The sequence below is a fragment of the Vipera berus genome (assembly GCF_964194415.1).
Source record: "Vipera berus genome assembly, chromosome: 2".
Taxonomy (NCBI): Eukaryota; Metazoa; Chordata; class Lepidosauria; order Squamata; family Viperidae; genus Vipera; species Vipera berus.
In genome coordinates this window covers 233,885,191-233,957,279 of record NC_138203.1, presented here as the reverse complement: position 1 = coordinate 233,957,279, position 72,089 = coordinate 233,885,191, and the positions used below count along the sequence as shown (strand labels likewise).

The 72,089-nt window shown below is 42.9% G+C and overlaps 1 protein-coding gene across 3 annotated transcripts; it reads right to left on the bottom strand.

The window, feature by feature from the left end:
- Positions 1 to 38,527: 38,527 nt before the first annotated feature.
- On the bottom strand, positions 38,528 to 71,173 carry ABHD6 (abhydrolase domain containing 6, acylglycerol lipase). 3 transcript variants are annotated; one of them, XM_081316847.1, is made up of 9 exons: positions 70,932 to 71,173; positions 58,198 to 58,347; positions 53,654 to 53,810; positions 52,501 to 52,614; positions 49,995 to 50,127; positions 48,729 to 48,886; positions 45,257 to 45,311; positions 43,865 to 43,965; positions 38,528 to 41,861 (listed from the first exon to the last, which is right to left on the bottom strand). In XM_081316847.1, the coding sequence occupies exons 2-9, from the start codon at positions 58,314 to 58,316 to the stop codon at positions 41,685 to 41,687; spliced, it is 1,014 nt and encodes a 337-aa protein (XP_081172973.1). In that variant the 5' UTR covers positions 58,317 to 58,347; positions 70,932 to 71,173; the 3' UTR covers positions 38,528 to 41,684. The 3 variants fall into 3 exon arrangements, with proteins under 3 accessions (XP_081172973.1, XP_081172974.1, XP_081172975.1); XM_081316848.1 differs by having other exon boundaries at positions 70,914 to 71,160; XM_081316849.1 differs by lacking the exon at positions 70,932 to 71,173 and adding an exon at positions 67,900 to 68,060.
- Positions 71,174 to 72,089: the final 916 nt, after the last annotated feature.

Below are 72,089 nucleotides of genomic sequence, written 5' to 3'. Positions count from 1 at the left end.
TAATCCATGAAGGGGATTGTATATGCATCGTTGTATATGCATCGTTGTAAGTTTTCTTTCATTATGAGTTTTCTTTCAGATGAGCATGATTTAAGATTATGTAATCTGAGCCTATTCTTGATTAGATATACTGCTATGCAGTTAAGTGCAGAGGAAACTACTCTGTGCATTAAAGATATGTGTACATTTCCCTTGATTCATGCTGTTGAGAAAATGCATTGACTGCCTTTAAAGTTAAAAATCTCAGCTAATACAGCATGTTCAAGAGAAGCAATTTGCTCTTGTTTCTTCTTTGCCCCCAACCAATGATCAAATCTCATGGCCAAAATGTTTTGATCCATCACAGAAATGAAGAATAAGTTCAAAGATTTATTGATGACTATTATACTGGCAGCAAATACATATGCACAAAAAGGTTCTGCAAACTTTATCAATCAACATCTCAGTTACATAACCATTGCACAGATATTTCATGTAAAATGCATTTGAAGATATCTTTGTGCGTTCTTATTTATGCACATGTAATTAATGGATGCCTACAATTCATTGACAGGGCAAACTCATGGGCAAACCATTTTGGCAGACCAAAAAGGAACATGAATCAAACAATCTATAATTATATTCAGGGGATCTTTGTCAGTCTGATCTTCTTACACTTTACTGAGAGTAGGATCAGTGTGTAAATCCATTTTTGGCTGCAATCACGTGAGGATGTGACGAATAAAGCAGAAACTGCAGACCTAAACTCCCTAGGAGGAATTCTGCATTGAATCCTAAGCACTTGCGTTGCATGCTCCTTTCTGCTATTTCTTAAGCCAACTTCAAACATTCCTGCCAGACTCTGACACTAGATCTAAACAAAGTGCTTGAGAACATCCACTCCAAAGGATTTAAGGCAGCCTCTGTCAGGGCAGAGCAGTGTTTATTTTAACCTGGAAAACCCTGCCAGGAGGTGGACTTGTGATGAGCTACAAGTGGGTGGAGGATGATCTCCTATGTTCCTGCACCCAGGAAGTGCTGGGTATCACATACCAGCAATGGGACAAGCATAAAGCCTAGATCTGTCTTTTGCCTTATGTCCCTTCCACTTCATTTGTCTTTCATAGAAAATAGAACATAGAATCATAGGACTGCAAGGGGCTTCAGAGGCCTTCTAGTCTAACCCCCTACTTAAGGCAGGAGACCACATACCTTCCTGGTCAAATGGTTGTCCAGTCTATTTTTGAAATTCTTCAGTGATGGAGCACCCACAACTCCAGGAATGGAATTCCATTGATTGTTTTCACTGTCAGGAAATTTCTCCTTACTTCTAGATTGGATCTCTCTTTAACAAGCTTCCACTCATTACTTCTTGTCCTGCCCTCTGGTGCTCTGGAGAATAGGTCAATCCCACCTTCTCTCTGACAGCCCTCAAGTACTGGAAGGCAGTTATCATGTCCCCCCAATTCTTCTATTCAATAGGATAGACATACCTGGCTCTTTCAACCATTCTTTATCATCATCATCATCACCATCGAGTTGGGACCTTGGAGGTCTTCCAGTCCAACCCCCTGCTCAGGCAGGAAACCCTATACCATTCCAGACAAATGGTTGTCCAGTCTCTTCTTAAAAACTTCCAGTATTGGAGCATTCACAACTTCTGGAGGCAAGTCGTTCCACTGATTAATTGTTCTAACTGTCAGGAAGTTTCTCCTTAGTTCTAGGTTGCTTCTCTCTTCTCTCTAATGGATGGTTAGTTTCCATCCATTGTTTCTTGTCCTGCCTTCAGGTGCTTTGGAGAATAGCTTGACTCCCTCTTCTTTATGGAAACCCCTGAGATATTGGAACACTGCTATCATGTCCCCCCTTGTCCTTCTCTTCATTAAACTAGACCATAAAATTTAGCCTCCAAACCTTTTATCATTTTTATTGCTCTTCTCTTTTTTGTATTTTGTATTCTGACCAGAACTGAATGCAGGATTCCAAGTGTGGCCTCACTAGTGCGGTATAAAACAGTGTTACCATGATTTTGATGCTATTCTTCTGTTGATGCAGCCTAGGACTGCTTTGGCTTTTTTGGCAGCTGCAGCACATTGCTGGCTCACACTTAAGTGGTTGTCCACTAGGATGCCTGGATCTCTTTCACAGTTGCTGCTGTGGAACCACGGATAGCCTATTCTGTAGCTCAACATTCATTTTTCCTACCTAAATGCAGGAGCTTATTTTTCTCACCACTGAACTGCATCTTATTCATTTATTTATTTTGCTTAGACATGATTACTTGTGGGGAGTGGTAGATTGCAGAGTTATGGGGAGTCAGACAGTATATACATTCAATAAATTATTATTAATAATAATTAGACAGCATTCATTGAAATACAGCCCTTCCTGAACTACATTTGTGCACCACTCAGTCTATTTTCCTGATAGAAAATTATAGCTTCTCCATAGCATTATCCAGCCACCACTGAGATGATATAAAGCAGGGGTGTCAACTGGTGGCCTATGGGCCAGATGTATCACATGCAGGCCACGCCCACCCCAGCACCACAAAGGCAAAAAACGTTGCAATACGTCACGATATGTCATGTGACATGATCGAGTGACATCCGTGATATAAAGCCTGTTTTCATTACTGTTATTCAACACAGTGCTAATTGGGTGACCTAGAAGTCACTAAACGGACATATTCATATAGCGGAAGACCACAAGTTCTTAAGTCAGAAGAAAATAGTGGCATGCAATGCATAATCCCCATTGGTGGTCCTTGTTCTGCAACAAAAGAAGAGTTAATGAAGGACGTCCTGTTAACATATCTACTCTGGGTCAAGTTAAGGAAAGAGATTGGTGGATACTTCTGCCTTTGTTACCCTTCCTACCACCTATTGCCCACTAATTGAAAAACCACTGCCAATTATTATCTCTAATGTACAATGGGAAAATATAGACAGGTGTTCAGAGCTGTGCCATCTGTCATGTTGCCCAGCTAGCAGGTGGAGGGGTGCTTTATGACAATGATCTGTCAATTTGGCTCTTTCTAAACACAGGTCTAGTGAATATTATGCATCGGTTGGATGCTGGTTGGATGCTGGAATGCAAGCAGGCAAAGGCTCTTTCAGTACCATATTGCGCAATAATTCATCATATAACTTCTCAAATCAGCCTGTTGCCTGCATCAGAAATGAGCAGCTGTTTGGATCAGAAGTTCATTTAGAATGTTGATAGCACAGGATAGACACATTTATGAAATTAATAACCAAACTATTCTCATGGTGGGCCTGGCTAGTTACAATATTTATGACAAATTCTTTGTCCATCTTATAAGAGCTGCACACTAGGCATACTCCAGCCCCCATCTATCAAGCAATGCCACATTATGGGACCCAGAAGTATGTCTTCTCTGTCACATATCTGCCTTCCAGAACAGCATTGCTCCAGAGCAGTGTTTCTCAACTTTGACACCTCTGTCAAGTCCACAATATGTGTAGACTTCTTGCTGGCTGGGGAAATCTGGGAGCTGAAGTTCTCTCAGCATAAATTTGCCATAGTTGAGAAACACTGCCCTAAATGCTAAAATTCATCAAGCAAGCCTTGAAGTCCAACTTTCCCCCCAGGCTCTTGGCAATGATCCAGTGTCCACAAAGGATTTATTGTCTGTTTAAATAAGTACTTAGGTTTCAGCAGGTGCTCAAAGTTCATTATATAAAATATAGATGCAGATATTATATGGATTTCCTTCATGGAAGTTGACAAGCAAATCCTCCTTGTTCTTTTTTCCCTTTTCTCCTTTCCCCTTTTCTGAACTGTCCTCAGTTTTACAGAATCCTGTATAGGAGACAAATTGATAAGGCCTTTGGAGGCCTTTTCCTTCTGCTGACTTGAAGTGTTATGCTGTGACATTTACTCTCCCCATTGGCAATACCTATCTGCAGTCCCTACAGTCGTCTGACTTTCTTCCAAGAAAACAGATGACAAAGACAAAGACTGACAGATATTATACCTATGGAGGTTGCCGGATAGCATGCCATAATAAAGGGAAATATAACTTTAATATAAATTAATACAGGTTTAGTTGCGGATGACTGAACCTCGCCTCTCTCATGACTGGAAATCAAATGAAGGCAGTGTCATGGACAACAGCAAAAAGGCAGCAGGTTGGTAATATGGTTAGGTAGAAATAGGGGGGAAAAGTCCTAACTACTGCTTAGGAAAATCTTCTCTGATGGACTAGCAGTAGCCAATCAGAAACCCTCTAGCAGCTAAACTCACACCTTTAATGACCCTTGATAGAATGATAGAAGGTGCAGGACAGTTTTCTTAAGTTGTGTCATTGTATAAATAGGATTACATAGGAAAGACTTTGGGAGAAACCAAAATCATTTATTAGTCTTAGTGGACAATCACTTAAATATGAGCCAGCAGTGTGCTACAGCTGCCAAAAAAGTGAACACAGTGCTAGGCTGCATTAACAGGGATAGAATCAAGATCACATGAAGTGTTAATACCACTTTATAATACCTTGGTAAGGCCACACCTGGAATACTGTATCCAGTTTTGGTCACCACGATGTAAAAAAGATGTTGAGACTTTAGAAAGAGTACAGAGAAGAGCAACACAGATGATTAGGGGACTGGAGGCTAAAACGTACAAGGAATGGTTGCTGGAATTGGGTATGTGTAGTTTAATGAAAAGAAGGACGAGGGGGTGACATGATAGCAGTGTTCCAATATCTCAGGGGCTGCTACAAGGAAGAGGGAGTCAAGCTATTCTCCAAAGCACCTGAAGGCAAGACAAGAAACAATGGATGGAAACTAATCAAGGAGAGAAGCAACCTGGAACTAAGGAGAAATTTCCTGACAGTTAGAACAATTAATCAGTGGAACAACCTGCCTCCAGAAGTGGTGAATGCTCCAACACTGGAAGTTTTTAAGAAGAGAGTAGACAGCTATTTGTCTGAAATGATATAGGGCTTCCTGCCTGAGCAGGGGGTTGGACTAGAAGACTTCAAAGATCCCTTCTAACTCTATTGTTGTTGTTGTTGTTATGTGCCACAGCATGGAATCAACTTACCTGATCTTTACAGGGCACTGTTGTGGCACACCAAAGTCTAGGGGTTGACACATGTTACTATGAAGAAATTTGTATTATATGTATATAGTTCAGTTATATAGTGCAGTTAATGTGTTAATATTATTGGTTCGTAAGGTTAAGCATTTGACAGCCGAACATGAGGTAAAACGTTGACAGCAGAACACGAGGGAGTTTTGACAGCTGTCAAAACTCCCGACCCATGCAGGCGCACTAGTTGACAGCTCTCGGCTGTCAAAGCAACACAAGCCGCCGCACGAGGAACCGAACTGTCAAACGTACCGCAAAGCTGATTGGAGGAGAAGAGAAGCGGGAAAAAGACCGGCCAGTGATTGGACCGAACAACCGGCGCCAGACTATAAATAGCCAAGTGCTCCTGTTACCTGTCGCTCTGTTCTAATAAATGTGTTAAGTTTACCAGCTGTCTGGAGTGGTCTGTCCAGCCACTTTACTGGTGACGAAGGTGGGATCCGCTTCCCGAGCTGAAGTCATGGCCAGGAAGACAGTTCCGGCCAACCGAGCTAAGTCACTGGAAGTTTTAACTTCCACAGTGAAGCGGACCACCGAACCCTGACAGCATGGCAAATTTCGGACGAGTGAGGGAATTCGACACTCACCACCCCGAGCGATGGGAGTCGCACCTGGGGCAGGTCGAGGGGTTCCTCCTCGTCAGCAAAATCACGGATGACAGAGCCAAAGCAGCAGCCCTTCTATACATCAGCGGGCCACCCGTCTACGATGCTGCTGTCGGGCTATTCAGCCCCGTGCCGATCACCGAGGTCCCATATGCCGAGCTCATCGACCGGCTTAGCGAGCACTACATGCCGGCCCGCTCGGAACTGTACTGGCGAGTACAGTTCGCCCAGCGAAGACAGCGGCCGGATGAAGCTGCGAACAACTTCATCGCAGGAGTCCGGCACGCTGCACGGAGCTGCAACTTTCCTGATTTAGAAGAGCGGATCCGGGACCAGGTGGTCATCGGCCTGAGAGACGAACGCCTCAGGAAGAAACTCACGTCAAAACCCGAGATGACGCTTGCCCAGGTCTCACGGGAGATCTTGGCATATGAGGACAACCACAAGAAGTCCCTCACCCGAACAGCAATGGAACCCCAGGGCAGCGTCCATCAGGACGAAGCATCTTTCAGCGACGAAGAGTCCGTAGACCTGACCGACACTGACGCCATACAACGCCGTATGGAAAGAAGGCAAAACAGACGAAGTGACACCCACGACCATCCCAAACCAAGAAACTTCGCGCCAGTTCAAAGTGAACAACGCAACGTCTGTGCCAGTTGTGGGGGCAACCATGCCCGGGCCAATTGCCGGTTTAGGAGCGCTAAATGCCACAACTGTGGCAAGACTGGCCACATCAAACCCGTCTGCCGGAGCCGTCCCCGTGACAATCTGCATGAAGTGGAGGCTACCCCCCCAGGTACGATCACCTACCGAGCCAGTAAGGGAAAAACCCCAGAAGTGTTAATAGAGGCAGTTGACAGGGTGCACAATTTGAGCCCTAAGGTAAAAATTAAAACTAAGCTGCAGGGAGTCATTTGTGACATGGAGGTGGACTCAGGCTCAGCTGTAACACTAATTTCGTTTAAGACGTTTAGGGAAGTCTGCCGGCACAGTAAAAAAACAATACCGTTAGAACCTCCTCAGGTTCAATTAGCAGACTACCAGAAAACACCGATTCAGCTTAAGGGTAAAGCAAAGGTCTGGGTGGAGTACAAAAAGTTCAAAGGACCCCTAGAAGTAATAGTCACCCGCGGAAATCGCACTAATCTAATAGGGTTAAATTGGTTTAACCCCTTAGGAATCGCCATTACTGGCGTCAACACGGTACAAACGTCAAACCTCGAGGCTGTCTGCAGAAAATATGCAGACGTGTTTGACGGTTCTTTAGGCAAATATACAGGTCCGCCCATCACCCTTAACTTGAACCCCGCCATACAACCTGTCAAAATCAGGGCCAGGAGGGTCCCCTTCGCCCTCAAACAAAAAATCGAGGATGAATTGGAACGCCTCGTCAAGCTGGGGGTTTTAGTACCTACTGACGGGGGCAGCTGGGAAACCCCCATCGTAACACCAGTAAAGCCAAATGGACAAATTAGAATATGCGCTGACTATAAAGGGACCCTGAACTTAGCGCTCAATGCCCATTCTTACCCCATTCCAGCAGTAAGGGATGTCCTGGCTTCTATTCGCTCAGGCGCCATTTTTGCGAAATTAGACCTCACGCAGGCGTATTTGCAATTGCCTGTGACAGATGACACTGCGGTCGCCCAGACAATTGTCACACACCGCGGAGCATTTAAAGTGACAAGACTTCAATTTGGCATTTCGACAGCCCCAGGCATATTTCAAAGTATCATGGAAAAAACTTTAAAAGGAATCCCCGGGGTTTCTCCTTATTTTGACGATGTACTCATCGCCGGAGAAACAGAAGCCATTTTAGCTGACAGGCTGTCAGCTGTACTAGACCGGTTCAGAACTGCCGGATTTAAACTAAAGAGAGAAAAGTGCTCTATAGGAGTTCCGTCTACGGAATTCCTCGGGTACAAAATCGATGCCCAAGGCATCCACCCTACCAATGACAAACTAAAAGCTATTCAAGCAGCCCCCAGCCCCAAAAACAAACAAGAACTTCAGGCGTTTTTAGGACTATTAAATTTTTATCACGCCTTTCTGCCCCACAAGGCTACAATTGCTGAACCGCTTCATAGGTTATTAGACAAGGGCAGTCCCTGGACCTGGACAAAAGTACACGAGAATAGTTTCCAGTCACTTAAAAACATCATTTGCAAAAGCTCCACTGTCACCTTATTCAAAGAGGACACCCCTGTCTGCATCGCGTGCGATGCATCTCCATATGGAATAGGAGCCGTCTTGAGCCACCTAGACCAGGACGACACTCAAAGACCCATCGCATTCTATTCCCGGACACTAACTAAAACAGAAAGGAATTACGCTCAAATTGATAGGGAGGCTCTGGCCATCGTCGCCGGGGTTAAAAAATTTCATGACTATTTGTACGGCAGACCCTTCACTATCTTCACAGACCACAAACCCCTATTAGGCATCTTTACCTGGAATAAAACAACCCCCCAAATATTATCCCCTAGAATCCTGCACTGGTCAACCTTTTTATCAGCATATTCTTACAGATTGATATACAAGCCAGGCAGGGAACTAGGACATGCAGACTGTTTAAGCAGGCTTCCAATACAGCGCTACGACCCAGACCCAGCCCCCGCCGGTGACATACTGGCTATCAATGAATTACCAGAATGCCCCCTCACAGCAAAAATCATTGCTGACAACTCCGTTAAGGATAACACTCTCAGCAGGATCCTGCGATGGGTCACAACGGGATGGCCACACAAATGCCCAGAGGAAAGGTTCCGTCCATTTTTTTCCAAACAATTAGAACTAACCTCACACTTAGGCTGCCTATTATGGGGAAACAGGGTGGTGATACCACACACAAACATACAACAAACATTAAAAACCCTTCACGAGGGACACCCAGGGATGGTCAAAATGAAGCTTCTTGCAAGAAGCTATGTATGGTGGCCTGGGATTGACAAGGACATAGAACAACACGTAGGGGGATGTTATACTTGCCAACTAACAAGAAGCGAGCCACCCCACGCCCCAGTTCATAGATGGGAAACGACAAAAAATCCTTGGTCCCGCATCCACCTAGATTTTGCGGGACCGATACGAGGGCAGAATTTCTTAATAATAGTTGACAGTTTTTCTAAATGGCTCGAAGTGATTCCCCTAAATAAAATTACATCATACTCCACTATACAAGCACTTAGAAAAGTTTTCGCAACACATGGCCTTCCAGACGTCATAGTTTCTGATAATGGCCCACAATTCACTTCTCGTGAATTTCAGATGTTCGCTTCGAGGAACTGTATTAGACTGGTGACGTCAGCGCCGTTCCACCCATCAACAAATGGGATGGCAGAAATTATGGTAAGGTCCACTAAAGAAGCACTTAATAAGTTCATAAAAGGGAACTGGCACCAGCGGCTTAGTCAATTTCTCCTAGCCCAACACACCACACCGGGCACCACCACCGGAAAAACGCCAGCTGAGCTGCGATGGGGCAGGAGACTAATAACGAGATTAGACCGTCTGCACCCTGATAGAACATCAAACCACCAAGAACCCCCAACACCATTACCACGAACCTTCTCTCCAGGCCAAACCATCTGGGCACGGAATTACACCAGCAACCAAAAGTGGATTCAGGGGGTCATAATAAAACAAACCGGTCCCGTCTCATACTTAATTCATTCGGACTCACAAGGCCAATTACGCCGGCACATCGATCAACTACGTATCCGCAAACCACAAATTACACCCCCACCACCTCAACAACCCCTTTTACCTTCCTTCATACCAAGTATCCCACCTGCCGAAGAGGCACAGCCACAAGAGGAACCAGAACCCAGAAATGAGACTTCCCCGCGACGATCCAGCCATTTGCGGAAAGCACCAGCATACTTACGAGACTACGAGTGGGAAGGAAGTAACAAACAAACACACGGGGGTGGAAACGAACCAGGGGAAGGGTAAGGGGTGTATTATATGTATATAGTTCAGTTATATAGTGCAGTTAATGTGTTAACATTATTGGTTCGTAAGGTTAAGCATTTGACAGCCGAACATGAGGTAAAACGTTGACAGCAGAACACGAGGGAGTTTTGACAGCTGTCAAAACTCCCGACCCACGCAGGCGCACTAGTTGACAGCTCTCGGCTGTCAAAGCAACACAAGCCGCCGCACGAGGAACCGAACTGTCAAACGTACCGCAAAGCTGATTGGAGGAGAAGAGAAGCGGGAAAAAGACCGGCCAGTGATTGGACCGAACGACCGGCGCCAGACTATAAATAGCCAAGTGCTCCTGTTACCTGTCGCTCTGTTCTAATAAATGTGTTAAGTTTACCAGCTGTCTGGAGTGGTCTGTCCAGCCACTTTAAAATTTGCCCTGGAATCTATCCCCTAATTCTAGCACACATGCTTCCTGTCAGGAACAATTTCTTATCCCATCTAAATATGGGCACCCAAAGCTTTAAACAAGCCATCACCACTTCAAACCAGACAGCTGCCCTGGGACCAGACTTAATCAGTATTTGGCAAAAGCAACAAAGCTATGCTTAAATAATCCCTTGTCCTCCTGTAGTGCATATACCTAGCAGCTGAAGAACATTTGAAAAAATATATTTCCAATAGCGTGGCTGCTCCCATGTAGTCAGGAAAAAAAATGTCCTTTGTCCTTTGTTGTTCCTTCCCAAAGAACAAAAGAATACCAATTTATATAAAATGATATGCATGATCACATTATTATTACTGAGCTGTATTTAAGTCAGATTTCAAGTAGGGGACTATTCTGGGACAATCCATCAATTAGGGCATGACTGTGTTCACACACATGCTTTATTTTTGCCAGGTAAGGATTCTAGCAGATATATTCTCATAACATGCTACATTTGTCAGCTGTGTATGTTAACAAGTTTAGCAAACCCAGCTTCTTCGGTAACTTTATGCTTAAATATATTTGCAACCAATATTGTCTGAATGTAACCAGTATATATTTAGTTGAAATTAGAATGTAGGTTCACTCTCTTTTAACTTTGTCTTTATAGTTGATCTATTGTATACTTCTGATATATTTAGCTGGATGTATCTCCCATGCTTTCCCCCATAATTTATTCTTATGAACATTTAGGATTGTGATCCAATATACATAAAGGTAAAGGTAAAGGTTCCCCCGCACATGCGTGCTAGTCGTTTCCGACTCTAGGGGCCGGTGCTCATCTCCGTTTCAAAGCCGAAGAGCCAGCGCTTGTCCAAGGACGTCTCCGTGATCATGTGGCCGGCATGACTAGACGCCAAAGGCGCATGGAATGCTGTTACCTTCCCACCGTAGTGGTCCCTATTTTTCTACTTGCATTTTTACGTGCTTTCAAACTGCTAGGTTGGCAGAAGCTGGGACAAGTAACAGGCGCTCACTCTGTTACATGGCACTCGGGATTCGACCCACCAAACTGCCGACCTTCTGATCGACAAGCTCAGTGTCCTAACCCACTTGTCCACTCACTTGGTGACTTCTTGGTAACAGTGTACTTTGGGTGGTGGCCTTCAGTCTCTAACTGCCAGAGAGAGAAAAGAGAAGAAAGAACTTGGTAAATTATTGATGGGCATTTGTGTGTAGCAATCACTGAGACATTACTTACTGTTCCCAGTTCTCTGCAGAACATTTTAAAATCAATGGACAGTTCTTTCCAGAAAAAAAAAATTCTGTATTGTCATATAGTCAGAAGAAAACTGATACTCTCATTATTTTGTCTTTTGTCCTGTTACTTTTAAAAGAAGGGACCGTGATTTCCTACAATTTGATCCACAAATGAACATGATGTGTTTGATAATCCTTGTGTATTCAAATCCTTCTGTTTGTCTGTAGATTTACCTCAAAAGTCCTTTATTTCTGGTCAGCTTCAACTGCCCTAAAAGAAACATGTTTTGTGATTGGTCTGGTATCCCCTCTTTTTGTGCCAGTGGTGGCTTGTGAGGTTGCTCAATAGCACTGGAGCTCCCAGATGAACCTTTAGATCTCAAAGGTGACATATCAGCTTGGGATATCCCAAGGAGAGGGTCTGAAACTCTTGAGCCAACACCTTCTCCAAATGCCAGTTCAAATTACAGAGGCAAATGCAGGGAATCATCACATCTGCTGCTCTACCCATACCGTTTCAGATGGATCTATTGAAGTTATATGGACCAAAAATCAGCAAAGCATAGGATCACGATTCTCATTTAGGCTACAATCATCTACATTTACCTTGCAATAAGAATCTATTAATTCAGCGGCATTTACTTCTTAGAACTGCACAGGATTGTGCCGTTAATCTTCACTTTCAAAAAATACTCCTAAATTATATTCGGGCATATGGTAGGCATCCAAACCTCTTTAGATGTTGGGAAGACAACAAATTAGACAAATTAGAAGACAACACAGAATAATAGCATCTGCAGAAACTTTGGCAAAGTGAACTTTAGGTCTTGGAGCTGGAGTGGTGCAGAGGTGAGCTCAATTGCCCTGTCTTTCACAAGGACACTGGTTCAAGAAAGGCCGTCTTAAAGCATCTAGTACACCTGTGAATTGGGCAAAAGTCTCAACCTCAAAAAGCAGCAAAATGGGGACACTGGACTCACTCTTCTTATAGTCTGTAGCCCAATCATCAACAATTTCCTCAAATTAAAGACACTCTAACTGAGAATAGCAAGCTGCTACATTCAGACTATTTTTTCTTCCACTCCTCACATGGCTATTCATAAACAGGGTTGAAGCATAATTTGCTGGGTGAGTCTTTCTACATAACAAGTGAAAAAGCTGGCAATTGTATTGCACAAGCTGAGATCCTTTAGAGCAGGGATCCCCAACCCCCAGACTGCAAAGCCGTACCTGTCTGTAGCCTGTTAAGAACCAGGCCTCACAAGTGGCCAACAAATAGTGCAGCTTCATCTGCACATGCATGGGATCTAGGTTGTCATGAAAATCTCTTCTCCCCCCCACCAATCCGTGGAAAAATTGTCTTCCATGAAACCGATCCCTGGTGCCAGAAAGGTTTGGGACCATTGCTTTAGCAACTTTAAGATAAGTGGAATTCGACTCCCAGAATTCCCAGGCCAGCTATGGTTGGGAAAATATTGTGGACTGCTTTAAATACACCCCTTTGGGGGAAAAGCAAAAAATGTCTTTGGTTCACTCTTCTGAAACCAGAGAACAAATAAGGTCAAGAAGACACTGTGCAGACTCAGAGTGTCAAGACCTTTAGACTGTTTGGAGCACAAGGAAAAAAAGCTTTGGTTCAGTTAGGGAAGCTGGCTGCTGCAGCAGAAATACACAAACTTACATAATGTTCAGAACAAATGACCGTGGCCTGCTTGCAGTGCAATTTGGGAATTGGACTCACACAATATATTTAACTCGGATAATGCATTAACTCATCTTCTGGGTTTGCAATATTACATTTTGCCACAAAGTAGCCAAACTTGTGGGCATGCAAATTATCAAAAAAACTAATCAAGGTCAGAAGCAACCAAGTTTAGTTTTTTTGCAAATTCAGCTGCTAGGTCCTTAATTAACTTGTGAAAACTCAGCCAAGTGTCTCAAAAGGTTGTTCAACAACTTTTGGACTGAAAGACAATAGTTTGATCTCTGCTTATATCCGCATTCTTCTGCTACTAGGGCCATCCAATCTTTTATTCTTGCCTGGAATAAAAAGTTTCAAGAAGTATAGCCTTATTTGGAAAGTTATTATACATACAGTGCATTCAGAAAGTATTCAGATCCTCTTCACTATGGTCAATTTTGTTATGCTGCAGCCTGATTCTACAGTTGTTGAAATTCATTTTTTTCTCATTAATTTATACTCAGTACCCGATAACAACAAAGTGAAAACAGAATTGAAGAAATGTCTGTAAATTTATTTAAAAGGAAAAAAACCCCTGAAATATCACATTGGCATAAGTATTCAGACCCTTCACTCAATACTTTGTTGAAGCACCTTATACATGATATGATATTTTCACTTTGTCATTATGGGGTACTGAGTGTAGATTAATGAGGAAAAAAATGAATTTCAACAACTAGAATCAGGCTGCAGCATCACAAAATTGACAAAAATGAAGAGGGTCTGAATAATTTCTGAATGCACTGTATGTCAATTATGATTGAATTCATAGATCCTACAATGCTATAGTTTGTTTTAACCATATTTTGTTGAAAACTTGCAACAGACTAGCAAAGTACATTTTGCCAAATTTTAATATGTTTTAACAGGTTTTGCGTTGCATCCTGTGGATTACAGATAGTCCTTGACTTACGGCCTGTTGCATTCAACATTCACAGTTACAACAGACCCTCCCCCCCAGTTACTTATCACTCAGTTTTAAAGTTCCACAGCTGTCTACCCACTCATGTGGCCATATTTGGGTGGGCGGCAACAAGCCCACATTTATGGCTGCTTGCAGTGTCCCGTAGTCATGTAATCACATTTTATGACATTTTTTGCCAGAAACCAGCATTGAACAATGGGTTCAATTTATGACCAGGCACGTTCACTTCGTGACTGCCATGTTTGCTTAAGGACTGCCACAAAAAAGGTCACAAAAATCAAACATAGTCATGTGACTCACTTAACAACCATCACTACTTAAAGTTATAAGCTGAGGACTACCTATAATTCAAATCATGTATAAAAAACAAATGGACCAGGAATTCACAAACCATGCATCTCATTTGCATATCGTCTGAAGACAGTCAATAAGCAAAGCCATGCTTTCAAAATGTGCTTCACTCACTTTTTACATGTCACACTAAACCAAAAATAAGCAATAATCTTATTGCTTGAACACCATATCACATGCAGAAGCCTAAAGAATCTTTTGAATTGACACTTCTCTCAGCATGAACACAAGAAGCAAATCAAAAATTTTTATTTCTGTAAAACTTTAATATCTAATTATGTCAAAACCAGACAATCTCAAGTTACCTTTAATTTAATGGACTAAAACAACTCCAAAACATGATTTGTATAATGTCTTATTTTTATAAATGAGGAATATAAAATGTCTTGCCTTCCTACTAATAGAAACCTATAAAGTAATCCAATAACCTCTATAAATAAAACCAATTCTAAAACAGCAAAAAATCAAGGAGCCCTTAGCCATTGAATAAAATCATCTTCAGTTTCTACCAAAACTCCATTAGCAGCCAAGGGTATCATTTTGTGTAAGAGTCTTTGTTAGTAGACCTCTGATTGACTTCACTCAGTGTGAGCGCACAGAGCAGAACTTTTAAGACACATCTTAAAATTGGCAAAGGTAAAAAAAAAATAGAGCTGCACAGCTTTTCAGATTCTCTTCTTACCATTTGTCTGCAATGGTTTAAATCCCTTCACAGCTGTCATTTAATCTCAGGGACTCCAACAGAAGTTGAGAAGGTGACAACCTGCCTGTTGAATGCTCCAACACTGGAAGTTATTAAGAAGAGACTGGACAGCCATTTGTCTGAAATGGTATAGAGTTTCCTGCCTAAGCAGGGGGTTGGACTAGATGGCCTCCAAGGTCCCTTCCAACATCATCATCATCATCATCATCATCATCATCATCATCATCATCATCATCATCATCATTATTATTATTATTATTATTATTATTATTATTATTATTATTATTATTATTATTATTATTATTAACCTTGCTTCTTGATTTTGAATGTTTCTTTGTGATGAGTCATCCAAGAGTCTTCCTGGACTTCTTCTATTTTCTGAGGCAGGGAGAGGAACTTGTATCTTTTTTGATATTGCTAAATATCAACAGCAATCAGTAATACTGAATAATGGAAAAATAGTACAACAGTTGCCGACTTTATTTCAGAAAAGAACAAAAGGGAACATTACATTCCTCAAGATGAAGGTATTGTCCTTGAAATATTGCTATGACTGAGTACTCACTTTTTCGAAACACTGCCCCCCCCAACAAAAGCCATGAGACATTTGGATTAAACCTGAAGTGAATAGAACACATTACCTTGATAGGTGTCTGCAACAAGCCATAATGACATCATATATCGCATGAATGACACAACTGACATTATTACCATGATTTCATGATGCATGCGATATCTTGTGCTCCCCCACAATTTTCTTATCCATCCTCATAACAATATTGAGCTGAAACATCTATCATAACATTTAGCAAATGTTCAGATCAGCCATTTTCCAAATCAACACCATTCTTATGTGTTAGAATGCAACATATATTATCCATAGCCAGCAAAATTTAATATATCCCATCTAGTGCCTGTTATATACAATGTCAAGCCCTTCGGGCTCGACATCACAGAGGGGATCGGGGGAGCACAAACGGCAGTTCCCGCCCTGCCCAGCCGTGCCCGAACTCACCAGCTGTCCGGCGGGCGAACGCTGAACCGGTAGCCGCGCCAGCAGCTGAGAGGCGGCTAGAACTCAATAGAAACAGCCGAGAGAAGCCCGCGCCGGCAAGACCAGCTGGGAGGCGGCCGGAATACACTGAGCGAAGCTGCGAGGAGGCTGCGCCGACAAAATCAGCTGAGGGGCGGCCGGCATTGACTACGGGTAGCCGCAGGGAGCCCGTGCCGGCGCAAACAGCTGAGAGGTTTTCACGGCGGTCAGCTGTGTGGCGGCTGAGATCGAACGTCGTTAGCCGCGCGGGGATTACGGAGCTTCAGCTGCCTCCACCGGCGATGGCGCAGGGTGTTCCACGGTTACGCTCAGACGGCGGGGCTTGCCAAGGGGCTGCAGGAACAGCACGGGACGCTGGGATGGTGGAGGGGGGCACACCGGGGCTTTTCGGTTATGGGGGAGGGGGGTGCTGGGATTGTACCTTCCTTCGAGTTGTGTGGTCTACAGCAGCAGGGGAAGAGGCAGGGCGTGGGGCGACGGGATAGGGGCGGGGTATTTACGCAGCTCAGGCGGATGCTGGCCTGCGCGGGGAGTGGGAGGGGGTAATGGGTGGAGCTGTTGCCCAATTGTCGGCAAAGTATAAAAGGCGCGTTGGGGGTGAGTAACTCCCAACGCTGACTTTGTTAATGCTTGGAGTCCCTGACATTAAAGGTGCTCTCTGCAGTCATCCGTACTTCGTCGTGGTTTTTCCTGAGTGCTTGTTTTTCCCGGCGGAGACGAGGGTTTGACAGTAAGTCAGCGTTCAAACAGCACAGCGCTCTTATTGCTGGGCTCTGGTTTTTGCCTGCCACCATGGCTGAGGGGACCCAGGGCGGTGTGCCCGTGGCAGGAGGGGAGGAACCAGCTGGGGTTGCTGTGCCCCTTGAGGTGGGGGAATTGGCAGAGGCCCCACCAGTGGTTCGGCCTAAGGTCCGGGACCTTGGACCATCACCAAAGGGAGCTGAGGCTTCAGAACCGGCTGTTCAGGAGAAGCCTGGAGAATGGTGGCTCAGTCCTGTTTTGAGCCAGCCAGTGGCTGGACAAAACCAACCATCTAGAGGGAAGGGGTCCCTCTGGGAGTGGAGAGAGCGTCGTGCCACCGATGAGGGCGGAGAGGAGTGGAGCTACACCACGGCTCCTGGAAGTTATACCATGGACGTCCTGAGGGACCATTTTGGAGAACCCCGGCCGTGGACCCCTACTGATGCCGACCTGGAGACTGGTAGATGGACACGACCCATGACCGACCCGGAGCGTAGGAGTCAAACCCGGTTCCGTTTGGCAAGTCCCCGTTTCCGGGCCCCGCAGGCCCCTGGTACCCTGCAGGTCCCAGGCCTTCCATCGCCGGGACCGGCGGCTGCTCCCGACTTGGGCCTCGCAGGACCTGGTGGAACAAGGCCGGGGGGGTGCTGTGCCAGCCGGGGGGCTGGGGTGGCAACAACCAGGGGTTGCACAGAGGCCGGGAGGCCCGGCGGGTCCTTGGGGAGGGCCTGCGGTTTGGGGCCCACCACCGCTGCCTGTGACCTTTGACGGCAACCCCGATCGTTTGGCCCTGTTCCTCAGACAAGCCATCCACCATCTGGACCAGTACGGTCCTTTGTATACTTCCCAGTGGGGAATGGTGATGGCTGTCACAACGGCTTTACAAGGGGAGGCAGTGGCCTGGGTGGCGAACCTTTACGGTGACCGTGCCCGTGAACTGGGGGATGTGGGCCTTCTCCTTGAAGCGCTGCGTACACGATTCGAGGATGTGACGCGCACGCACCGAGCAGAGGCTGAGATCGTTGGCTTGCAGCAGAACGGGCGTCCAGTTACAGCCTATGTGCAGGACTTCCGTGAAGTGGCCGGCAGGCTCAGTTCCTGGCCAGAGAGAATGCTGGTTCACCATTTCCGGGCCGGACTGGACGATTCTCTCCTACGAGCTTGTATCGTCCGGGGGATCCCTCCTAGGCTCCAAGAGTGGCTGCGGGTCGCGGTCGAGCTGGATGTGGCCTTACGGGTTTGTCAACGGCGTGTGCGGCCTGTAGGAGACTCCCGTCAGGTCCCGCCGAGATCGCAGGGCCAAGTGCAGAAGCTGCTACCATCGACGCTGGGCCCTGCCATTCAGCCACCACGGTCCGTTCTGCGTTGCTTCAGGTGCGATCAGCCAGGGCACCGCGTGGCCGCCTGCCCTATACCTGCATCCCGGGTGGTTGCGGCAGCAACTCCAGCAAGGAGCACAACCCCCGGGCGCTTTGCAGAGCGTTCCCGGGCTTCTCGGCAAGCTGTGGAGTCAACACCAGGGGGAAGCAGCCAGACGGAGGGGGACAGCGCCACCGATGTAAACGTGGAGTATTACGAGCATGGTGATAGGCCAGAGGAGGACCCCATGGTAAGTGCTCCGGTTAGCCCATTTTCAGTTCCGGTTACGTTAACCAACCCTGCCACGGGGAAGGTGATGGGGTTTAGGGCTTTAATTGATTCGGGTAGCACGAGGTGTCTCATTAGCCGGAAGGTGGTGGCCACACTGGGTGTTGGGGTGGTACAGCTGGGGAGTCCAATACGTTTCCAGCAGGTGGATGGGTCTCTGTTGGGGGGGGCGCCTATCACCCATGTCACAGAACTTGTGCGGCTGGATATGGGGGAGCACTGGGAGCGGTTGCGGTTCATCGTGGTGCCCTCCATGACGGAGGAGGTGATCTTGGGGCTAACGTGGCTGGACAGGTGGGGGCCGACCATTTGGTGGGAGGGGGGTTGTCGTCACCTGCGCCTAGGGATTGGGCCACAGCCCCCTGATCATGAGCGGCCAAGCACATCTGGCCCGCCGGGGAAGCCGGAGGAGAGTTGCAGGGCTGGGGCAGAGGTACACATGCCACCAGAGTATACCGAATTCCTCGAGGTGTTTAGTGAGCAGGAATGCGATCTCCTGCCACCCCATCGACCGACGGACTGCGCGATTGAGTTAGAGCCGGGGGTCAAGCTTCCTAAGCCTCGGATGTATGCCATGACCCCGCGGGAGATGACAGAACTCCGAAATTATATCGATAAGAATCTTGCACGAGGGTTCATACAACCAGCTCGCTCGCGGATGGCAGCACCAGTTCTTTTTAGGGAAAAGAAAGATGGGGGCCTGCGTCTTTGTGTGGACTACCGGGGGGTCAATGCAGTGTGTGTTGAACATTTGTATCCACTGCCTTTGATGAAAGACATGTTGGCCCACCTGGCTAAGGGGAGGGTGTTTACCCGCTTGGACTTACGCGAGGCCTATTACCGGGTGCGCATCAAGAAAGGAGATGAATGGAAGACGGCGTTTAACTGCCCATTAGGCAGCTATCAATTTTGTGTAATGCCATTTGGACTCCAGGGGGCCCCCGCCGTGTTCATGCAACTAATAAATCAGGTTTTGCATGAACATTTATATAGGGGGGTGCTCGTGTATCTTGACGACATCCTTATATATACGGAGACAATGGACCAGAACGTTGCCCTTGTACGCCAGGTTTTGCGAAAACTCCTTGACGCACGGTTGTACGTGAAATTATCAAAATGTGAATTTCACGCGTCCCGACTGGACTACTTGGGCTATCGGGTCTCAGCAGCCGGGATTGCAATGGATCCCAAGAAAGTGGAGGCTATATTGCAGTGGCAAGCCCCGGGGACCAGACGACAGCTACAGAGCTTCCTGGGGTTTGCCAATTTTTACCGCCAATTCATACCATCGTTTGCTGCAGTAGCTCTTCCATTAACAGACTTGCTCAAAACTAAGAAGCTAGCGGTGAAACCACGGCCAGGGTTGCGTGTAACGTGGACCATAGAGTGTCAACGAGCCTTCGAGACCTTGAAAGCTTTATTCACCCAAGAGCCCATACTGTTGCATCCCAATCCAGCAGCACCATACGTTGTGCAAGCAGATGCTAGCGACGTGGCAGTCGGAGCTGTTCTATTACAACACAACAATAAAGGCGCATTGCAACCTTGTGCTTATGCGTCCAAAAAACTGTCGACCACCGAACGCGCCTGGGCTATCTGGGAAAAGGAGGCCTACGCCGTTCGGTGGGCGTTGGAGACTTGGCGGCATCTCCTAGAGGGGGCAGAGAAGCCCTTCGAAGTGTGGACGGACCACAGGAATTTAGAAGCCCTTCAGTCCCCACGTAAGTTGGCCCCTAAGCATGTGCGGTGGGCCCTGTATTTCAGGCGGTTCAGGTTTACCCTGAAATACATTCCGGGGGGGAAGAATTTCCTGGCGGATGCCCTCTCGCGGCTTCCGCAGTATGACAGCCAGCGGGAGGAGGTGGTGCAGGCTCTTATCCCTCCTCTCGCCCCAGAGATGGTACGGGCTGTACAGAACAAGGTTGTGGAGGACCTTGTACAGCAGCTGAAAAAAGCTCTGGTGGGAGATGACTGGCTACAGCAACACCCGCGACTCCTAACCCGACGGGATGACCTGGCCTGGTATGGGAGTAAGGTGTACATACCGCAAACCTTGCGAGAGACTGTGCTTTATAGGTGCCATGACGCCAAGCAGGCCGGACACCTTGGATTCCTGAAAACCCTGCACCTTGCTAGACGTCAGTTCTGGTGGCCAGGAATGAGGCGGCAGGTCAAAGATTATGTCCAGCGTTGCCACACGTGTGCTATGGCCAAACCCCAGCCCGGGAAGCCAGCGGGGCTTTTACAGAGGGTGGCAGACCCTAGCCGGCCATGGCAGGACATCGGGATGGATTTCATCGTGGACCTACCAGAGAGCCGGGGGTTCACTGTTATCTGGACCGTGGTTGACCTGTTTTCTAAACAGGCCCATTTTATCCCGTTGAGGGGTTTGCCCTCGGCCCGGCGTTTGGCCTGGCTTTTCATAGTCCATGTGTACTGCTTACACGGGGTGCCTAGACGCATTATATCGGACCGGGGAGTGCAGTTTACCGCCAGGTTTTGGCATGAATTCCTCCAGTTCATCGGGTCATCTCAGGGACTAAGCTCGGGGTACCATCCCTGCACGAACGGTGCTGCTGAACGGGCCAACGCAGCAGTGGAGCAATACCTGCGCAGCTATGTCTCGTATCAACAGGCAGATTGGGCTGATCTACTGGCGTTTGCAGAAATCGCCCACAACAACGCTGTGCACAGTAGCACTGGTCTCCCACCGTACACGGTGGTGTCTGGCTACGATTTCCCTCCCGTACCCGAGTGCGACCAAGGTTCGACCTCCCCCTGTCAACCCCAGGAGTGGATGCTGCAAATCAGAAAGGCCTGGGCAGCAACCAAGGAGGCCTTGACCAAACAAGCCAGTATCGTAAAGGCCCAAGCAGACAAGAAGCGCCAACCGTTCTACACCCCAGGGGTTGGGGATTGGGTGTACTTATCTACAAAATACTTGAGGTTGCAAATACCTAGCAAGAAGCTGGGCCCTAAGTACATAGGCCCTTTCCAGGTCACCCACGTCATCAATCCCGTCACGGTGCGCCTCCGGTTGCCTAAGTTCCTGGGCAAGGTGCATCCCGTGTTCCACGGCAGCTTGCTAAAACCAGCTCCCGTTCCTGTCCGGGGGAAGTTAGTGGGCCCGGGGCCCGTGGGTGATAATCGATATGAGATACAGGAGATTCTAGATTCTAGAATACGGAGAGGGCGACTGCAATACCTGGTGCTTTGGAAGGGATACCCGGTTACTGAAGCATCCTGGGTGGCGGAACAGAATGTCCAGGCCCCTAGGTTAGTTAAGGCATTTCATCGAAGGCATCCTGGCAGGCCCTCGGGGGGAAGACGGAGGGAAACTACTGCTCTCGTTAGTGCATGCCTAACTCCTGTGTCTTGCTTTCCAGGAAGAGCCTTGGTAGGAGGGGCCGACTGTCAAGCCCTTCGGGCTCGACATCACAGAGGGGATTGGGGGAGCACAAACGGCAGTTCCCGCCCTGCCCAGCCGCGCCCGAACTCACCAGCTGTCCGGCGGGCGAACGCTGAACCGGTAGCCGCGCCAGCAGCTGAGAGGCAGCTAGAACTCAATAGAAACAGCCGAGAGAAGCCCGCGCCGGCAAGACCAGCTGGGAGGCGGCCGGAATACACTGAGCGAAGCTGCGAGGAGGCTGCGCCGACAAAATCAGCTGAGGGGCGGCCGGCATTGACTACGGGTAGCCGCAGGGAGCCCGTGCCGGCGCAAACAGCTGAGAGGTTTTCACGGCGGTCAGCTGTGTGGCGGCTGAGATCGAACGTCGTTAGCCGCGCGGGGATTACGGAGCTTCAGCTGCCTCCACCGGCGATGGCGCAGGGTGTTCCACGGTTACGCTCAGACGGCGGGGCTTGCCAAGGGGCTGCAGGAACAGCACGGGACGCTGGGATGGTGGAGGGGGGCACACCGGGGCTTTTCGGTTATGGGGGAGGGGGGTGCTGGGATTGTACCTTCCTTCGAGTTGTGTGGTCTACAGCAGCAGGGGAAGAGGCAGGGCGTGGGGCGACGGGATAGGGGCGGGGTATTTACGCAGCTCAGGCGGATGCTGGCCTGCGCGGGGAGTGGGAGGGGGTAATGGGTGGAGCTGTTGCCCAATTGTCGGCAAAGTATAAAAGGCGCGTTGGGGGTGAGTAACTCCCAACGCTGACTTTGTTAATGCTTGGAGTCCCTGACATTAAAGGTGCTCTCTGCAGTCATCCGTACTTCGTCGTGGTTTTTCCTGAGTGCTTGTTTTTCCCGGCGGAGACGAGGGTTTGACATACAACATACATTAACCATGCATCCATATTTTACATGTTAAAAATATTTATTTGTTCTGCAAACATATTTGAGCATCTGTCGTAATGAAATAACTGCGTAGCCAAAAAAGCATCAAAACAAAAACATACATGCAAAAAAAGTAAAAAGAACAATAAAAGACACCCAGTTAGAGTAATCCTCAATCAATATCCACCTGTTCAAAAAAAAGGAGTACAACTAAAAGTGTAGTGGCTCTCAAAAGCAGAATGGGACAACTCACCATGATCAATTTGCCCCAGCCAACTGGATGTGGGACAATTCATCACAGCCAACTCGATCCAGGACAACTTGATGTGGGAGAATTCAGTGCAGGATAATTGAATGCAAGATAACTGTGCTGTCATCCACTTCCATTTCTTCGACATTATTTAAAGTTTTATCATTTACATTTCTTTTGGTCCTTCCTTAGCATCCTTTTTTAATGGCTCTATTCCACCATTTCTTTGATATTAGTGTAACTCTTGTATTTCTCAATTCACTTAGTTCTTATTATAATAAAAGGAACTAAGCGAAGTCACATTTTGATGCCTCAGAGCCACTTATATATCCCCTAAAATCTTGAATATCATCCACGGTGATGTCCAAAACTGGATATGAATTTGAATGCAGTTTCTTATACATCATTTATAATTAGTCCATTTCTAAAGCTAGAGACTGCATTGTACAATACACTGTACTTGGTTAGCTTCAGTCTCTATTAGATTTCCTATGATTTCATGGATTGTCTGAACCAGGCCATTTTATCAGTCAATGTAATTCAGTAAGTAGTTTAAGCATAGTCCATAAACCCAACTTAATGTGAAGTATGACCAAAGGGAGAAGTAATTAAATATCCCTGGGGTAATTGCATCGTTAATAAGTAATTGCAATTAATTTTAAAACACAACTGATGTCACATCCAACATAATTTTCATCCTCGTCGCATAAACTCTCAACCAAGGGTGGACTTCAGCTTAAGAAAAATTAGACTACAAATAGGATGTAGTCTACAAATAGGAAGTGTCCTATTTTTAGAAAATTTACTCTATTTAAAGAACAGTCAGACATTTCTCTGTCTAAAAACATCCACCAATTCAATTCCAGATTAAAGTTAAATTAATCCTAAACATAAAATAATCTTAAAAAGAAAGAGCAGCCTTGAAATTGCCCATTAGCATGTTAGTAACATCCACTTACATTTTTCCCTTGTACAAAGAAAGATCTGTGTTTTTTTAGAATCCTGAGAAAAGCATTGATAAACCCTTAGCTTTTCAATATTTGAAGTCCTCAACTCTTTATCCATTAAATTTCATTGATTTTGGATAAAACTCTGTATTCTATATCAATAAAATTAGGATTGCAGCCTGACATTATTTTATAGTCTAAGTGTCTCCTTGTTGGGGAAAAAATGCATTTTAAAAAAATCATCCTCCAGAGGAAACTAATCCACAAAGAAAGTGTTTATTCAGGAAGAAAGTTCTACAGCAGGAACATTTTGCTTTTTTAATCCAAAATAGGAAATGAATGAAGATCCCTCAAGGAAATTCAGTGCATTTTTTTCAATCTTTGTCTTTTTCTGTGTTTAGGTATGGCAAAACTCCAGAGCGGAACCTGTCAGGCTGAGAGCCAAACTAACTGCAATGATGCATAGCAACCACTCATGTTATGTCTACTAATGTTTAAAGTGGGGCGCAGGAACTCTCATTAACACCCTTTAAGAAAATCAAACTTTCTGCCTCCCACTGCCCAAACATTAGAATAGAATAGAATAGAATAGAATAGAATAGAATAGAATAGAATAGAATAGAATAGAATAGAATAGAATAGAATAGAATAGAATAGAATAGAATAGAATAGAATAGAATAGAATAGAATAGAATAGAACAGAATAGAATAGAAATTCTTTATTGGCCAAGTGTGATTGGACACACAAGGAATATGTCTCCAATGCGTAAGCTCCCAGTGTACATACAAACAATAAATGATAAATCATGATCATAATAATCATAAAAACACATGTATTATAAATCATAAGATACAACACTTAGTGATAGTCATAGGATGCTAAATGAGCAAACAACATAAATTATATTAGGATACTAAATAAAACAATATAAATTGTAAGATACAAGCAACATTGTTATAATCATAAAAAGATAAGGAGATAGGGAATAGGAAAAATGAGAGGAATAATAGTAATACAACCTTACTAGGTAGTTTGACAGTGTTGTGGGAATTAGTTGTTTAGCAGAGTGATGGCACGGGGGAAAAACTATCTTTGTGTCTAGTTGTTCTGGCATGCAATGCCCCATAGCGTTATCTTGAGTGAAGAAGTCGAAACAGTTTATGTCCAGGATAGGAAGGGTCTGTAGATATTTTCAGAGCCCTCTTTCTGGCTTGTGCAGTATACAGGTCCTCAATGGAAGGCAGGCTGATAGGCATTTTTTTCTGCAGTTCTAACTATCAATTGAAGTCTGTGTCTGTCTTGTTTCGTCGCAGTGCCAAACCAGACAGTTATAGAGGTGCAAATGACAGACTTAATAATTCCTTTGTAGAACTGTATCAGCAGCTCCTTGGGGAATCTGAGCTTTCTGAGTTCTTCTCTCATTTTCCCTTATTTTCAGTTCTCCATACTCAAAATAAGCTGTGAAAAATACTTCAAGCAACAAGCTATGGAGAAAGAGAAAGAGAAAGGGGGAATCAGCTGAAATTATATTTACCGCCCTTTATACATGAATAGAAGGGACACAGTGGCTCAGTGGGTTAGGACGCTGAGCTTGTCGATCAGAAGGTTGGCAGTTTGGCGGGTCGAATCCCGAGTGCCGCGTAGCAGAGTGAGCGCCTGTTACTCATGCCAGCTTCTGCCAACCTAGCAGTTCGAAAGCACGTAAAAATGCAAGTAGAAAAATAGGGACCACTACGGGAAGGTAACAGCGTTCCGTGCGCCTTTGGCATCTAGTCATGCCGGCCACATGACCATGGAGACGTCCTCGGACAAGCGCTGGCTCTTCGGCTTTGAAACGGAGATGAGCACCGGCCCCTAGAGTTGGAAATGACTAGCACGCATGTGCGGGGGAACCTTTACCTTTACCTTTATACATGAATAAGGCGGAGGTACAAATATGAAAACATAATTACTGAAGCTGCATCTGTCTTCCATTTTCAGAGATACTAAGAAAGTTTCACTAGTGCTTTAATGCAGTTTCCAGGAAGTAAGCACAACTTTACGTTAAAACAAGATTTATTATATAAACAAGATTTATTATTTATTATATAAAGATAAATGAATTAGCTTAGGGGTAGTGAAAATATGCAGGAGGCCATGTGTTGTCTCCCAAGGGAAGACCTGTCTAAAAAGATGAATGTGTGCAGCAACAAAGCTAAAAAATGATGCATAGTTTTTGACTGATCTCTAGATCCATCGGTTTGATTGTCTCTCAAAACCCCTTAGAAGCCAGTCCCATTTTGTTTGTATAATGCCTAATTAACCTTTAAAAATGTGATTCATCCCCTAAGTTACTTGCAAAGCGGCAAAGTCCCATTTCAAAACACCCTTGGTTAAACTACATACAGGTAATACATATAGGTAGTCCTTGTCTTACAATTGAGCCCAAAATTTCTGTTGCTAGACAGTTGTTAAATGAATTTTGCTCCATTTTACCACCTTTCTTACCACAGTTGTTAAGTAAATCACTGCAGTTGGTTAAGTTAATAACACGGGTTGTTAAGTCAATCTCGCTTCCTCATTGACTTCGTTTGCCAGAAGGTTGCAAAAGGTGATCACGTGACCCCGGGACACTGCAACTGTCATAGATATGAGCCAGTTGCCAAGCGTCTGAATTTTGATCACATGACCGTGAGGATGCTGCAACGGTCGTAAGTGTGAAAAAGGGCCATAAGTCACTTCTTTCAGTGCTGCTGTAACTTTGAACGGTCAGTAAATGAACTGTCATAGGTTGAGGACACTCTGTACTTTAGGCATCAGGTGGAGAAACAACAATGCATTGACCTTTGGGACAGATGGATAAGTAGACAGAAAGAAGTGCAGATGCAGACAGAATTAGAGAGAGATAGGGAAGAAAGCAAGTGTAAGCATCTTTCTGAAATGTCCATTTAGAATTCTTCACTGCCTTTACCCTATGAGTAAAGATGCTCAATAAGGCCAGTCAAAAATAGTAGAGTGGATGTAGCAAGTAGGTCAACACAGGGTAAGTTTCAGATTTCTTTCTTTCCAGGCCACTAAAGAGTATTAACATTGATCTGTTTGGCCTGAATTACATGCAGCTCACACTATGGCTTCATTTAAACAAATATAATCAGGTCAGTTTAAGAATTCAGCATGTGGTGTGTCCCAGTAACCCAGTCTGTCTGGAAAGGGTGGTTTCAACCGAAAACCATATCGGGACAGTTGTGAGTCTAATTACCCTTCTCCAGTTAGTGGTGTGATGTGAACTGAAAACCTAGTCAGCTGTGTATTTTCAAGTTTGCACAAATACCAAATTAGCACTCCTGCTTCACTTTCTCCTATTGTATTACTCCAGTTACTGGGTCTTATTCTCTTGGCAAAGAAGCACTGAGTATTGAAAAACAAAAGTCTGGAATCTCCCCTGGTTCTCCTTGTCTGCTTCTGAGTCAAGCAGTGTGTACGTGCTGGATACAAGTTCTGTGGAAAGATGCATGGGAAGGATTTTTCATTTTCCTTACCTACAGAATTGTGTTTATTTTCCCTGGATAAGGTATTGTTGGCAAGGCGGGGACTGTTACGCCAACTCTCGGAGGATATTCCTCAGCTCTTGAGGAGAGAAACAAGTCTGTGCTCAGATTAAAGTTCAAATCAACAGCAACGCGTTTATACCTTGAAATGGGATTATATACAAGGGGTGCTGGAAATTTACAAGTGGAGCGTTTAATTTTTATTTTGCATCTCTGTTTTAAAGAAGCTTTTCCCAATATAGTGTCCTTGACAGAACTGAACATCAACTGCCATCATCCTTAGTCAGAAGAGCCACAGAGCTCACCATTCAACCATGGCATGCAAAGAGATGTATATTTAGACAAATATATATTTAGATATTAGGGAAAGCTGAAACTTGCAGAATGATGTGGAAACTGGATGGAACAAAACTGTGATCCAAGACATGCAAACTGGAAATTGATACAGACTAATTTGCATGTTCCTATGCACATAAGGGTGTAAACCTGACCCCAAGCAGACCTTAGCCATGTTTAATAATATTAGGTTTCCTTTTGTGCATCTATACTTGTACCACTGGCTTTTCAACCAGTGGTACAAGTACCACCTGTGGTACATTGGCACCTGGTAGGTGGTACGCGACCATCCTAGAAAAGTGGTAGCGGGGGAGAGGAATGAGCTGAACTGGTGGCAGCACCGCACAAGCCTGAGTGAGAGATGGCTGGAGCTGCAGGCCTGTCAGGGCTCAGTGGAAGCACCAGGATCAGTGCCAGGCTCCAGCTGGAGCTTGGTGCTGATCCCAGCACTTCTAAGCCCAGAAGAAGTGCCAATCAGCTGGAATGTTGTAGCATCCCAGGGTCTTGTGATTTACATTCAGATGCTTGGCAACTGATTCATACTGTATTTATGACAATCACAGTGTCCCAGGGTCATGTGAAGTGACCAAACCCTGCTGCAACCATCCAGCAGACAGGGGGAATAAAAACCAAACACCCACCCCACCGCACCCCCGCTGCCAATCCTCAACAGAAATGCTCACAACAATGAAAACCTTGGACAGGAGGAAGAGCACCACCGGGCGGGCAGGCAGGTGTCTTGCTCGGCTGTGGCTTGGGGGGCACTTTTTCAGTGCCATTATAACTTCGAACTGTCACTAAGCAAACTGTTGTAAGTTGAGGACTACCTGTACTTCATCACTTTTTTCCTTTTGGGGGGGTCATCACATTCTAGGGGGGTCATCACATTTTCGACACTTTGCTAGGCAATTGGTGGTACTGGGATATTTCCATATCCTAAAAGTGGTACAGTGGGTGAAAAGGTTGAAAAGCCCTGATCTATGGGACCTCTTTTCTATATCGCCAGTTAGTTGTATGTTGGCAGTGAGGAAGTGAGACATATCTGCCTGAATATGACAGTCTCTTTAAACTCAGATATTAATTGTCCAAAGAGGACTACAGACCTTAATCTTAATCAGTTAGAACTAATGTTCTTTTCTTAATGTGATTTTGCCACTACTCTTCACAAGATGATCTTTCTCAAATAGCCAGCCTCCTACAGTGACTGTACTAGAAGGAGAGGAAGAGGGTTAATCTAAGATTATGCTACATTCATGGAACATCAAAGCAGTATTCCAAGTCTAGCTAAGAAGACTACTGCTAAATACAGTACATTCAGATACCTCTAGGTCCTAGAGTTATAGGAGATAACAACATAGCAAGACAGATATACATCACTGGTTAATTTGCTGGGACTGGTAATTTCATTAAGCTGTCATCCTGGAATGTATCATTAAGCTCTGGTTCAGAAAGGCTACAGACCAGCTGGGCCTAATTAGCTAGGAAAGCACTATCCACTCGCATGCAGTTTTCAGAACTTCACATTCTATACCTGGAGTCAGGAGAAATTAATGTACTATACTTTAATGTGCTTAACTGTAATGTCCACTCTTTAGCCCCAGAGATTGGCTATGTAAGGTTATGAAGGTGATTTTGGGCTACAGCTCTGTTCTCTGTCTAAATTATATCCTAACAGAAGGATCACCAACTGTTGTTATTGGAGAACTTCAATGTCCATGCCAGGACTGCCTTATCAGGAAATTTAGGGCTTCCCATGTATTTTTTTTCCCATATTTGGAATGCTGGAGATGATAGCCCTGATATACCTGGAACACACCAGGTTGGGGAATCTGACCTATAGCACAACATATGCATAAGTGATGATTATGTAATGAACCAAGCTGTATCAGCTGTTCTTAACCAGGTGTCTTCCAGATATGCTGAGGCTACAACTCTCAGGATTCCAGAAATAGCAAAGGCTTAGTATCTGAATGAAGATGAGAGGGAGCTGCATCCCAGGCCCATTAGAAAATCTCATCAACAACCTGAAAAAATAACTCCTGGTACTACTGGAAGATTTACAGAATTACAGAACAACAGATTTGGAAGGGACTTTGGAGGTTTCTAGTCCAACCCCCTGCTCAAGCTGGAGATCCTACACCAGGGGTCTGCAACCTTGACAACTTTAAGACTTGTGGACTTCAGCTCCCAGAATTCCTCAGCCAGCTAGCCATGCTAACTGGGGAATTCTAGGAGTTGAAGTCCACAAATCTTACGTTGTCGAGACTGGATACCCCTGGTCTACAAGAAAGCTCTTCTCACATTCACTAGTACACAACTGTCAGCCCAAAGTTAGACTTCCAGGAATTGGCCATCACATAGAAGCAGAAGTAGCGAGGAAACAGTGCAGAAGCCTCCTTCTAACCCTCCTGCTCAAAATGGGAAAGTCAGGGCTGGCTGTGGGTGCAAACTCACAGACAGAATTTGCATGTGGACCAAGGTCCCTTCCTCACTTGTAGCTGATCTTATAAGGGAAGAATGAAAGTAGATCAAGGTGTACCAACAAAGAATTCTCACCTTGCAGCGATGTGACTTAGGACATTGTACTTTATATTTGCATTTAAAAAAAATCAGAATCTCTGCTAGGGATCATTGAGCCAAACATGCAGGAATCCAGATTAAAGCTTTGCCAACAGTAGCTGTCCAATCCCACCTCTGCTCAACAATCCAGTGAAGGAAGGCGTATCAGCGCTCTGAAGGAATGACTAAACTTTTCTTCTTTAGCATTCCACCAGAATATATTTTCCTGTAACTCAAGACCAATGTACAAGGTTCTGTTTTCTAGAATGATAATGTAGGAAGAATTCAGAGAAAGAAATATTTTGGGAAACATTAAAAAGGCAGAATATATTTTCCCAAAGGATCTTAAAGGCAGAAACCAACTCCCACCCCCACCCCAAGTCTCTCTGCGATAAACAGAAACCAGGTCTGCAGAAATGCAGATGTGATAATCTTGTCAGAAAGATTAGAGCCAGGAAGCTTGGATTAGAAAGACAAAGATCCCTAGAATCAACAATCCCTCACACAAAAAAAATCCAACAGTCATCAGCCACAGCCCCAGGGAAGCAGGATATGACCTTTGGGACATAATAGGATTAAACCACCACCAGGAAGGCACACTGAACCTCAGGTGAAAGTTCATGCCACAGGAACAACTCCAAACAAAAGCTCAAGAAAGTATAAAAACCCTCCACTCCCTACTACATGTGTTCAGTTTTCCCCAAGAGCCATCTTTCTGTCTGGCTCTCCTCTCCAATAAACTCCAACCTTCTTTCTAAAGCAGTCTCCATTTTGTTTATTCCCAGCTTGGACTGGACCCTGATGAGGTTTTTTCTTTCAGCAATAGAGACCAAATATTTATTTGTTTTATCTCTTGCCTTTTATTCAGGAGCATACAATCACACAGCTTTGTAAGAGTGGGTTGGGCTGAAAAAGAGCAAAATTCACAAAATCATTTAGAGATCATCTATGGTTGGGAATGGGTTTGAACCTGGGTATCTTTGCTCCTAAATCCAACACCTTAGCCAATACACCACATTAGCTCTCCTTCTGTAAGAGATCCTTGCCTGTGTCTAACAAATGTTCTCTCATATTCTTCTCACATTCTACTGAGATTTATTATCTTGAGGTTGCTCATTACTGAAATGTTTTAAGCGTTGAGTAGATATTGTACTTTGAGTTTTATATTATTGTTATTGCTAGTAGAAACCAAGCTTTCAATACCAACGTCAGCATCATAGAATTAAAGAACTAGTCATTAAAACTGAATAAGCAAACATTTTGAGGGGAAAAAACCACCCTATAATCTCAGTACAGACATTCCAGCAATTTACTAAAGGTGGGGAAAAAAACCTTTAAAAGGGACAATACTGCCACCTTCTGCCACAATTAGAACTTGCCTCAGCAAGCAAAGTTTCCATTCACTGAGGATCAGAGTGCAATAAGATAAGATAAGATAATCTTTATTGTCATTTTTTACTGTGGGCACAACGGCACACATCAAAAATGAAATTTAGTTGCCCGCTCTCAAAGTGAAACACATACATGACACACACCTAAAACATACTATAAACAACATATGTATAGACCCACACCCCTACATATATATAACAATAAAATATTAAATACTGTCCATCTTGAATATATAACGGAAGGAGGAAGCCTGAGAGTTCACAAGGTTAATGCTGTATGGAATGAAACTAAGGTTGAATCTGGATGTTCTGCTTTGGATACCACAAAACCTCCTCCCAGAAGGTAACAAGGCAAACAGGTTGTGAGGAGGATGAGTAGTGTCCCAGATAATCTTACCGACCCTGTTCAAACAACGCTTCTGTGCTATGTCCTGGATGGGAGGGAGGGAACTGCCAATGATCTTTTCGGCCATCCTCACCACTCTCTGCACCTCCTTCCTGTCTGAAGCAGTGATGCTTCCAAACCAGACTGTGATGCTGTATGACAGGATGCTCTTGATCGTCCCCCTGTAGAAAGTGGTCAGAACAGGGGAAGGAAGATAAGCTTTTCTCATGTGATGCAGAAAATGTAAGCACTGCTGTGCTCGCTTCACCAGTTTCTCACTGTTGAGTGACTGTTGAGCCAGCCTACTTGTTAGCTGCACATCCAGGAATTTGATGCTGGTAACCATCCCCACAGGTAAATCATTAATGCACAGAAAAGTGTGGCTGTTCTTGCCTTTTCTGAAATCGACAATGATCTCTTTGGTTTTTCTGATATTTCATGCTAAATCAAGGCAAAGCCAGGTTCAATATCCTGATGTATTTTTAAAAGTTATTTTTATTTATTGTCTTAACACATTTTATTGAAAGAAATAGAAAAAATATAAAATACCCATCCACCCCAAAAACAGAAAACTATTTTTATGGAAAACCTAAAAAAAAGAGTTAACCAAGTTAACGAAAAATGAAATAAAAAGCAGAAAGTAGGGAAACTGTCAATATGAATTAACTATAATATGAATCAAATGTCAGACAAATTTCTACATCTACATTTTTAAAAGATTTTTAGAAAATAAAGATTCTCTCTGGAAAAACTGATATCAACAAAAAAAAACAGCAAATACACAATAAAATTTTCCTATACATGTTTCCCAATTTTCCCATACATGTTTCCCAATATTGTAAAATATTCTACCTCTGATATTGTGGTCCAGTGTCTCTCAACCTTAGCAACTTTAAGATGTGTGGACTTCAACATCCGGAAACAAGCATGGCTGACGAGAATTCTGGGAGCTGAAGTCCGCCCATCTTAAAATTGTCAAGGCTGACCTGTGTAGACAATTCTCAAGGTGATGATTTAAGAGCTGACCAGCTGATGCAATGATGGGAATGAGTCATCAGGGTCTTTGGCTGTTGTCTCTTTAAGAGCCCGTGTACAAAACGGGAGCCTCTGCTAGTGTGTCTCTTCTTCTTTTCCCTTTCCTGCTGTATTTGCTGCTTGTTGGATTCTGCTCCAGTGGCGTAGCGTGGGTTGTCAGCACCCGGGGCAAGGCAAGTAATTTGCGCCCCCTAACCTGTGGATTTTAGCTCTTGAGTCTCTTCCACTAGCTCAGGAATTCTGGGAGTTGAAGTCCATGAGTCATAAAAGAGCCAAGGTTGCCTACCCCTGAGTTAGGTTCAAGGCAAAAAAGGGTCTCTGGAGAAGAGGGAAAATACTAGTTTAAAACTGAAACAAGGCAACTTTAAGGTGCCTCAGCTGTGATTTAGGATGAGACAAAGAGAGGACATGGCATTGAAAATGGTTAATGGGGCATGTTTGTTCCACTCTTAGTGGACGTCAGGATAAAACCCACGAGAGAATGACCTTACAACAGATGTGAATAGGCTTGGACTACGTTTGTAGATTGAGTGCATACATCACATGGAGCGATGATGGGCTTCATCAAGATTTATGATCCCACAATTGGCTAGTTTTCTCCATCTTGTCCTAAACCCTGGATACCAACCACGGTTTATGGCTTAGCATGTGGCGTGGGGTTGACCCAACATGTTAGGCGACAAACAATGACTTCCAACTTACAATGCCTCAGCTTCCCAAGGTTATTCCAAAGCCGGAAAAGCCAACCAACCCACCCTGCAGCTTTGCCTGCTTAGGCTGAACCCCAGGAATTCATACTTGCTGCGGCGCCCGACCTATTTTCTGCCCAGACGCTGCTTATCCAAGCCAAGCCGCCTCCTTCTCTTTGGCACCTCACCCCAAAGATTCGCCGGCCTGGCTGGAAACTCTCGCTGCTGGCGACGTGTGTCGGGGAGGGCGGTCCCGATCGCCGATGCACGGTTGGATCGGCAACCTGCCGACGCAGCTTTCGTTCCAGAGCAGGGACCCCCGGAGAGACGCTGCAGCGATCCTCCCCCCGCGGGAAATCCACCCTCTTTCAAGCCCCCCCGCCTTTGGCAACCCCGGGAGCGCCTTGGGAGAGCCTCCGCAGCGGAGCCCCGGGCTTGCAGGAGGGCCGCGCTCTGTGCACGCTCAGGAGCCGCCTTCTCCTTTGCGGGGGGGGAGGAGGGAGAGAAGGCTTCCGTCCAGCGCCGGAGCGAAGGCGGAGCGGCCCGAAGGAGGAGTCACGCTGTGTGGTTGTGTGTTTGTGTGTGTGTGTGTGTGTGTGGCGCGCCGTGGGGCGTCAGGCCCTTCCCGGCTGGGGCTCCGGTGCCTCCGCCCTGCCGGATCCCGGCGCCGTCGAGCGCGCCCCCCCCAGATGTTGCGCCCGGTGCGGGCGGCCCCCCCTGCACCCCCCACGCTACGCCACTGTTCTGCTCGTAGCACATGTATGTGTATTGTTCCTAGTGATACTTGTATGGCATTGTAGATATTGTAGATAAACCACCATTTGTTACACTGTTTGCTGTGTCTGCACATGATAGGATTGTGCACACTCTGACAACAATGTCTGGCATCCCTGTTCGCCTCTTGCTTTGGGAATCAATCCCATTATGCTTTAAAGCTCACAGGATTAGAGGTCCACAAACTGTGCTCTGGGAGAAGCAGAGTACCTTCTTTGAATCTGTTCTGGATCTTTCATCTTGCAAGTTCAGGGAACGACCTCAACTTTTAGCATTTGTTATGAGAGAGGGAAAAGACAGCTCTCTAAACTGCTCCAGTAAACAGAAAGCCCAACACTGACCTTGTAGTTGCATTTTAAGAGACAAGCAAATGTTTCTTTACCATACCAGTCAAGGCCCTTACAAATATCTCTAACAGTAAAACAAATGACACACAGCATCTGGGGGGAAAGCCAAGTTCTCAAGGCCTTCTAAAGGCCAGCAGACTACATTTACCGGAGTCCTAGATGAAATTGATTACCTGGACTTTACCCAGTCAGGAACAGACTTAGATATGAAATTGAAACTACATTAGTCATTCTTGTTGTTGATCTAGAGTGGAATTGTGTGAATCTCCTGGTCCTGTTTGTTCTGCTAAGGGATCTTGGAAACTATCCCTCTGGGATACTTGGAAGGCCTGGAAATGGGAGACACTGTCTTTTGTAGTGTTTCTTCTCTGTCCTGCACAGGTGGAGAAAGGAGAAGTTGGGCTCTTGGGAACTTTGCTATAGGATGTCACAGGGCTTGGATGTCTCCCCAGTCTACATGCTGGCTGGGGAATTCTGGGAATCGAAATCCACACGTTTAAAGTTGTGGAGACTGAAAAGCACAACTATACATGAAGGGATTGGGGGAGCTCATCTGCCAGCATGAAGGAGTCATCATGATGCCGATGCTACTCTATTATAGATCTTCAACCTGGCCCAAGCAGAAGATGAGGGGAAGACCTGACCCAGATCCTGAAGACCCAGTTCTGGATGGGGAGAAATAGACTTAAACTGAACCCAAGCAACGATGATTTTGTGGTTTTGTTTTGTACCACATTCTCTGGTCTCTGGTAGAATGCCATCCTAACTAGGCCAGGGTTGTTGTTGTTTTGTGGTCCCTAGGCAAGATTGATCAGGTACAGCTGTTGCCTGTGAAATCTTTGTTTTTAAAGTGTCCCTTTTTGTTTTTAAAGTAGTCCTCATTTAGTGAGTGCCTCATTTAGTGGCCATTTTCAATTAAGATTGTGATAAAAAAGTAACTTTATGACCAATCCTTGCATTTACAATTTTCACAGATATGCAAAGGAAAGCTGAAGTAAGATCATAAGTATAATCACCGTTTCACTTAGCAACTGCTTCCCTTAACAGTTAACCTGACCCAATTGTGATTGCTAAATAAGGACTATGTAGTATTGCCCTTGCTGGCCTCCAGGTGGAGCTATCCCCCTTTAGTAAATCCATTCAGCTAAAATTATTGTGGGATGACTTTTCTAACAGGTAAAACGCAAAAATGTAATTACGGAGAAAATAATTTCTCTTCTGCCATATGGTTTCGTGCTGGGGTTCTCCATAAGAAACCAATGCTCTTCTTTTACTCAGGAACACTGTCAGGTCTTCTTTAATAGCCAAAGTGTCAAGCTAATGTATTACATTTTCTAAAATGATAGTGCTCCACTAAGCAAAACATAATAATTATTTTTTCCCCTTTCTAGCTAGAGTTGTTCTAATTCCCTTTAAGAATCTCACCATTTCTGGCAACCAACATTCGTAGAGAATGTTGAGAACAACTGTCACTTATATTCGGTGGCATTCTGAATTCTTCCTATCAGGCTTTTACTTATGAAACCATGCAAAGAAGAAAAACAAAAACTGAACAACAAAGAGATTTATTGATGTTGCCTAGAAGACTCACGAAGGGACAAGGTGGCTCAGTGGGTTAGGACGCTGAGCCTGTCAATCAGAAGGTTGGCAGTTTGGCGGGTCGAATCCCGAGTGCCGCGTAACAGAGTGAGCGCCTGTTACTCGTCCCAGCTTCTGCCAACCTAGCAGTTCGAAAGCATGTAAAAAATGCAAGTAGAAAAATAGGGACCACTCTGGTGGGAAGGTAACAGCGTTCCGTGCGCCTTTGGCGTCTATTCATGCCGGCCACATGACCACGGAGACGTCCTCGGACAAGCGCTGGCTCTTCGGCTTTGAAACGGAGATGAGCACCAGCCCCTAGAGTTGGAAACGACTAGCACGCATGTGCGGGGGAACCTTTACCTTTACCTAGAAGACTCACTAGTTACCTATCATTTCTTTGTAGCTGAAAAGCATGGTGTAGCTTGTGGCATTTATTAGGATTGTGTGCTGCTTCCAATTCAAGTGGGAAAAGATCGTTCAGAGAAGAGTGGGGTGGAGGTAAGAACTTCAAAGTAAGCCAAGAAGGAGAAGGAAGAGAGCAGAGCGTTTTCTGATTGTCGTAAACTGCATGACAGGGACTCTCTTTAATGAATTTGGAAGCAGGGACAATCTGCCATACTTGCCATACAATTTTGTCACATGAACACACCTCTAAGTTAACCTGAGAAAAAGTAGCAGTAACTTCCACATTGCTCTTTGAAGTTATTGAGAGAAGATCTTGGGGTCTAAAACTGAAACTCATTCCATATTAATTCAAGAGTACATTAATCTTTCACAAAAGGCAATACCAGGTAGACTTTCCAATTGAGGACTTCAGTCATTGTATTTATTCTCCTCCCCCCCCCGCCCCATTCTCCTGGGCATATTTACTTCTCTCTCCACCTCCCACCCCACTCCTGCAGTCAACTGTGACTATTGATCACAAGATGGTCAATTTTACATTGTTTGAGGGGCAGATGGTTATATACCACTACAGCAGACGTGTCAAACTCGCAACATCACGTGATGTCGCGCGACATATCGGGATGTTCTCCCCATTGCCGGCAATGGGGTGGGCGCAGTTTCAGTGTGACGCATCCGGCCTGTGTGCCGGCAGTTTGAGATGCCTGCACTAGAGGAAGTCCTCAGCTTACAACCATATTTGTAACCAGAATATCCATTGTTAAGCAGATTGTTAAGTGAGTCATGCCCAATTTTATCTTTTTTTTTTTTGCCATGGTTGTTAAGCAAATCACTGCAGTTAAATGAATCGCAGTCATTAAGCACATCCAGCTTCTCTCATTGGTTTGCTTGTCAGAAAGCGGCTCGAAAGGTGGCAAAGGGAAATTGTGTGATCCTAGGACACTGTAAATATATGCCAATTACAAAGCACCCGAACGTTGATCAGGTGACCGTGGAGATGTTGAGATGGTTGTAATTGCATCAGGTTTTGTATCGGCTTTTTTCAGTGCCACTGTAACTTTGAACAGTTGCTAAATGAATGGTTGTAAACTGAGGACTTCCTCTGCTAGCAAGCTCACTGGGTAGATTTAGCTATCAAGCAGTGGCACCTGCAGCGTGAACACCAGAAATAAAAGGATATGGGGGGGGAACCCACAAAATCAAGAGTTTGATATTTCAATTACGTTTTAATTGAGTCTTTCTGTGTATAGTACATTGGCTTCTGAGAGCCAGATTAAAACTATTCACTTGTCCTCTGTTGGTTTTGTATGGATTTTAAATACTAGTTCTAGAAATATTGATCAGTTATTGAATAAAATACGCAGGTTCTCATTTTTCCTCAATAAAAGTTGAATTCCCCCAACCTCATTTGAGGAAAAGATAGACCATTCATGACTCTGTAATGATAATGTATGGCAAGGTAATCTGATTGCAATAGAAGTTGAAAATACGAGGAATTGTAAGGATTTGATTGGAAGAAATTAGTCACAAATACAGTATTTTAATTGGAACAAAATTACAGTATTTATACTGGTATCTCACTTCCACAGTGGTTGTAAAATCAGAAACCAGACTTGGTATCAACATATTTTCCTAATCTTTCAACAAATACAAGTTTTCTTCAAAGTCAAATTACTTTGGAATCAGTTCACTCATTTAACTGCCATTCTAAAATACGCAGTGCTGCAAATTGTTACTCAATGGAACAACAACATTCATTGAATGTTTCTTGGTGGAAAGGGTTTTTCACAAGCCTCCGTATAAATATAAAAAGGAAAAGTGTAGTTACAAGGATGTAATAACTCCCAACTTTTTAAATCTGATACAGAATTTTTGTTCACTAAAGAACTGCACTCAGAAATGAGAACACATACCCAGAAAAAGGAATACTGTATGCTTTATATTCTTTAGATACTAATTTAAAAGCAGAGTATGCTGAAGATTGATAAAATAATTCACTTTGTAAAAGTCGGGTGAACATAACAAATAAACATTTAGAATACCCCAATTCTACTTGATTGGTACACATTTCAGATTGGTACACATTTCGAACGGAACACAGAATTCACAGAATTCATTAAGTAAATAGTTTACTCAGTAGAATGCTTAATTAAAAGGGGCAGCAGCAGAAGCTGAAAAAGCAGTTCAGCCCAATTCTAACCAAAATTTGATCACTTCTATATTTACTTATATATAGTGTTATTGCTTGGATCAGGTCCCATCTAGATTGAAACACTGGCTCCAGAAATGGCTTTGGAACAGCTCCATTTACTTTATTAACTGTACAGTAAGATTACTCTTCACTGGGAATTTGCTAACCACTTGCATCAGAAATAGTCAGGTTAAATATTGGAATTTAACCTCTGTGTATGTGCATGTTTGTGTGCACATACAACCATACATACACAAGTTTTATACTCAGTGACCTGCCCTTCAAGGGTCCAGCTACTTCTTAAGTACTTGACTATTGCAATAATAGTCGATCCAGATGACATCAATATTTCAATTTGCTCCTAAGGCATAAATGGAGGTATGGAGGAATACAAAACCAACTTCTTCATAAACAAATAAACACTGAAGACTTGCACTGCATCAGCAAAACTTTCATACGTTTAAAATGTAGTGCATTTTTTTTTCTTGGTTGAAATCGTAACTTAATATAAACAGTACTTCAATGAATATCTGAATCATCCAAACCTTTTGTCACAACATTTCCTCATGCAGTCATCTACATTAAGAGATGGAAGCTCACTTTTGCCCCCTCTGTATGAAATTTTGCTCGAGGCCATTTTTTCTACATATTTAAAATCAATTGCAATTGCCATCTACATTCCAATTAACTAGGTATTATGCTAGATTGCATGAAGTCACTGCATAAATCTAGAAGTGGCCAATGAATTCCATGATTCAGAATTTTGTGACAGTCATATTTTAGTTTTTATAAATATATCAATAATTACACTGGTCCACAAGAAAGCCTTGAAAATGAAAGTAGCTAAATTTTACCAGAATTGGGTCACTAATAAAGAAAAATTAAGTCCTGAGTATTAATTGGCTCCTGTTTCCAAGATATGCCTTCAAGTCAAAATTGCATCAAAATAATTCAAAATTACGAGAGGGATGTGAGATTATGCACAACTTTTCTACGAAATGTAATATAGCAATAAGAATGGTGCCACACCAATCATCATAAATTTAATCTTTTTATCGATACCAGTAACATAACTTCCCATTCATTTATTGTTTCTTTCATGTAACATTTTCATACTTTTTCACTCTGCAAGAGGTTCCACTGTTGTAATCTGGAGCCCAAAAGCTCTGCCTTACTCTTAGGCAATTCCAAATCCCTGACCAGGTCATTTAATTCACTCTGTGAAATTACATGTGGTTCAGGAAGAACATATGGTGGGCTAAAGTTTGGGTCCACTGACACAGACGGCCCTGGATCAGCTGCATCCTGCTTATCATCTTTTATCATCATCTGAGTTTAGAGAGTAGGAGTCTGGTGAATCTGGAATTGGCAAATCCTCACCATGGAGAACAGAACGTAGTGTGCATGGGATGTATGGATATTCCAGGGTCCACTTCTTCTTTCTTGAGATCCCTTTTACAACTGGGGGAACCATGCAAAAATAGCAGTTGCTATGATTGGTGGGTTCCCTCCACAACATTGGGACAGCGAAAGGCATGGACTGTTTCTTCTTGTTTAGCCAATGATGCAGGTAAGCTGCACGTGTAATGCAACAATAATGAGGGGCCCAATACTTGTCCTGATCCCCTATTTGGCATCCAAAATACAGGTGATATGCCTTTTTTTACCACTGCCATCACACTGCATTTTTGAGATGCAAATGTAACCTCACCACAACTGCAGCAGCAGATATCTGCATTGTTTAGAGTTTTGAGGCATCTTGGCTTCTGAGGGAAAATATCACGCAACTGTTCCTTGGACATGTTAGGCAATGACACTTTCACAAGCCTTTACCTTTACCACCTGTTTCCTAATTCATCTAATCAAAATATGTAAGAATTAACACATTTTATCTCAAGGTCGATAATTTCCCCAAATCTGTAGACCAGTGTTATATTATTGAGATGCTACTGTATAGGTAAAGCCCAAATGGAAGGTAAGATGCACATTTTTTGGATAACATAGAACCCATATAAGAATCTGTCCCACAACGATTTTTCCCTTTGGCATTTTTTTCTCTGATGTTTAGAATTACAGTTCACTGGAACATTACCAGACCAAGAAAGGAACATACTAACAACAGAAGACGGTGATTTTTTTAACCTATTTTACCTAGCAGTAAGCATGTTATCCAATTCAAATTGGATATTTTAAAGTGTGATTGGTATAAAAAAACCCAGTGTTACACATTTACCTTGTAAGTCTTTAACTATTCCTCCAAATATCTAGAAATGCAGATTTTTTATTAGACTTTATTATCATTATCATATGTATGTAAAGAGTGTTCAGTATCCCAGAGTCATTGCACTGATAAGACTTCTAAATTAAATATATGAATTATTCAGATTTCTTCAGGGATTTTGGCACAATCACCAAGTTCTGTATAATAAGATCCCTGAGAACTGATTAAATTAGTAGTATTTCCTCTCAACTGATACAGCTAGGCTTAAGGGTTCAAACCCATAGGAAAAGTTCAAGCCAGTTTCTTCTTATTCTCAGCATTCTGTACAGCGATCATGAAATCCAGAATAAGTTTTGCTGTTTTTTTGGGTCGTTCCATGATTATATTGTGCCCGCAATTTTCCAGAATATGTACTTGGGCATCAGGGATTGATTTTGCTAAAATGTCTGCTCCTGAAACATCGAGCACCTAGGGAGAAAAAAATAAACCAAGAAAAAATTACCTCCATGCTGGCCATTCCTGAATTCAGCAAGATATTCCGAGCTGCTTCAGCACCAAATTTGGCTCACAAAGGAACCAATTTGCACAAGGAAACAACTAGGACAAGAAACGTAAAAAAAACAAAACCAAAGGTCACAATTTTCACACTTCTTTTCATAAATGGAATTCCATAAAGGAGAATATTTGTAGCTCAAGGATGAAATGAAGGGTCCTTGGTGCTCTCTGAGTTGGTGGTTTTCTTGCAGATGTTTCATTACCCAAACTAGATAACATCATCAGGGCTAGCCTAGCACTGATGTTTTCCTACTGTGGATAATGAAATGTCTGCAAGAAAATCACCAAGCTCAGAGAGCACCAAGGACCCCTCATAAAATGAACTGTTGCTTTATCATGGCGACAATTGATATATAAAGTATCTCATTCCCATTCCTCAGAAACACCATAGGCTGTTGGAGATTGTCCATGCTTATTACAGTTTGAGACGATTGGCAGAAGAAACACATGGGCTCCAAACGAGAGCAGAGATTTTGAAGAAAGGCTGCTGGAGACTATGACTGTGTACTATTATATACTTAGACCCATTTTCATTCAGGCTCATCCAGCTCTTTCCTCTGTTTCCTTCACATGAAATTATTTCCTACTTTTTCCCCCCTCTCATTTCCTTCCCAAAGCCACATTTGTTAGCTATTCTCTCTCCTTTAGTAACTCTAATGCTGTAATATAATCCTCATTGTTAACAAGAGCCCAATTTTTTTTTCTGAGGAAATGCTATGTGGAGAAACTAACGTGGCCTGCCTTCTGCTTACATGATCACTTGGAAACAATATCTGCTCTTGGAAGACAGCAAGCTCTTCTGGGAAACTGCTGATCTGGAGCAGACAAGGTTCCCTACACACACACACACACACACACACACACACACACACACACACACACACACACACACAAACGTTCTCACTAGCAGGAAAACAAAATTCAAAAGACTAAGATGGAGGGAAGGAAGGGTGATATGATGTGTACTTTGATGGTTACTAGATTGTTCAGAGAATGATGAGAGGGAGGCGGCAGGCTGGGTTTCAGATGTTTATTTAGCTTCAGCTCCGGACAGCTGACAAGCGGAGAAAACCCTCTTGATATAGAGAACTGTCAAACATTTTAAACAATCAGGGAACCGTATTCTCCCGCCGCTAGGGCGGCGACCAATGACCTACCGGCAGCTTGACAGCTCCCGGGTGGCTGCGCTTGCGTGGCTAGTTGGGGAATCCGCCAGCTGACTGGCCAACTGGCTGGTGGACCTGTTTGGGAACCGGCGTTCTGACTTCTCGATGGTTGTCAGCTGGATCGGTCCTGGCGCATGCGTAAATGCTCCCGGCAGCCCTTTTGACAGCTGTCACTGTCAACGGCTGCCTGCTGGCTCGTGCGCATGCGTGACTTCTTCCGGCAGCCTTTTGACAGCTGTCAACTGTCAACGGCTGCCGCGTTTAGGGATTCCCCGGTTAGGTCTGACGGCTTCCTGGAGTTTGAGGTTAACCCTGAGTATCGGTATGTAACAGTTACAGTAGGGGTATGGTGTGTTTTTAATCAGCATGTATGTTGGGTTACCCTTAATATACCAGTTATATTTGATGCTTTGTCAGGTATTTTTTTTCTTTTTAATCTGTAAAGCCATGCACAATTGTTTTGGGGTATGGCAGCACAGAAATGTGAAAATGTGGCAAATAATATCCTGGAAAAGGGGAGAGAAACTGCAAACTTATGCATTTTCATGCCACGAATTTCATGAACTCCAATCTGAAGTCGTGGAGCCAGGCTATATAATTGCAAAACTGCAACCTCTTCTAAGGTAAAATGGATTGCAACATGTAATATCATACAACTGGGACATGCATTATGTTTTTCACAAGTGAACAAGACAACATTATACTAAAGAACAGGTTAGTACAGACTGGTCTAGAGAAAAGCTGACATACCTGATCTTGCTTTCCCCAGATAATCTGTGTTGCAGCCTTGATCTTGCTCATGTTATCATAAAGGCAGGTCACTGACTTTTCATCTATTAGATCTAAAAACACTTTACAGAAGAGAAAAAGAAGTGATGGGGAGGGAAGCAAATCAGTCCACCCAAAGCAACGAGGCATTCCAATTATGATGAAACACACTTCAAGATTTTCACCCAGAAAGAAAATAATGGCAACAGACTGTTGTCAATGAGGCAACAGAAGCAAGGAAAATAATTACTGAGGTTAGCAGGAGGAGAGACTGCACAGGCAGGGAGACACAAAAGCTTTTTCAGACAATTTGCTGGCTGGCTTCACAAGGCATACTTAACAAGGTCAGCTGAGGAAACAACAGTGCCAGGGCGAAGAGGGTCCCACAGCATATGATTTGATGCACTGGGCAATTCCAGAGAAGTTGCTAATTCGGGAACCAGGCTAAGAGGGTTAGGGAACAAGCCCAGCCATTCATTCACTGATTAATTCTGGTGCAGCAAAATTACATTTCCTTGGAAAACAAACACAGATGGAACATTTTTTTTTGCCTGTGGTTACAACCCAAACTGTTGTTCCCATGGCCCTTTCTCCATCTTCTCAGTCTCAGGTATTCACCCTTAGCTGCACATCATGCATTTCTATACCAATCAGAAAGCAAGGGGGAGGAATTGAAATGGCATGTAAAAAGACTCTGCATCATTTACAATTTCTATCCCCAAAATTAGAAATTCACTCAAAGCTAGAACCAAGTCTCAGAAAGGAAGCAGACAAGTAATTTGTTAGCAGAGGCTTCAGAAATCAAATGTACTAAAACACCCACTTCAGACTTCTTCTGCTCAGCTCCCCAAAGCTAAAGGCCTCTGTTTGGCTATTGTTTTGTTATGCAGCTTCCATCCAACGTTACTGGATTCTAATCCTTTAAATATTTTTAAAAATTCCTTTTTTAAAAAACCCTAAAATAGTTTATAAATTAAACTGTTTTAATTTTTGTCAATATTGGTCATAGCACGATCTACCACACAGGGTTGTTGCTGCAGGGGAAAAAAAATAGCACTATGTATGCCACCTTGATTTCATGTACAAAAAATAGAATATAAGCCAAATAACACTTAACCTTGTTTTGGCACTGTTTCATTAATGAAAAACAAGCAAAAATTTTCTTTCTGGATAAAGATTGATAAGTAAATGGTCCAGGTGTCCTCAGGCAGCAGCAGCAGCAGAATCTGATGAATTCATCAAAATGACAAAATGCAAATCCAGCCCATTATGTCATGTACAAAAGGGACGGAGCAATTTTCCCTTCTGGAACCCCTCTGTAGATGCTGCTGTTTTCAGTTCAAATCCAAGAGAAAATTAGTGCAAGGCACTTACATTTTCTGTAAAAATCATTATGTGGGATCCGAACGTCAACAAGGCCCTGCAGGATCTATGAATATATAAAGATGTATTACAAAAATAAAGTTAGGGCACACCATTCCCACTTTAAAAAAAAGCTCGTTATTCATTTATTCATTTCTCAGAGTTTGCTGGAAATGGCAATCACTCTCGAACACTCCAATTTGCCTTCCCTGTGGTAAATAACTAAATTAAGATATAAACTATTTAGAGACTTATAACAACAAAAGCCTGAGGCAGAAAAATGTGGAAAATAGAGGCCTACGTATTACTAGAGAAAATTTAACTAAGAGTTTCACATGCCTGGTAATTAAAAAATGAAAATGTATCTTCCACGAAGGAAAACTAGAAAAACAGCTAGGAACAAGAAAAGCAAATCAAGGCTACATCCATTTAAAAAAAAATCATCCTTTCATCTTGATTTAATATATTTTTATATAATTTGTGGATCTTGCATAACTCATGTATGCATGCCCTTATAGTGCCCCAACTTTTAAATGTTTGCATAGTTCCATTTCTTTTATTTTTATTCTTTTTTCTTTTTAAAAATTATCCCTCCAACATAGCACATAGCAGTACTTTTCTCTCTAATACCTGTATGGCTTCTAAATGTTCAGGACATTAGAATCAGTTAGAAGAAAAACGAAATGCCTCTCATAAGTTGCCAAAGGTAGCTTGCAAACTTAGTTCCTGGAATTTCTAGTTAGAATTGGCAAAGGCTTTCCCGTGTGAGCTGTGAAGAAACATTGGCAATTTTTAAATGGAGTCTGTCTCCATTTAAAGCAGCTTCCTATAACCTTCATTCGGTTCCTCATATGTGTTATTATCCAAAGAGGAGCAGCCAAAGCTTTTAATATCTTTTGCCAACCTTTGCCTTACAGTTTAATGACGAAAATTCCATCACTTCTCATGGAATTTGATATCGTAGCTGAAAGTTCCAGAACTAGAAATCTGAATAGAAGGGTCACAAAGGCATGCTATTCCAAGCCTGATGACACAGAAATCATACAATAAACTCTCAAAGGAATTCACTGGATATTGCTGAAGTAAGTGACAAAAACAGGGTTACAAGTGGTCCTCAGGTTATGTACATTCATTCAGCAACCATTCAATGTTACAGTGGTGCTGAAAAAAAGGTAATCCATGAAATTCCAGCCACCATAGCAACCCCACAGCCACAGGATCACAATCTACATACTCAGTAGTCAACTCACTACTACAGCATTGCAGTGAGCTATGGTCACGTGACTGTGATTGCCAACTTTCCCAGCATCAATGAGGAAGCTGGCAGGAAGTTGTAAGTTGCGATCGTGTGAGGTCTTTAATGAACCGGATGGTCCTCATTTAATGATGGGAATTTCTTGTTACTAGACATAAATAGCCACAACTTTAGTCTTAAGTTCAAAAATATAAGCTTTCTTTCATATTACAAAATAATTCAATGCCCTTTGCAACTTCTAATCAATGTCATATTGAGATGTTGTTTTTTTAATTGTTTGTACACTGAGTTTTTATTTTTGTAAGTTGCCCAGAGTCACTGAGTAGGCAGCCATACAAATTTTCTTAAATAAATAAATAAGCAAGTCTATGTTCGTACATACAGTCAGGTCCAGAAATATTGGGACATCGACACAATTCTAACATCTTTGGTTCTATACACCACCACAATGGATTTGGAATGAAACAAACACAATGTGCTTTAACTGCAGACTGTCAGCTTTAATGTGAGGGTATTTACATCCAACTCGGGTGAACAATGTAGGAATTACAACAGTTTGCATCTGTGCCTCCCACTTGGTAAGGGACCAATAGTAATGGGACAATTGGCTTCTCAGCTGTTCCATGGCCAGGTGTGTGATATTCCCTCATTACCCCAATTACAATGTGCAGATAAAAGGCCCAGAGTTCATTTCAAGTGTGCTATTTGCATTTGGAATCTGTTGCTGTCAACTCTCAAGATGAGATCCAAAGAGCTGTCACTATCAATGAAGCAAGCCATCATTAGGCTGAAGAAACAAAACAAACCCATCAGAGAGATAGCAAGAACATTAGGCGTGGCCAAAACAACTGTTTGGAACATTCTCAAAAAGAAGGAACGCACCGGTGAGCTCAGCAACACCAAAAGACCCGGGAGACCACGGAAAACAACTATGGTGGATGACCGAAGAATTCTTTCCCTGGTGAAGAAAACACCCTTCACAACAGTTGGCCAGATCAAGAACACTCTCCAGGAGGTAGGTGTATGTGTGTCAAAGTCAACAATCAAGAGAAGACTTCACCAGACTGAATACAGAGGGTTCACCACAAAATGTAAACCATTGGTGAGCCTCAAAAACAGAAAGGCCAGATTAGAGTTTGCCAAACAACATCTAAAAAGGCCTTCACAGTTCTGGAACAATATCCTATGGACAGATGAGACCAAGATCAACTTGTACCAGAGTGATGGGAAGAGAAGAGTATGGAGAAAGAAAGGAACTGCTCATGATCCTAAGCATACCACCTCATCAGTGAAGCGTGGTGGTAGTGTCATGGCGTGGGCATGTATGGCTGTCAATGGAACTGGTTCTCTTGTATCTATTGATGATGTGACTGCTGACAAAAGCAGCAGGATGAAGTCTGACGTGTTTCGGGCAATATTATCTGCTCACATTCAGCCAAATGCTGCAGAACGCATTGGACGGCGCTTCACAGTGCAGATGGACAATGACCCAAAGCATACTGCAAAAGCAACCAAAGAGTTTATGAAGGGACAGAAGTGGAATGTTATGCAATGGCCAAGTCAATCACCTGACCTGAATCCCATTGAGCATGCATTTCACTTGCTGAAGACAAAACTGAAGGGAAAATGCCCCAAGAACAAGCAGGAACTGAAGATAGTTGCAGTAGATGCCTGGCACAGCATCACCAGGGATGAAACCCAGCGTCTGGTGATGTCTATGCGTTCCAGACTTCAGGCTGTGATTGTCTGCAAAGGATTTGCAACCAAGTATTAAAAAGGGAAAGTTTGATTTATGATTATTATTCTGTCCCATTGCTATTGGTCCCTTACCAAGTGGGAGGCACAGATGCCAACTGTTGTAATTCCTACACCGTTCACCTGAGTTGGATGTAAATACTCTCACATTAAAGCTGACAGTCTGCAGTTAAAGCACATTGTGTTTGTTTCATTCCAAATCCATTGTGGTGGTTTATAGAGCCAAAGATGTTAGAATTGTGTCGATGTCCCAATATCTCTGGACCTGACTGTATATGGATACACTTAACATGGATATAAATTTGCTATTTGAAAGGTTTAATTTACTTTAATCTCAGGGTTAACAGTTTTCAGATCCCACTGCACTTAACTTTCATTGGTCTCTACATTGTATTATTTGTAGTCAACAATAAAACAACTAATTTGAGGGGAAATTCTACTTAAAAATATTTTCCTATGATGCCACTTGCTTACCTGATGGGGCACCTTGAAGCGAATGTAAGAGCACAATTTTAGCATGTCTTCCATTTCTTCCGGAGTGGATGGAACCAAAGGAATCTTATCAAAGCAGCCATTCTTCCTCAACTCCTTCACCTGTTCTGAAAAATTGTTTTCTGGGGGCTGTGGAATACCTGTAATGAGAGGAGAAGAAGCATTGCGTGCTAAGATCACAAAGCAGTAGATTTTCTCAATAACCCTGCCAGAGAAAATTTTATTTAAAGAAAATAAAAGCTGGGGAAAATGAAGAAAGGGAAGTGGTAACAAGACCTGGCCTAAGGATTTAGTTGGCAATTCAGTTAAGTGCATGGAATTACAAATTCAATTAAAAATATGAATTTTGTTGAATTCAGTGAGCATTTATGAAGCATCTTCTGCTCTAAATTGTACAGTAGAATAATTCTCATTCTAGCACATCTGGAGGGCATCAAACTTGGAAATAAAAATCTAGAATGATTCAACTGTGTCCATTTCCACTAACCAATGACTGCCCTTGGAAGAGAGATGTGCCCCAAAATGTTTAATTTTCTGATGTCAGATCATAGCAAATGATATTCAAACCACAGTCCATAGCGTTTGGCCACGTTTACAGCAAGATCCCAAGTTGTGACATAAAATTTAGTAACACACCACTGAAATCTTAAGGCAAGTGATTTCTTTCAAAACTACAACAGAAATATGTTAATGCAACCTTGCCCAACACTCAAGAGTTGTGCAGCCAAATAGGCCATTGATGAAATTTCTAGTAACTGACGCCCATATTTTTGGAAGTCATCCAGCTTGGGAAGAATCCTTCAATAGACTTAATACATTTATGGTACTAAAAAGGGGATGGGGTAAGAAAATAGTCAGAAGGGAGAGGAAAAGAAAGTACACAGGATTTCTCTGAACCAAGGACAAAATTCACTGCAAAAAGAGGCTTAAAATCCATCTGTTTCTTCCTAGGATCTATCATGCAAATATAAGTTTATGGGTCCCATCCAGTGCATTTTGCTACTTTCTCAGAAGTCAGATTTCCTTTGCATCATTCACCTGCAGGAACGCGGTGGCTCATGTGGTTAAGATGCTGGGTTGGAGGTTAACAAGCCCACATTCAACACCTGAATGCTGCTGGGTGGCAGGGAGAGCTCCCATCATTCGCTCCAGCATCTTGACAGGGACATGAATGAAGCCCCCCCTGGGTGTCCCCGGGTAACAGTGATGTCACTGGCTAATCCCTCCAATACAAATGGGGAAACTCACCTGCAGGGCATATAAGACTTAAGCAGCAGACCTCTGTAGGATACTGAGCAGCATAAACGCCAGCCACATGTCCACCCATAGAAGTTCCAATCAGGTAAAATGGCTTTCGGTTCAGATTGATACATTCAACAAACTGAAAAATTAAAGGAGAGACCATGCATCAGCATCCTGCAACACAATAGCTGGGGCTTAATCCAAGTTGCTGTCCCTCCTAGTCCAAAATAGGAAGGATTAGGAAAGCTTATTTCAGGATCAGTGTGAAGGCAAACCATGACTGGATGCAGAAATTGCTTTAATCTGGGAGGTCTTTTTTCAATTAAGAAAGAATTGGTATTACTGATGAAAAGCTCTGCTGGATCAGGAAGAAGTAAATATCCCCAAAGAGCAAAGACTGCAAGTTTTAAAATACTGTAGCAAAATCCTGTTAACTTTTCAAATTTCAGGGTGTGACAGCTTCTGGCTAGGTGGTTTTGGCTGAGAAGTTAAGCAAGTCAGGCCTAGTCTCTACTTAGATGGGAGACCTCCAGGGAACTCCAAGAACAGTGGACTAAACTGAGAAGTAAAGAAAAGCATCCTGGAAGAAAGCACTTGCAAGTCATTTCTGTACCAATGCCAGGAAAAGTACAAGAACATGTCCATAAAGTCACTAAAAGTCATGTGTGATTTCAAGAAGGCTATTTAGCCAGGAAGACTTTTAAACATCAATCATACAATGTCCAGTTAGGGTTAGCCTCAAACTGTAATCGGTAACTATCGTGGTTTCATGATGACCATGTTGTAATCACCAGGATACACATCCAGCTCTGGTTAAGAAACTCCATGTGGCAAGTAAAGAGGGAAAATCCAGATTCACCCAAAACAACCAAAGCAGTGGATTTATAACTGTAACTTATAGCTGATTTCAAACTAAAGGTAGCTGTGTGTGTGAAGGCCACTCTACAGAGAACACCCAGGGTGGACGACATTGGCCCTTTAACCCTCCACCCTCAAACTCCCATGCTATCTAGTGATCATTATTTTTTCTTTCGTTAAAAAAAAAAGAAGGAACAGGTAGGAAAAACAGATGCCCCACCCACTTTTGGAGTTTCACCATTGGCAAGCAAGTGATGTGGTGCTCAAGTCAAGAGCCACTGTGCCTCCTGCCCCACTGCATACAAGGATCTCTGCTCATTTTCTCTGATAATGACAGTCCCGCCCCTTAGTTGTAGGTTTGCTTGGAAGCAGAAAAAGACAGCCATTGTGGGAAATTTAAAATGGCTGCTCAGAGGCGCATCAATTTCACTGGCTCCTGCCATAGTATCCTGGCCCAGCAGCTTGTCAAAGAAGTTGGGGTAGGCTATATAGCACTGACCTGGAGACTTGCCTTGTCTATGGCTTTCCTGACCCTTTGGAACACACACACACCCCATGACATCTAGAGAGCCCCCACGCTATTAATCTTCTGGAGGGCTATAAAGACCTGTCTCTATGCCCTGGCATCTGGCTAGGACAGAAGTGAGCCCAGCAAATTGGTGGGGTGCTGTGCTACTGTGGTGAGAGTACAATATATTTTGTGAGATTTTGTGGGTTTATTTTTATTTTGATGGAATATTGCTGCCTAGGATAATTGTGCATAAGCTAGGTGGCCATAAAAGTTTCCTCTATAAATAAATGTCAGATACAGCTCTCGAGAGAGAGAGAGAGCACTGATTGACTTCAAAGGGGCATCTTAAGTAATTTCCGAAGTGCTACAAGTTCTACCCGGAAAACTAATTAAAGATTCTGTATGAAGAGGGGAACTGAGAAGAGGTGACAGCGCTTTTGCATTGCTGACTGAAATGTATCATGTGGAAATGCCAGAAATCAGAGCTGGAGGAAGACACTGGCACACGTGTTGGAAAGAGTGACCTTCAATATTGCTCAAGTATGCAATAAACAGCAAAGATTGTTTATTTTATGACACACACAAAATAAAGCCACAATCTCATCAGAGGAAAAACTTGACAACCCGGAGTCTGGAGTCTATGCAGTGCTTCTGCGACACTTGAACTAAACTGGGCTTTAGTTAAGCTCCCAAAGCTAAAACTCAAATCCTTTGGCCACCTAATGAGAAGGAAAGACTCACTGAAGAGCCTAATGCAGGGAAAGATTGAGGGCAAGAGAAGAAGGGGACGACAGAGAATGAGGTGGCTGGATGGAGTCACTGAAGCAGTAGGCGTGATCTTAAATGGACTCCAGAAGATGGTAGAGGACAGGAAGACCTGCAGGAATGTTGTCCATAGGGTCGCGATCAGTCGGACACGACTTCGCAACTAACAACAACAACAGTTAAGCTCCCTTACTCCCCAACAAAGTAATCCAATGCACAGAGAAAGTATCAGATAGAGGAATCTGTGGTAGCCTTATCCCCCAACTCAAATATAATAGAAAACACACCTCCCCGTTCATTTTTAATTACTTCAAAACTGGAAGCTCTAACAAAACTGCAAGACTGCAACAATGTAGGGGCAACTTCTGCACATTTTACCTGATGTATTCTTTTCACTTGTCCATATATGGAATAGTCATCAAGAGATGACCGAGTGGTACCCTCATGACCTGGCATATCAATACAAATCAAGTGAAGGTTTTTTGGAAGAAACTGTGGAGAACAAGCACAAGCACAAGATACTTTATCATCAAAATCAAACTTAAGCAACATTCCAGTATGACTATTATTATTATTATTATTATTATTATTATTATTATTATTATTATTATTATTATTATTATTATTACATTATTACAGTCCTGGTTTACACATAGTATTAAGCCACCGTTTATTCAACAATGGTTTGTTGCAAACAACTGTAATTGGCTGGGTTTGTATAACAAGCTAAGCCAAAATTAAGCAAACTATATGTTGGCCTAGCACAACACGAGAATCTGTCCATGGAGTTGAACAGCCTTGTTTTGACCATAGACTGGCTCAGCACAAAGCATTCTTGTAAAACAGGAAATGACAATTCTTTCCCACCATGAGGATCCATGCCAGTGTTGTGGGCCACATGTGGTCCTTTAGTTTCTCCTTCTTTACTGTAAAACATAAAAGTCTTCTTACAAGAGAAAACACAGTCACAAGCTCTTCATCAACCTCAAGTTCTTTCTGAGAATCCATGTGCCCAAACATATGGCAGTTTTCAAGACATATTAAATAGATTTTATGGCCCAAGAACTAAGTTGGTGTGTTTTCTTTTCCAGGCTCAACATCAATCATTTATTTCCAACTTAGCAAAAACTAGTCCCATCTGTATAGGTATGTGGAAGAGTGGGTTCCAGTCCTAGTAGAATTAAGTAACTGTGGAGTATTTGCCTTAGTACATGGGTGAAGACAGCAAAGATATTTTGGTAGTGACCATCCTCACAAAATATCTATTATCTTAACCCTAGGGTTGATTCATACATTATTTCTGAGGATACAAACTGTTCTAACAGAAATGTCTACATTCCATGTTAATTTCAGTCATCCCATTGCAAGACGAGATAATTGCATGGTCCACACAATAAGCACATTTAGTACAATAAAGGTCAGCTGCACACACACATACAAACACACACACAAAGGACTGAAGATCCATTGTTCAGGTGACACTTGAAATCCAAGATTGAATTGTTTTACCATCAGAGAAACGGAAGCATACCTTGACTATAGAAACCCACATATCTTTGTGAGCCGAGAACCCGTGCAGCATGAGGACAGATGGTCTGTGGCTGGGTCTTCCTCGGTAAGAATAGCAAAACTGATAATCACCACAATGTACATATTTCACCTGCACGCCCAGGGTTCGACGCCAATACCTAAAGAAAGAAAGAAAGAAAGAAAGAAAGAAAGAAAGAAAGAAAGAAAGAAAGAAAGAAAGAAAGAATTGCAATGCAATGAATTCAATCCAAGACTAGTTTTTCCTTCTCCTATTTTCTGCTTTCCATTAATCAAACACTATTCACCCCATGATATGTTTATATTATATGTTGTTCAAGCAGCATGATTATCCTGGAATTTTTTTAAAAAGGTTTAAAATAAGAAGTTGTTCATTACAAAGAAATGGTAACTTTGATGCTGAAAATTTTGTAGGAATATTAAACTGCTCTAGAGATAATATAAACTTCATAAATAACAAATAAAATATATATCCAATGTAGCTGAATGGTAAGAATAAACACTGGACCATAGAGTATGTAGCTGATGGAGAAATGATCTGCCTGGGTAGTCCCTGGATGCTTCTGTATCTGGAGTCTTCAGTGCCTTCCTCTCCAGATTTCTAGCTTTTTCTGCCTGCCAGTTGTTCTTCAGCCCTGCTTACAGTTCACTTCCTGGATTCAGTCATGCCTATGGCTCATTACTAGTATGCTGGTATTCACAACTTCCAACCCCAAGGGTGACTAAGAGAGTAGGTGGGTCAAAAAAAACAAGAGGGGGGTCATGGCCACATTATTGTAGCCCTGCCCCTTTTATATGTGCATTTTGCAATGTGATGTGTGTAGAAAACTATACGAGGCTTTAATCACACAGACACAGGTGCTATCCTCACTTTTTTGCCCTCCTGGCCCCTAAAGATTCCCTGTTAAAACTCTGACCCATCCTCACACCTCACCTTCCATTCAGATAGCCCAAATATCTCTCACAATTCACATCTCCAGCCGAAATAAAAACTATCATCACACACTAATCCTTGCAGAGGCCCTTAGATTAATCAATACTCAAAGGACAATTATAAAGCTGCCTGAAGGATTAAATCAGTGGAATCTCAACTCACTGTTCCAAATCCCAGTCAAATACTACCCACCAGAATTGACTGATCTCTAGGATTCCACAGGCAGTCTAAGATATATCTGATAGGACTGCCATTTAATGAAATTGTGATCCAAAGGTCTGAGTTTGCCTAAAACATATGACCTCCATCACTTTTTTGCACCTGGAAGGTCCTGCTTTGAGGTTTGTAACATTATGTTCTGAGTCCAAAAGTTTTTCTTTACACAAGGGACAATTTGTTCCTAATCAGTATTTTTAGAGAGATGTTCCACATCAACATTTTCCTCGAGGCCTGCAGATGGACTAGCAGTATACAGGACAGACTTAATTGTCCAAAGCTGACATTATCTCTTGCACAGTATCACTACCAGCTACAGCAGTCACTGGGGAACACTGAAGAATAAGAACCAAAATGATGAGGAAAAAATAGGGGAAAACTCAAGCCAACCCATCAGGCATCTCCGCTGAGAAACTACCTCAAACACAGTGGGAATGCTGGGGGAGGCAGGGAACAAACATCTATTTTCCTTAGTTCCTCAAGCATCCTCCATCTGTATGAATTAAAGATTTTACCACAAATCTTAAATGTAGACTTGTTGGTGCAGGTCCTACATTGCACCAGGTTTTCCCTAGCCTATTGCTTCTAAGAATAATAAATTACAATTCTTAGATTTCCTGGCTGGGAACTCCAAGAATTTTCCCCACACATCTGTTAGGCACCCAATTAAATTTTGGTAGGACACAAACACATCTGACTTTCTAGGATGAGGAAAAGGAGGATGGTATTGTCACTAAACATTTCTGCCTCTAATTTCATTTGATTGTGGAAGGGAACCTAAACCAGGGCAATCAGTCCAGGAATTAAATTTTTCCAGCTCAAAGAATAGACATTGGGCTTACATTCACTTCCACCCCAGTCTCCAGATGACATGACTATGATAAAGAAACCTATAATCCACAAAACAGTTTTGCAATTTATCCTTAAACTCCACCTTTAATTGTTGCCAATTAGGAAAATGTTTCAGATCTGACTAAAACCAGAATTTCAATGCCCTTGAATGTGTGGGGACAAAGCAGAAGTATTAGCATTTTGCTACTGTGCATTTCCAGAGACTCATGGAGAAGATAAAATCAGTCATTTAGACTTATTTTGACATAATAGTCAAGATCAAGTCTCAATCACAGCATAGCAAAAGGAGGAGCTGGAAACAATGCCAAATAAAACAAAACCCAATTGCAGGTCTCTTATGTGGAAATTTCTAGATGTTTACTTCTGGAGAAGATTTATAATAGCCAAGTAACAGGTGAATTGCAGATGTTACATGTACTGGCTGTTATTTATAATTTTCAAACACCTTTTTGTGCATCATACATTTGTACCCATGTCTATTTACCTTTTAGCTCAGGAGCCATGTACAACCTTCCAGCCCCAACTCCTGAACAAGCTGCTGGATCCAGGCAGTGCAATTAGGTAAGCACCAAAACATCTATTTTACTAAAATTCATTAAAACATCCCAATGCTTCCAAAAATGAGGCACAGACTTCCAGCCCCCATCCTCCATCAATCCAGCCTGCCCCTGTTTAAAAGATCTGGGCAACCAAAAAGAAAAAAGGCAGCTCCCAGACATAAAACAATTACTTTCTGCAGTGGATGGGGAAAACAAAGAACAAAAAAGGCAAGATAATGTGTTGCATTACCCTGGACTGAATGCAGACTTGGCGTTCTAAAAATAGGACCATTGAAATTGGAGAGGTACAGATTAATCATGCCCAACTTAAGTCCTTTAATTTCAATAAATCTACTCTAGATATTATTAAGTCTGGATCCAACATGGTACTCTGGGTTAGGAACACATTCACAATGAAGCTATCCAATTTTCCAGATAGCCATATCCCAGAGAATGTGTCCATTTTGAGCTGTTTGGCTTTTCTGATGGTAAAGAATCTGTCCCCATTGAAAAAATAAGCTTCTGACATCACAGGGATCTATTTTCCTAAATCAGGCAAAGTAACCTAGGTAATAATCTACTGCCTAGCAACCAAGAATAAATACATGCCTTGGTACTTAGATGCACGCTGTTAAGAAAATTCTGTATTATACTAACCGAGTATTAACAGTAACAATAATTTTGCAGGCGATTAAAATATTCTAGCACCCAACATTATCTATTATGCATGGACACAGGTAAAGGAGTCACAGCAGATCTTACTTTGCTAGTCGTTGCCGAATCTAAGGGGCGATGCTCATCTCCGTTTCAAGGCCACTGAGCCAGCACTCTCCAAATACATTTCTATGGTCATCTGGCCAGGTGGTACCTTTTTATCTACTGACATTTGCTTTTGAATTGGGAAGGAGCTGGGGCAGGAACGGGAGCTCATCCCATTGTGTAGTGCTCAGATCTCGAACCTGAGCTGCCAGCTTTCCAGCAGACGAGCCCGGTGTCTGAGCCACTGAGCAACCCATGCATACAGGCCTAATTGTGAAATAACTGCCCACCCCTGTCTTCCGATAAGCCACAGCTGAGTGGAAGAATGCTATTCTGCTTGGCAAGGGTATTTCATTCAATCCCCAACAACTTACGATAAAAGGATTTTAGGTCAGATGATAGAGGAGACCTCTGTCTGAAATTCTTGAATATTACTGGCTTATCAGAGTAACATGGACCATTAAACTATCACAACATCCAATCTTATATAAGGCAACTTCCTGCAATGGTGTTTTACAGAGATGAACTCTCCAGAAAGCAATGGCTGCATGTCACTGATTGTTATGTTGTTTGTTTATATTCTGCTTTTATTATTTTTATAAATAACTTAACACAAAGAATTACTCCTTCCACCTCCCATTTTCCCCACAAAAATAATCGTATGAGGTGGGTTGGACTGAGAGAGAATGACTGGGCCAAAGATACCCAGCTGATGTTAGACATAAAGTCGTGTTTTATCATCATGCCTAGAGGAAACTGCCTTTAAGTGAATCAATGTATCAGACTACTATTTAACTAGGTTAGTTTCAACTTTTATAACAGTATTTCTCAATCTCAGTCATTTTAGATATGTTCAATTCAGTCCCCAGACCTGTCCAGCCAAGGAGCTGGGCTCCACACATCTTAAAAGTTGTGAAACAATCTTTTAATATTCTTTGATGAACAGACTGGAGGAAAAAGGGCTTAATATTTAATGTTTACACTAGATTCTCTTACTTCTTCCCACTGCGGAACCATCATGATATATTGGGCACCGTTCAGCAATGCCCAGTTTTTAGAATGTGCAGTGCCAAGAAAGCTGGTTCAAAACAAGATGGAAAGCAAGAAGACTCTTTGAAAGAAATGTGGCTCTGTTCGTTGTAATTAAGCAAATTACAACAGGTACAATTTTGTTCTGTAAAAGAACAGAAACTGATGTTATCATGCCAAGCAAAATGAAAAGCTTACCAGTAATATATTCTGATAAGTGCCGAAGGCCACAGGAGGAAGGACGCCACAAATGCCAAAATGGGAATAGCCAAAGTGCCTCCTGCTATTACAAACATGTTTAATACATCAAGATCCATCTTGCCTTCTTCACAGTTCTGGTTTCTTCACCTGCATGGATAAAAGAAGTAGAAATATAAGTCTCAAAGCAGCCAAGGAACAAATGCCTGAAGGCAAAGCTATAGAACAGATCTTGTACCGGATCTCAGACAACACTTCTGTTCTCTTTTTCAAATGTTCCAGAATAACAGTATTTTATTTCAGTTAAATTTCAGATCCAAAAATAAAGGAGATGACTGAGTAAAAGGGGACATCTACAGAGAAATGTCTATAGGAGAGATAGTATAACCAATGGGCACTCAATCACAAAATCAACCTGGACAGAGGGTAATTTGAAATCCAAAACACTCATTTCCCACTCTGACGTACTGATTCCACTTTGGAGGCAGGATTTAGCAGAATCCAAAGCACAACTAAGATACTAGGAGACTACCCTAAATAAAAAAATAGTCCTCCAAACCACCAAATAAAACATTAAATTATTCAAGTTTGGTTTACTTATAGCTGTTCAATTACTAATTAAAAACATACAATAGTTGGCTAAGTTCTATTTCTGATTTACATCTACACAATTTTTATTTATTTATTTATTTTAATTCCATTTATATCCCGCCCTTCTCCGAAGACTCAGGGCGGCTTACAAGCTTAGCAGTATGAATTTCAATGCACAGCAAACTCTAAAAACTATCAGTGCAATATTGACCACAGATCATTTGCAAAACACACTAATTAACTCTTCCAGACCACCATCCCTGAGTTATTAAATATGCTAAAGAAGCCTGTCTCTCACCTAAGATCCCATAATATATGCCCACTAAACTAAACAAAAGCCAAAGTGCACCTTGATGAATTAAACCCAGTTACCACATATAAACAGATGATCAATTAAAAGAGAGTGAATTGACAAACACAGATAATGTACACTGGATTCTTATCTTGCTGGTTCCACAAGAGAATTCACAGAAACAATGGGTTGGGTTTCTCTTGGAAAAGGAGAGGGAAATGGCCAGATCCTTAGTTCTGAGAGAGGCTCTTCTTAGCTACAAAGATAGAGGCATACAAAGTTGCTTCTCCAAAGAAATATCTTAAAAACCCAACAGAGAAACAGGAGAAGATGAAAGACATACCTTAACTTGGTTCACACAATTGTGAGAAATTGTTTTCTAGATTAATGCAAGCCTTTCAAGAGTGTCTTCCTAGAGTCGTGGGCAACTTCTAAAGAGTTGGGGACTATCTTGGCTTCTATGACCTTCTAAAGGCCATAAAGGTAAAGGTGTGCTAGTCGTTTCCAACTCTAGGGGCTGGTGCTCATCTCCGTTTCAAAGCCGAAGAGCTTTGTCCAAGGACATCTCCGTGGTCATGTGGCCGGCATGACTAGACGCCAAAGGCGCACGGAACGCTGTTACCTTCCCACCGTAGTGGTCACTATTTTTCTACTTGCACTTTTACGTGCTTTCGAACTGCTAGATTGGCAGAAGCTGGGACGAGTAACAGGCGCTCACTCTGTTACGCGGCACTTGGGATTCAACCCGCCAAACTGCTGACCTTCTGATCGACAAGCTCAGCGAACTAACCCACTGAGCCACCGCGTCCCTTTTCTCTAAAGGCCATAGGTCTCCCAAAATCATTATATTGTCTCCATAAAAAAATGGAGGTACAGTTCATTTTCAGGGATGATGTCAAAACCCATTCCTATTTTTATTTCATTTCATTTCTATTTCATCCCTCTCCAGGGTTTTGCCATGCTTCCAAGGGGGAGGGGGGATGTGCCTGCAGGGCATTGCTTTCACTTCCTCCCCCTCGCTACAATGTAATCCCTTATTTTGGTTATTAGGGCTGTACCCTGTTTCCTGCATTCTCTCTCTCTCTCTGAACTCTATCTTTTAAACTTGTCAATTGACAACAAAGGAACAGACAGGGATCTAACCTCAGTGCCTGGATTTCTACACTCCCAGAGAAAGGTGTGAACAAGCCACCGACTCTCACCTGAGCTGGAGATGGCCGATATTATCTCCTTGGTTCCTACAACGGACTTAACACTTGGGAATTGGCTATCCCAGATTGGGGGTGTGTAGATCTATGGGGTGGGGTCCTGCTTGGGGACACTATAACCTACTGTGTTGCGCGGGAAATCTCAGATCCTGTCTATTATGCCTGCTATCTCCTATTCTTAATAAAAGTTCCTGCTTGGAATTTAAGACACATATATTAAGATATGCCCTGTTGCGAGTTTGGAAAAAATATCGTTATAAGTTGAACTTTAAAATTCCAATTTGGGCAATACCTAAACATGCGATAGAAAATATAAATGTGGGATTTAAGCATGATGTGACTACATATAAAGAAATTCTTAGATTGGAAAGAAATGTATGGCAATTAAAGCCATTTGATATTTTAAAAGAAGAAAAGATAGTACAAACTTGGTTTCAGTATGGGCAGTTACAAGCTAGATGGAAACAGGATCAGAAAATTAGTATTTCTATAGTAGATGAAAATTTGGTTAAACAAATTAGAGATCAAAGTCCTGCACATATAAGAAGGATATATAATGCATTGATAGAAATAGACTCAGAAACAGAACTTGTTAAAGATTGTATGATAAAATGGGCCCAGAATATTCAAGAATCAATAACGATGGATACTTGGGAAACAATCTGGGTCAGAAATGTAAAATTTACACAGGCACAAAATTTAAGAGAGAATTTTTATAAGATGTTTTATAGATGGCATTTAGATCCTAAGAAATTGGCATGTATGTATCCAAATTATCAGCCTAAATGCTGGAGGTGTGGTTGTGATGATGCAACGTATTATCATATATGGTGGACTTGTAAAAAAGTTAAAGCTTTTTGGATTAAAATTTGGTGGAATATGCAGAAGATATTTAAGAAAAAGATAAAAGTTTTCTCCACAATTATTTTTGCTGGGTATTACTATAGACTGTACTGCTATAGAAACTAAATTGATGCTGAATTTAATAACGGCAGCAAGACTTTTGGTAGCGCAATATTGGAAGAAGGAGGATTTGCCTACTATAGAAGAATGAACTTTAAAAGTTTCGAACCTGGCAGAAATGGCAAAAATTTCAGCATATTTGAAAGATCATTCGCAACAAAGATATATCTTGGAATGGAGAAGATGGATTGATTATATTCAGAATAAATATGGGACTAAAAAGTTTTATTTAGCATTTGAATAAGTATTAGATTTATAAGATTTGTTATTATTTAGTTATTTTTAAGGAGAGTTAAAGTGCGATAGGATTTAAAGTGTTATTATAGCTAGTTAGCATATTATAGTTTAAGATTGTTAGGGTCAACACCCTGTATTATGCTCTGGGACGTCGGGGGGGGGAGGGAGGGGAAACTGGGTGGGGGTAGGGTAGGGATATGTTTAAAATGTATCTGTAAAACTTTTTAATAAAAAAAAAAGTTCCTGCTTGGAAGAAATTGTTTCCAAGAGTTCTGCTTTCTTAAGATGTGGGCTTGAAGTAGGTCCTGACAGATGAAGAATGTAAAATGGAAGTGAAGGCCTGATTTTGCTTCTTGTACTATCTCCAGTAACCACCTAGAACAGGGGTCAGCAACCCGAAACAGCAAAAGAGCCACTCGGAACCGATTCCGTCATACACACAAAAAAGTGGGAGCCGCAAAATGTGTGTGCGCATGTGGGCACGCACGCGCATGCGCAAAACAAGCAAAAAATACACCACCCCCTACGCCCGCACCGCATCCTGAGCTGCACGCACCTGTCGCTGCCCAGTGCCGCCAGCTTACGTGGGGGGGGAGAGACGGACTCGCAGGCGACGGGCACTGGGTTGCGGCGGCGCCTTCAGCCCGGGCACCGCCGGAGCCACCCAAGCGCCCTTCCCCTCTCCCGGGACCTCCAAACCTCTGCGTTTGATGAATGCAGCAGCTCTTCAAATGTGGAGGCGGAGGTTTGGGGAGCTGCGCAGCTCTCTAAACCGCCGCCGCCCCGTTTGCAGAGCTGCTGCATTCCTCCGCGTTTGAAAGAAACACAAACGCAGCAGCTGTGCAAAGAGGACGTTAGCAGTTTGGAGAGTGCGTGCGCACCTCTCCAAACCGCCGCCGTCCCCTTTTGGAGACCTGCCGCGTTCGTTCATGTTTGACGAGCACGGCAGACCTCCGAACGGGACTGTGGCGGTTTGGAGAGGTGCGCATGCACCTCTCCAAACTGCCGCCGTCCCGTTCGGAGACCTGCCGCGCTCGTCAAACATGGACGAACGCGGCAGCTGTGCAAACGGGACGGCGGCGGCTTGGACAGTGCGCGCGCACCTCTCCAAACCGCCGCCATCCCATTCGGAGACCTGCCGCGCTCGTCAAACATGGACGAACGCAGCAGCTGTGCAAATGGGACGGCGGCGGCTTGGACAGTGCGCGCGCACCTCTCAAAACCGCCGCCGTCCCGTTTGGAGACCTGCCACGTTCGTTCATGTTTGACGAGCGCGGCAGACCTCCGAACAGGACGGCGGCGGTTTGGAGAGGTGCGCGGGCACTCTCCAAACCGCCACCGCTCGTTGGGAGACCTGCCGCGCTCGTCAAACATGGACGAACGCGGCAGCTGTGCAAACGGGACGGCGGCGGCTTGGACAGTGCGCGCGCACCTCTCCAAACCGCCGCCGTCCCGTTGGGAGACCTGCCGCGTTCCTTCATGTTTGACGAGCGCGGCAGACCTCCGAACGGGACGGCGGCGGTTTGGAGAGGTGCGCGCTCACTCTCCAAACCGCCACCGCTCGTTGGGAGACCTGCCGCGCTCGTCAAACATGGACAAACGCGGCAGCTGTGCAAACGGGCCGCGGCAGCTTTCCCAACGAGCGGCGCCACTGCCTGTTTGGGCGGAGGTGCACGCACACCTCTCCAAAGGTTTGGAGAGGTGCGCGCGCACCACTGCCCATTTGAAGAGGTGCGCGCGCACCGGGCGACTGGGAGCCGCAGGAGACGGCTCAAAGAGCCGCATGCGGCTCCAGAGCCGCGGGTTACCGACCCGTGACTTAGAAGATAGCTTATCACATTCAGGTTTTCAGCATTGATTCAAATGGAGGTTTCAGTTCATTCTTTCTTTCCCTAAAAAGAACAGAATAAAATAGTTGAAAGGGGCCTTGGAGGTCTTCTAGTCCAACCCCTTTGCAAGCAGGAGACTCTATATCATTTCAAATAACTGCTTCTCCAATCTTTTCTTAAAACCTCCAGTGATGGAGCACCCTCAGCTTTAGCATTTATGTATCATATTAACGAAGTGCGGATCTTTAAGAACACCCAGCTTAAACACCTTAAGTAGACACCGAAGCAATTTACTCTTTTTAGTGCTCTTCTGCAGTATTAAAACTATTTTACTTTTTCAACCAAAGGATCATATATTATTTACATATCCAATATTTTGTGTATACACACAATATAATCTTCCAATTTATGGCAATCTACATGTAAGCAAGGAGAATATGGTGTGGGCCTAATCACTGTGAATAGTCAACAAGTTAAAAAAAAAAGTAACACAATACTCCTATGTATTTTGAAACCCCCTTCCACGTTTTGGAAAGCAGTACTTTTTAAAGGCATACAACAACAGAAAAAAAGTTGAAACCAGATTGCAATCTGAATGGGAGACTAAAAGTGGAGTAGATTGAACAGAGATATACGTTGAGGAAGTCACCCTTGCTAAAGCAGCCTTTTAAAAATGTAGTATAGGTAGTCTTTGAGTTATGACAATTGAGCCCAAAATGTATGTTGTCAAGTGAAACATTTATTGAGTTTGCCCCGTTTTACGACTTTTCTTGCCACAGTTGTTAAGTGAATCATTGCATTGCATGACCCCAAGAAACTGCAACTGTCTTTAATTATGAGTCAGGGTCTGAAGTTTGATCACGTGATCATGGGGATGCTGTGATGGTCAAAAGTGTGGAAACCGGTCATAAATCATTTCATTTACATCACTTCTATTAAGCAAGTAACTTAAAAGTTATGAATGCAGAGGATAGAAAAATGTCGGTTACACAATTATGTTTACAAATCATTCAATGTCACATTGTCAAAACTGCCCTGGAACAGGCTCTGACCATTATTTGGAACAGCATAAAATAAAATCCTTTTGCATTTGTAATCTGCAAAATGGAGAATTCACTGTACGTTTTTACAGTGTGATCCCAGATAATTCTACTTTCAACTGTCACATCCAGAAATACTTACTTTGTTTCCGGGTGTTTATCCTTAAAATTCACTGATGTATTCTAAAGATGGTTTACAAAAATCCCAACCAGAATACTTAAAAATAATCAATGTAAGCAACAAGTGGAGGAGAAGGAGGAGCCATACTGAATAATCACTCAGTTTTGATAAGTTTAATGGCCTGAGAAAATATAAAGATCTTCTTAGCGAAAACATAGAACTATCTCACAATCCCTGGTTACTCTCAAACTCAAAAACAAATTCATCATGTTTTCAAATATTCTACTAGATTTCCAGTAGATCAAAAGCCTGCACAGAAGAAATATACAAGCAGCCCACTTCCTCTGCTCCTCCAACAGCAGTGATATTCTGGATCATGCTCTCTCTGACCCTAAACCATCAGTTAGCAATGATTACTATTTTGCTACCATTGAAGCCATCTTACCACAGCAGGTGCATCCAGCAATCTATGCAGAAAATTGTAGCTTTACACTACACCTTTTTTTATACTTTACACTACAATTATACTACCTAGTTAGGTCTAATTTTTAGTACCTTATATGCAGTTTAGATTTATACACTGGCGATTCACACTTTTGCAGATTAACTACAGGCAACATCAACACAGCACAGCTATAATCTTTGCACTAGGCAAAACAACTTTAAAGAGGGGCAACAAAGAAAATAAAAGAGACTATTTTAATGAATACTCTACACTATTAGTCTAACTTCTTCCTCTTTAAAGTTTTTTTTTATTACTTGGAACTGTGTGTGCCTCACTATTAGTAGCATGATAAACTTTCCTCCCCAATAAATAGTGTGGGAAGGAAAGTGTGACGACTTTAAGAAATGTCACCCCTCTGAACCTTACAACCCAGGCAAGGCTGTTCCATTTTTTAAACCATATTAAATATAATATCACGGCAGCAACACAGGCCTGTCATATCTTTAAGAAGCAAGCTGAATTGCTTTCAACTGCCAAGATTTCCACAGGTCTTAGCTTATCTCAACCAAGCTAGGGAAGGCTACCATGAAAAGAGAAGTTGAATCCGATACTTGGGACTTTGCACTCATTTTTCAATGGAAGCATTGTTGTTCTAAGAATAACACAAGCTAGGTATTATAATTCATACACAATACATACAGGTCTGTTAACCTATTTGTATGTATGTATTAAATCTGTTAACAGAGTTATGTGACTTTCTTCTTCCTTAAACCTAACAGCCACCAGTTAAGGTAAGGAGAGGGTAGAAGTTGTAATTAGAAATCCTCCAGACTTTCTGAGCTTGATTTGTTTGTGTCAGACATTTCATTACCCAAATAGATAATGTCATCAGTGTAGTAGGGGTGTTTCCTGTTGGGGTAATGAAATGTCTATAAGTGAACAACCAAGCCCAGAGATCACCAAGGACTCCACAGTTCAATTCTGAACTCTTACCGTATATTTTCTTCTATTGGAAGTTGTAATGCAGTATAGCTCTGTGACGCGGGAACAGATTTTGAGGGGCTCTTTTCATAAAAATATGCCCAGGAAGTTATTTGGTTATTTGGTTTCACTGACACATTCTGTTTATATTTATCACCACAGAGCAAACAAAGAGTACAGTCACCATGTGCTTTACTGATCAACTTAGAGTAAAAGAGCATTGAGTATATAGCATAGATCCAAACTTGTGTCGTGTACTAACTGAATACTGTAGTTGTCGCATAAAAAATACTTTCCAACAACGAATTCCAACACCCCCACTCAACAACTACTCCTTATAATAGTCCCATTTCTGATTTTAGTTCTGTTTCCTGTTTCTTATCATTCTTCTTGTCCTTTTTCATCCTCTTCTTCTTGCTGTCCTGGCTGCCCACAGAGCTGGCGCTGCTGCTGCGACTTCTGGCTTGGCTCTCCAAAGGGCTGGCACTGGAGCTGCTGGGGGTCTGGCTGGCCTGGGGGACTAGGGGGGCAGCTGCAGTATCCTTTGGATTCTCCTTCCTGTCTCTGGGTTTTAATGCTTCCCGAGCAACCTTGGACAGACGTTTGATTGGGATGCCTTTATTACTTCTGTTGTATCTCCTATTGAAACCTCTTGTGGCCCGATTTCTTCTTTTATAACATTTGGACAGTCTTTCTCAGATAATTTCTTTATTATGTCAGGACTTCTGTGTCCAAATTGTCTGTGCCATGTGGGAATGCAGTTTGAATGTTTTTCCTCCTTGCCAGTATTAACCACCTGATTGCAGTTCAGCTGATGCATGTTATCTGTAATTTTAACTCTTCCAAGTAAGGTATCTCCTTTTGTGATAATACAATTGTCCCCTTTAAAGGTCACCACATTGCCTTGTTTTGTGACCTTCTTCACTGACAAAATAATAATTTCAGGATAGTTTTTCACAAGAATCTTTCTGAGGATACTCTGAGAAATAGGACAGTAAAGAAAATCCTCTCCTATTCTTTCTGATTCTATTATTTGCCCACTAGCTGTGGTGACTTTTTTCTATTTTACTCTAGTCAAGGTCAGTAAAGAAATTTGTCATGTGACTTGTAGCTCACCACACACCATGCTTTCAAAGATGAGGTGCAACTTTTAGATTGGAAAACATGCTCATTATCTGAAGAAAAATCAGTTTCTTCCTTCACACTTTTGGCTTTTTATAATTTATGCATTCAAGTTTTCCAGATTCTACAATCTGCTTTTAAATGACCCTTTTTCTTGCACATAAAGCATTCACGTGTTTCTTGCTTTATCTAACTGTTTTTATCCTTATTTTTCATCTTTAAAACAGACTCTGCAACAGAAACACCATCACTATTAATGCTTTCTGTTTTACGCATATATTCATGTATAAGCTTGCCCTTAACATATTCCAATGTTAGCTTGCCATCTGGACATGCATCAAGCACTGTAACCAGTAATGGGATTCAGCCAGTTCACACCAATTCAGCAGAACTGGTAGCTAATCTTTTGTTGCCCAGGCCCAGAATGGACTTCCGGAAGCGGCAATCACACAAAGAACTGGTTGTTCACATATTTAAATCCCACCATTGGCTGTAAACAAGTTTCATAACTTTCTGGTAAACCACTAAATAATAGTGCTACAACATGAAAATCTTTTACTTCTTCTCCTATACGTCTCAGGTGTTCAACCATTTCTAAGGTGTGCCTTATCCAATCCTGAATATCCTGGCCTTTCATCAGCTTGTTTTGTTATAGCTGTCTAATCAAATACAGTTTAGCTACTGAGATTAGCTTCATGCACCTTTTTTAACCCTTCTCACATTTCTTTAGCAATTTCACATTTACATATATGTATGATTTGATCATCTTCTATGCTAAGAGACATTGTGCTCTGAGCTTTCTGATCTTTCTCTATCCACTCATTTGAAGGGCATTCTGGCCTAGCTTCATTTATACAGTTCCACATACCGTACCTTCTCTTATTAGCAGCATCTTCATCTTGAATTTCCAAGACTGGTAGTTCTGATTTGTCAGATTTACAAATGAAATCTTTGTTGCAGTTGTCTAACTGGCTATTTTCTTTTATTCTGTTGAAGTCTTCTTTCCACTTCTGTATTTTGCTCTTATTTGCTGCAGCCGGCTATAACTGGGCTGTTTATGCTGCTGATGTTGCAAATTTGGATGCAGTCTCTGGGCCCATAACCTGTTAGAAATTCTGTTTATATATATCACCACAAAGCAAACAAAGAGTACAGTCCACAATGTACTTTACTGCTCAACTATTTAATTGTAAGAGGAAATAGGAAACTCTACTAAGAACTAAAGAGTATATAGCATAGATCCAAACTTGTACACATTGCCAACTACTAGCTGAATACTACTATAGTATTGTTGCATTAAAATACATTCCAACAATGGATTTTGCATCTATGTTTACACAAAGGGAAAAAACAGCCCAAACTATCTAAAACAGTACTGTAAAAAACAGACTAGAAACACAAGTTAAGATAAGCAAGAAAATGGTAAGTGAGCACCTGTCCACCCTAGATGAGTTCAAATCACCAGGACCAGATGGACTACACCCCAAGGTTCTGAAGGAACTGGCAAATGTGATCTCAGAACCACAGAACTATATCTTTCAAAGATAATGGAGCACTGGGGAACTACCAGAGGACTGGAAAAGAGCTGAAGTAGATACCTGGGAAGTTCTTGGAAAAGTTAAAGCAACGAATCAGAAAACACCTAGAGGCAAAGAAAGTCATTACCAAAAGCCAACATGGGTTTGTCAAAAACAGATCATGCCAGACAAATCTTATTGCATTCTTTGACCAAGTGACAATCAGTAAGGTATTTGATAAAGTAGACCACAACCTACTACTTGATAAGATAGAAAAATGTGGGTTAGACAGTATCACCACCAGATGGATTCGTAGCTGGCTGACCGGCCATACTCAGTGTGTGGTCCTCAATGGAACTGCATCTACATGGAGGGAAGTGTGTAGGGTTCTGTTCTGGGCCCAGTGCTCATCAACATCTTCATCAACGATTTGGATGTGGGGATAGATGGGGCACTCATCAAATTTGCAGACGACACCAAGCTGGCAGGAATAGCCAACACTCCAGAAGACAGGGTTATGATACAGAAGGATCTTGACAGACTTGTACATTGGGTGCTATCTAACAAAATGAAATTCAATGGTGAAAAAAGTAAAGTTCTACATTTAGGCAAGAAAAAACCAAATGCACAGGGATAGTGTAGATGGTACCTTGCTCAATAGTAGCAACTGAGAGGGATCTTGGAGACCCAGTGGCCAATCACTTAACTATGAGCCAACAGTGTGCTGCAGCTGCCAAAAAAGCCAACATCGTAGTAGGCTGCAGTAACAGAAGGACAGAATCAAGATCACATGAAGTGTTAACACAGTACCACTTTACAATGCCTTGGTAAGGCCACACTTGGAATACTATACTGTAACCAGTCTTGGTCACCATGATGTAAAAAAGATGTTGAGACTTTAGAAAGAGTACAGAGAAGAGCAACAAAGATGATCGGGGAATAGAGGCTAAAACATATAAGGAACGGTTGCTGGAACTGGCTATGTCTAATCTAATGAAGAGAAGGACGAAGGGTGACATGATAGCAGTGTTCCAATATCTCAGGGGCTGCCACAAAGAAGAGGGAGTCAAGCTGTTAAATAGCGGGTTCTTAGGTGCAGGAATGAAGACGCTGAACTCAGTACAGGGTAACTCATTATTTATTTCTTGCTGGAACTGTACTGGGGAAATGCCTGCAACTAGCCGCAATATATAGTCTAGCCCCTAGGCGGCAGCCAATAGGTTTGAATCAACCATTGCCGCCTGGAGATAGCCAATTGCAGCACAGGAGACAAGTAGTCTGGGTTATGGAGAGCCATTAGCTGCTCCAGCAACCCACATTTCACAAGAGCCCAGTACATAACACAAGCTATTCTCCAAAGCACCTGAAGGCAGGACAAAAAGCAACGGATGGAAACTAACCAGAGAAGCAACCTAGAACTAAGGAGAAATTTTCTGATGGTTACAACAATTAATCAGTGGGACAACCTGCCTCCAGAAGCTGTGAATGCTCTAACACTGGGAGTTTTTAAGAAGAGACTGGACAGCCATTTGTCTGAAATGGTATAGGTTTCCTGCCTGAGCAGGGAGTTGGACTAGATGACCTCCAAGGTCCCTTCCAACTTTATTATTATTATTAACAGGTTGGTAAACAATCCCACAGGACAGTCCGTGATCTTTTACCGATTTTCTATTATAACTTATTTGCGTCTGATTTTGTTTTCTCAAATCTTCAGTTTGGCAACTTTAAGCACGCATTAAGGCAGAGGCCTAGTCTGCATACACGGTTGCGCGTTTAGAAAGAAAGCAGCGCCCGCTACCAGACCCAGCTATGCTTTGATGAGCGACGTATATTCGGAATGAGGTCCCCCGTCTTTTACGCGATAGGATCGCTCGCCTATTACGGCGCAGCAGGCTGTGCACCAGCCTCGGCATCTTTTAACCCTTTAAGGCCGAGGGATTGATCTGAAAGGACCTAAAGTTCTTGCACTCCATCCAACAGCCCCGCCAAACACTGCCTCGCGTTGCACCCGCTGCCAAACTCAGGAGATGTGGCCAGCATGGCCGCCCAGAAGAAAAGCTCAGGGTACCGGGAATCGGCTCCGCCGAGGAAGCTCCCCGGCCACGGCCCGGCTTCCAATGAAGGATTGCCAGTGGCTGCCGGGCCTCGGGAGTCCCAGAGTCCTTTACTCTCCGGGAAAACCCACGTACTGCTAATCCGCCTGCCCTAGCCAGTGGCGCAGCGCCCGCTCCGGCATTCCTCAGTCCCATCCATTTGCTTCTTCCTTGTCGCTGCAGCGGCTGGTGTGACTTCCTAACCGTAGCCAAGCCAACCTCCCCGCTCCCTGTTTTGCATTACGGAGACCTCGTTAGGGCTGCCCGCCGTGCCCACCTTGTTCCGGCAATCTACCTGGGCGCTGCAAAGCGACTTCAGTCTCAAGAATAACCTGCTCCCCGGGCACTTCCTGTGGCCGGTCTTTTTCTGCTTCTCGGTGTGTTAAAGGCAAGGCTGACGTGTAGTTCCTCCGACAGAAAAGGCGAGCGGGTTGGCTAAAGACGGGGATGGACGCGCTGAGGTAGTTCCTCGGGCAGCAGCGCGATAATTAATTACGACGATCTCAAAACCAATTCCCACCTCTGTTCCTTCGTTAGACTATCGTCCAAAATAAATCCAGATGGGCTTGTCTTTAAGTAAAATTCAAAGGTAGCCAGCCTGGCAGCTGTTAACATAAAGAGTCCAAATCCGGGTCGTCTTGCTTATTTCGCCACACGTAAGATAAAGCAAAGAGCTTAACGACGAATAATTGTACTGGAAGTCAGAAGCCAGAAATGGGCATGTTAAAGCTGCGGTCCCGTTCTCGTGGGGTTTCTGTGCAGATGTTGAAGAGTTGCACTGATTTTCCGTGCAAAATCTTAGGCGTGTCCTCTCAGAAGTCCCGCTGAATTCATTTTTTCCCCCAAGTTTTTTATTGATTTTCCAATATTACATTTACATATTTGAAAAGCAACTTGGCGACTGGGTACGTACAGCAATTCCATTCCATTTAAATGTAATCAATACAAATCTCAAAGTATTACAACAACCAGTTCCCTCTCATTCTCCCGTATTATACACTGCCTCATGTTCAAACCAACTTAATTCTTATTCTATCAATCAAGTAAAAAACAACTTTCTAACCTTCATCAATAGTCTTCAGTTTATACATATCTTAATTAATTCAACATTCCATCTTTTAGACAATCTATTACCTGATAAGTTTTTCTTAACTTTAATTTCCCATTAATATTTTAAATTTAACGTTTAATCTTTGTAATTTCCAAATTTTAAGTGACCCCAATTTCTATCACGATTCCTCCCACCACAGTTTAAGGTTCCAGATACCTTTTATCTGTACATGATTCTCATCAACTGCATCAACCAATTAATAATACAAAGTAAAGTTTTTATTTTTCTAGTAATTCTCAAATATCTTTGCACTTCAAATTTAACGGCCTAAATTTCTTCTTGGTTTTACTTAACCTTTATCTCAGCTCATAACGATATCTTGAATTCAAATCTTAATTATTT

What these genes read in the sequence shown, in the direction of transcription:
- ABHD6 (XM_081316847.1), bottom strand. Translation starts at nt 58,316, where the DNA reads ATGGATCTTGATGTATTAAACATGTTTGTAATAGCAGGAGGCACTTTG. An exon ending in CTTATCAGAATATATTACTG is followed by an intron (nt 53,811 to 58,197) that starts GTAAGCTTTTCA and finishes TTCTTTCTTTAG; the next exon opens with GTATTGGCGTCGAACCCTGG. An exon ending in GCTTCAAGGTGCCCCATCAG is followed by an intron (nt 45,312 to 48,728) that starts GTAAGCAAGTGG and finishes ATATATTCATAG; the next exon opens with ATCCTGCAGGGCCTTGTTGA.